The sequence below is a fragment of the Martes martes genome (assembly GCF_963455335.1).
Source record: "Martes martes genome assembly, chromosome: 9".
In the NCBI taxonomy this organism is placed as follows: Eukaryota; Metazoa; Chordata; class Mammalia; order Carnivora; family Mustelidae; genus Martes; species Martes martes.
In genome coordinates this window covers 99,468,458-99,530,396 of record NC_137896.1, presented here as the reverse complement: position 1 = coordinate 99,530,396, position 61,939 = coordinate 99,468,458, and the positions used below count along the sequence as shown (strand labels likewise).

General features: G+C 53.7%; 1 protein-coding gene across 1 annotated transcript; it reads right to left on the bottom strand.

The window, feature by feature from the left end:
- Positions 1–25,733: 25,733 nt before the first annotated feature.
- ATOH8 (atonal bHLH transcription factor 8) lies at positions 25,734–56,823 on the bottom strand. Its single transcript, XM_080814232.1, has 3 exons — positions 55,929–56,823; positions 46,931–47,122; positions 25,734–26,785 (listed from the first exon to the last, which is right to left on the bottom strand). The coding sequence occupies exons 1-3, from the start codon at positions 56,700–56,702 to the stop codon at positions 26,780–26,782; spliced, it is 972 nt and encodes a 323-aa protein (XP_080670358.1). The 5' UTR covers positions 56,703–56,823; the 3' UTR covers positions 25,734–26,779.
- Positions 56,824–61,939: the final 5,116 nt, after the last annotated feature.

The following is a 61,939-nucleotide window of genomic DNA, read 5'->3' as shown; positions in this document are numbered from 1 at the left end:
TAATTTGATTTTAATGAAACAAATAATAAATAATTTGATTTTAATGAAATAATAATGAAGAAAGAGTGGAATTTCCAGCATGCCTGAGTGCTGTTACGTTCACACAAGAAGAGTCTTGTTGGAGTGGGAGAAAGGGCGTGGAAGGATGGGTCTGGCTCAGCCATTCAATAGCTGTGGCCTCCTAAGCACCTTACTTTGCTTCTCCAGACCTCAGTTTCCTCATCTGTATAATGGGAATGAGCCTCCCACCTACTGGGCTTTCTCCCAGACCTCCCACCTGAGGGCCTATGGAGGCACTGAGCATGTGGGCCCTGGCCCTGGCCTCCAGAAGCCCGTGGCAGCCCAGCATGGCCAGCAGAGGGCACTGTCATGCCGTGCAGACGGCGCTCCGCCGGGGACCTGCACAAGGAGGCCAAGTGGGTTCTCAGGGCTGGATGGAGCAGGATGGGGCATCCAGCCTCCATCCCCCTCTCAGGGGAGCAAGCGGTCCAGACGCCGGGACCCTTGGGCCTCAGCAGCCTGTTGGCGAAGGTGACAGGCATCCAGGTTCTCCCACCCACAGGTCCTCAGCCCCTCAGCCCCATGCCCTGTTTGGAAGCCCTCCGGGTGGCTCATGTGTGGTCCCGAACCAGTCTGCACTCACAGGGCACCACTGCAGCTCTGCCAGGCCTCAGGGGGGTCCCCACATGGCACCTGTGGCACCCCCAAACTTGCGGCAGGTTCGCCCCTACATGGATACCACCCCTAAGGGTCAAAGCTGAGAGGTACTCAGGAAGAACCACCCCTCGGTTCCCCCGCGGGAGGAGGGAGCACTTGGCTGTGAGTCCCACAGGGGGGCAACTCCTGCCTTCTCAGAGCAGGGGCCGGGTCACGGGGTCATCCCCTCTGGCTTGGCTCCCAGACCACCGGGAGTTCCCGGGTCACCCCAGTGCTGTGACTCCAACTTAAACAACGAACACTTCAGCCAGGCCCTCTCATCCTCTCAGGCCACTTATTATCAAGGAAATGAGACAACTGCTATAGCTCCCACAGGGAAACTGGGGCTCAGGAGATACTAAAGGACGTGCCCAAGACTTCATGGAACCACCGCCGGGACTGAAACCCGGCCTCCGGATTCCAAAGCCATGCGATCTCCACAGCACCGTGGAGCTCTCGAGTGTCGGCACTGGGACCTCGGGCTGTTTGTGGGAAGCAGGATGGGGGCGCTTGCAGAAATCTGGAAGACCCCCTAGGCAGGTGCAGGTCAGCTCGGCTCAAGCTGAGGACAGGCTGGAGAACAGATGCCCTCTGGGGGCTGCTTGTGTGGGGGAGTCCAGCCAGAAGGAGCTCAGACCCCTGTGAGGCATCTGTCCTTACCTGAGAATGAGCAGGGCTCCTGAGACGCCCCGACAACAGGACAATTAAGGGGGAGGGAATGGCAGGGGTGGGCAGGACCCCATAAACACCTGTGGGCAGGGGAGCCCAGACCATGCTTTCATTGTTCTGGATGTTTCTTGGTCTGGCAGCAGATGCCAGGAACATGGGGCTGATGCCGATCTTGTCCCTCACCTCCCCAAAGCAAGTGGACTTGGGTCCCTCTATTCCTTCCCTCATGTAGGACACCAGTCTGATGTCACCCATCAGCCCAGAGTTGCCATCAGTAAAAAATTCACTTTCCCCAAGTGGAAGACCCTGCTCTGCCCAGGAGACTGGGCCAGACCTGCAGAGATCTTCATGAGGGACCAAAACAAGGGGAACAAACACATCCACACACCCAGTGGCCCAAGGTTCAAGGGGATGGGAGACCTGAAGGTGCGGGGGGGAGGGTTGGAGGTAGGGGTATGGTTGGGGTGGCTCAGAGAGGGAGCAGATCTCTCTGGAGGGCGTGATCCGGGAGGACTGAAGGCCCAGGCAGCAGACAGAGCTTTGCACTAGAAAGGGCTGAGCCTGGGCTGGGATCTGGAAGGGAGAGCCTTGGTTCAGAAGCCCAGGGGGGATGACTGGCCAGGGGCAGGAGAAGTGCTTGAGAATGCTTGGCAGGGATGAAACCGTTAGGGTGAACTGGGGCCAAGTGCGGGAGATTCAGACCAGGCAGAGGAAGCTGTAGTCACATAGGGCCGACCAGCAGTTCAAAGGGGGCAGCAAAGCGCCTAAGACTCTGAAAGAGACTGCCTGGGTTCAAAGCCTGACCCAGCCAGTCTCTGGCTGTGGGACCTTAGGGAAGTCATTCTGTTCCTTGGGGTTCTAATCTCTCCCCCCCAAAATGAAAACTGAACGTAACACTTAGAGTTTGCCTGGATCTCAATGGTGCTCTTACTATTACTCTACACAAATAATAACAATGGCTACCATTTAGTGAGCACCTATGATGGCTCAGACTCTAGGCTGTTTCCCTATCACTCTCATCTATGGAGTCTTCACAGGAAACCTGAGGATGCTTACCACGACTGGGCCCATCCTACAGATGCAGAAAGGGAGGCCGGGGCCGTGGACCGGGGTGAGCAGCTTCCCACCCAGGTCTGCCTGGTTCCCAGGGCCAGGCTCGGAGGACCTCTAAGCACCTCTTTCTGCTGGGCACGAGGGGCCAGGGGCCTGTGCCTCCCAGCATGTGTGGCTTAAGGATAACAGGGATTCTGAGCCCAGCTCTGTGTGCTGGGGCCCTGGGGGTAGGAGAGAAATGCAGTCCCATACCCTTCCGTCCTCACCGGGCCCATGTCCAGGAGCCCTGGATTTGGGCGGCACATCAGGGATCCCCTTAGAAACAGAGCGGCGGAAGGAGCGGAGCCTCCGAACAGTACAAATGCGTGCCCCGTGCGCCTGATTCTGCTGGAGCCCGGCACGCGCAGACAGAGTTGTGTACACAGGATTTTAGTATTTCCTCTCCGGCTCCAGCTCCAATTTGAGGGCCTGTAAAAGCTTGAATGGCGTCCAGTGCGGCGTGGTTTGCCTAAGCTCGGCTCGGGCACAGAGTCAAAGCAGCCCACACAGGGACGGAGCGCCCGCGGGGGCCGCCTGGGGGGCCGGGGGTGCCCACACCCCCCGCCAGGCTTCCCTTCTGGGCCGGCAGTGCCCACCAGCACCCCTGGGGACGGGGTGCACTAAATGGGGGATGCCAGGTGCGGCCTAATGACCCTTTTCCCCCACACGTCCCCCCCCCCCCCGGCCTGGAAGGTGGGAGGACCTCTCAGATGTGCTGGGGTGGGGGCGTACCCTTGCTAGCTGGCTGCTAGGGGTCTTTTCTGAGGTCTTGAGCCGGGGTGGGAGGCTTATCTAGTCCCAGCTTTTACACATGCCCCCAGCACCTCTGCCCCTGTTTGAATCTCCCCCCCCCCCCGCCCCCATCTCAGTTCCCTGGCTAGCTGTGTGAGTCTACACAAGTCACTCACCCTCTCTGGGCCTCCCTTCATTCATCTGTGAGAAGGCACTGGTGGGGCTCCCTCGCAGACCCGTGGCAGCTGCGGCCCCAGCTCCAGCCACCTGAGGAGATTGTGAGCAGGCTGGGGAGCAGGCAAAGTGATTCTCTTCCCGGGGCTGTGGCCCCACTACGGGCCTGTACAGAGAGGGAGATGTCTTAGGGCCAGGAAGAGGCACGTGAGGGCCCCCACTTGGGCACTGGTCATGGACCTTCGGAGGCGGGGTCACTCACACCCTGAGCACAGTGGCCCCTGTGGACACAATCAAGGTCACAAAGTGCTCCACACATGGAGAAGTCACAGCAGCCACGCCCTGTGGCACTCCACAGTGGCTGCTCTGTCAGTCCCAAGGCCTGAAGTTCTGGCCAAACATGTGCACCCTCTCGGGGTATGTCATGTGTGGGGCTAAAGTGTACCTCAATGGGCTTGTTTGGTGACTTGAACTGACACTCGACCATTTTAGTCTATGCGTATCCCATTTCCTGGGAATGTTCATACAATGCATTCAATGCATTGTACTGCAATACAATGTTCACTGCAATACAATGACTATGAATGTTAGGGTGCTTGGTAAGGGAGGCCGCCCCCCACCCTGCTGGTGGGCATGAGTTACAGGCTACATGCTGCAGCACATCTTACTTTTTTAACCCTCCTCAAAAATAAACTTCAAACTTCCCGGCCCCAAGGGTTTCCCGTAAAAAGCTGTAGACCTGTGAACGCCATAAAACAAAAAGGCGGGGAGAAGGAAATGGTAGTCGCAACGATTCTGGTGGCTCTGCCCTCTGTCGTGCGTTCCCAATACTGACACGCCCATCCCAGAAGCCACCATATTGGGAGCATCTTATAAATGAACGAGTGGCTCTTAAATAGGAGGATGTTATGCATAATATGGCTCCCAGAGCACAAGTCCCAGAGTGGCTGACTTTTTTTTTGTCTTATTTTGAAATAATTATAAATTTTCAGGAAAGTGCAAAGAAATGTGCAAGGAAGTGCCATGCACCCTTTGCTGAGCCTCCCCGAGGATTAAGGTCATGTGTTAACGTAATAGAATCTCAAACCCAGGAAACTCACAGTGGTACAATCTTAAAAATGTACCAGATATACATGTATTTATTTGTGTATGTGGCTCTTGGCAATTTTATCACATGTAACTCTGTGTAAATTGTCTTTGACACTGTCAGTGGGATCTTCTGCAGAGCAAAAGGTTTTCATTTTAATGAGGTCCAGTTTATTAATGTTTCCTTTTGTGGATCATGCGCAGGCCTAGATCCTATGTTTTTTTCAAGTTTTATAGTTTGGGTTCAAGCCCAGTTAAGTCTATGATCCATCTTTTAGTTAATTTCTGTATAAGGTGTGAGGTTAAGTTGGAGTTCTTTTTTTTTTTTTTTTTGCCTATGGATATCCAGTGGCTAAAGGGATTATAAGAGCTACTTTGACCATACCCAGTTTTCCCCTTAGAAACACTACTTTTAGATGAAATAAAGGAGACCTGGAGAAATTAAGCAACTTTCCCAAAATTACTGTAGTCATCATGAACGCGGCTCACTGAACATTTCCTGCTCTCTCTCTTCCAGGCACATGGCAGCGTCACACCTCTGGGCCCCTCTGTGGTTGGGTGGGGTCATGTGATTGGTTCTCAGCAGGGAGCTGTGGGTAGAAATTATTGGAGTCTCTCCCAAATTGGAGCATTGAAATGCTGCTGTGAGACCCTCCAGATCTTTTCTTTCCCTCTGTCCCAGCAACCATTAAGTTCAAAATGGCGGCTACGCCATCAGCCTGCATCCCATAGCGGGGAGAAATGGAATGGAGCCCCCAGTGGATTCATGCGGATATTTACAATGAACAAGAAATAAACTATGTCTTTAAGCCATTACACTTTTAAGCCTGTTGGTTATCACAGCACAACTCAGCCTCTCCTGACTGATAGAGCCACCAGATTGGACTTTAGAAGAATCCAGGTCCCCCTCACCCAGGGTAAGCGCACTATGTGCTTATTATGAGGGGAAACCAGCAAGAGGGTTTATGGCTCTCTAGGAGTCCTGTCTGCTACTAAAACATCAGACTCCAGCGCCTGCCCCAGCTCGGCTCTGGAAAGGCCCTCAGGAAATTCAGCAGTGGTCCTCCAAGTGACCCATGGAGCCCTCCCCACTAGCTTAGCACTAGTCACTCCCCCCAACACAGGGGTTGGATCTGCTTTGAAGGGCAATGAGGGCAAACTGGGACCCACTGAGGTGAGGGCCTGGAACAGGAGCCAGGGACTAAGAGGACTTCACAGTGCCGAGTTCAGAAGGCAGAGGTTCTGAATCCTTGCCCTGTCACCTGCCGGAAGCTGCATTTCAGAAAACAAAACAAAAAAAAACCAGAAGAAAACACATCATTTTAGGCTATGTCTTGAGGATGTGCCTGAGTCCCTGTAGCAGACTCTGTGTTTGTTTACCAACATCCATTTTTCCTTCTTCCTTACTAACAAACTTAATTTGTTGGAGATAGAAATGCACCTGGGAGCACCTGGGTGGTTAAGCGTCTGCCTTCGGCTCAGGTTATGATCTCGGGGTCCCCGAATCAAGCCCCACATTGGGCTCCCTGCTCAGTGGGGAGACTGCTTCTCCCTCTCTCTGCCCCTCCCCCCACTTGTTCTCTCTCTGTCTTTCAAATAAATAAATAAAATCTTTATAAAAAGAGAGAGAAGAAAAGAAAGGAAATGCAACTAGCCTCAAGAACGGAATTCATGGCCGGTCTAAGGCAGGCATGACGATCCTGTTCCTCTATTCCCAGTCCCCCTGCAACCAGGATTGGACCAGAAGATACAGTCCTCATGCACGTGTGTGTGTGTGTGTGTGTGTGTGCGCGCGCGCATGTCAGGTCAAGTTGAGCTTCTGCTTTCCTGATTAAAAAAAGATAGATTCAATTGGCATGTTCCCCTCCCTGTCCATCTCTCTGTGTCTCTTTTACCTTGAATGTGACCATGATGCCTAGGGTTGTACCAGCCACAAGGAAAAGACCAAAAGAATCTCAGAGCCATTGAGTTAAGAAAGCAATGTTACAAGCACCACCTCCTGATTCCTTGTTATGGGAGAAAGACTCCCCTGTGTATTTAAACCTCTCTAACCAGGTTTCCAGCTACTGGTAGCCAACTGTCTTCCTAACTGGTACAATTTCTAGCAGGGGAGTTGGGGGAAATGATTTTTTCTGATTATCAACCGCTGTACTTCCCCTCTTTCCTCGTCTGGGGCTGTATGGCCCCCAGATCAATCCAGTCCCCAGAAGTTGCCCCAGATCAATCCTGACCTGGAGCAGGAGGGAGGATTTAAGCAGCCCCACATCATCGGCTCTGCAGCGGGAGCCTTTCTCATCTTCCACATCAACTCCAGAGTTATCTCCCCAAACACAAACCTGAATACGGCATTCTTCTGCCCCAAATCCCATTCGTTTCCTAAGAATGGCATTCTGATCCTTTCTCAAGCCCTCAAGGCCCTTCCCACCTTGGGTTCGGCTTACTTTCATAGCTTTAAATCCCCATCCTTCTCACTAGGAACCATCCCCATCTTCTAGCCCAGCTCTGTCATACCACATCTGATAGGCCACTCCCCCCTCTGTCCTCTTTCTGCACACCTTCATTACAGCAAGTGGCACTTTGCCTTGTAATTACTTGTTTACAAATCTTTCCTTACCAAAACTGTGAGCTCTGAGGACAAAGGCCAGCTTCCAGCACAGCTAGGACTCCAAAAACAGCCTGTTCAATAAATAAAACCCCAGTGCTTTGGTTATGCTTTGGGTATTAACCTTGCGCTTCCTCTTTGGGCTCCCTCTGGAACCAGTCTTCAGGTAATATGTGAAGTTCCTCATTAAAAGGAAAGGGTTTACTCAGTCTCCTTTTAAGCAATGTTTGTTGAGTACCTACCATGAGCTTGTATTAGTTAGTTATGTGCTATGTAACAAATACCTACAAAATCCCAATGGCATATACTCATGAGCACTTATTTCTCACCTGTCTTTGGGCTGATGGGGAATGTTACATGGGTGTTATTAAAAGCCCCACTTTTCAGATGGGGAAACCAGAGGTTAAGTAACAGTACAATTTTGCACAATTGGCAGAAACAGAGCCAGAATAGAAAGCAAGGGGGCCTTGCTTCAGTTTGGATTCTTAACCATGATCTTGCACTACCTCTCTGTGCCAGACTGCATGTTTGTGTCCCCTCAAACTTCCTATGTTGAAACCTAATTGCCCACTTGATAGTATTTGGACGTGGGGCCTTTGTGGGGTGATTCAATCATGGCAGTGGAATCCTCAAGAATGGAATCGCTGACCTTCTGACTGAGACTCTAGACAGATCTCTCACTCCTTCTGCCATGTGAGAACATAGGGACAAGACAGCCATCTATGAACCAGTATGCAGTCTTGCACCAGATGGCGAATCTGCCAGCATCTTGATCTTGAACTTCCCAGTCTCTGGAAACTGGGAAAAATACATTTGTGTTGTTTATAAGCTATCCAGCTTATGGTATCTTGTTATAGCAACCCAAATGGACTAAGACATTCCCCATCTTGGACAGTATCCCACTTCTATGCATAAAAAGTTGGCCTGTTTTAAGAATAAGTGCCTAATATTCCAACGAATGGATGTTAACATACCATAATTATTTAGCTGGTCTCTACTGATGTGCATTTAAGTTTTTTTTCCCCAAACTTCTGCGATCACAAACAATGTTGCATGAGCAATTTGTGTCCAAGTCATTCAGCGTCCTATGAAGTATATCTCCAGGGAAAATTTCTCAAAGTTACGTACCTTTATGATTTTTTTTTTAAGGCCAGGGTGGCACTATATTTTTTTTAAAGATTGTATTATTTATTTATTTATTTGACACAGAGAAAGAGAGAGACAGATCGAGAGATCACAAGTAGGCAGAGAGGCAGGCAAAGGGGGAAGGGAAAACAGGCTCCCTGCTGAGCAGAGAGTCAGATGCAGGGCTTGATCCCAGGACCTGAGCTGTAGGCAGGGGCTTAATTCACTGGGCCACCGAGGTGCCCCTGTACTTTTATAAATTTGATAGATATTGATAAATGGCTTGCCAAGAATTTATGGCCTGTCAGTTTCTCCACACCCTTCCCCACATGGTGTGTTAGCAGGTTTTTTGATCTTTAACAGCGAGATGGAGGAAAAGCAGTATCTCAGTGTCGTTTTAATTTGCGTGGTTTTTATTATGAACAATGTTGAAAAAATAATGTTATGTCATGGGTTTGCAGTGAGGAGTAAATGAATTAAGACAATTAATACATATCAAGTTCTTAGAACAGTCCTCAGTGCTTAGTAAGCACAATCTATGCATATTGCTATTACTATTCTATTAAATGGGGGGGAGCAAGGCACAGAGCAGTATGTACAATATGCTACAATTTGTGGGGGGATAAAGAAGCAAGCAAGAATATGTATACATATGCATATGCATATGCACACACACACATCCATGCAGACATTGATATGTGTGTAACATGTATATACATACTTGCATGTATATATAACATTTTTCAGGAATGATATAGAAAAGTAGAAAACACTGATGCCCCTAAGGAAGAAAGTGGGTGCTGGTGACAGGAGAGATTTTTCACAGCATTCCCTTTGCTTCTTGTCATATTTGAACCACTGCATGAATCATTTATTCTCACATTGGCTGTAGTTACTGGCATTTCTTGTAGGAAGCCCACACAGGTAAGGAGAAGGCTCCCAGCCCCATGGTTTTAGCCCTGAGTCCCCAGGAATAAGTCTGTGCTGTTTGCCCCGTTTGCCACATTCTCACCCTTGCCTCTTGAGGGCGCCAGACTCAGCCCTAAGGGAATCGCCAAAGAAAGCTGGGCTTGCCAGGAGCTGAGGAAGGAATGGGAAGGGCCAGTGGTTAGTCTTCCTTATTTCTCCACGCTTTCCTAACCATGTCCATCCATCCGAACCCTGCGAGGCAGGAAGAGGAAGGACCATGCAAGAGAAAGGGAGGATGTAGCCTTTGCTGCCTTCAAGTTCCCCCGTGAGGTAATAGAATTTCTGGACTTGAGTGTTCTTGTCCAGTCTCAAGGAAGCCACCGACCTCCTGGGGAGGCAAGAACCATCACATCCCTGGGCCTTAGTCTCCTTGGAGTACAAAGGGGTTACTGACACCCAGCCTATATCATGGGGTTTGGATTAAATCAAATAAGAAACACGAAGACACATGGAACACACCAAAGCATGATGCTACACAGGCTTACGGGACATGGGTGTGGGATGTGATGGCAAGTGTTCCTGAGCCGTCACCCCAGAGAGAGAGGCTTCTTCTGTGTTCTGTTGGTGCTGCGCCCCAGGCTGTCCGTTCCCAGTGTAGACTTCCAACCTGGGAGCACCTCTTCTCATCCAAGAGAACCAAATGAAACACCTTACCCAGACACTACCAGACGTCAGACGCCATGTAGAGAATAAAGAGAACAAAGATGCAGGAAAGAGCGAAGCCAATTCCAGATTTAATAAATGTCTGGGGGAATTTTGCAGAATGTATTGGAAACATCAAACCATGGTGAAGACCTGTTGATTAAAAACTTAATCCTCAGCCATAAGCAGGAATAGAACTTGGACACGTGCTACAACATGGAAGTCATTAGGCTGAGTGACATCAGCCAGACATGAAAGGACAAATGCTGTGTGATTCCACTTATCTGAGGTATATGGAATAGGCAGTTCGTAGAGGCAGAAAGTAGAATAGAGTTACCAGGGTTTGGCGGAAGAAGGGGAAATGGGGAGTTCGTGTTGAATGGCTTCCGAGTTTCAATCTGAAGTGATGAAAAAGTTCTGGAGATGGAAAGAGGCGATGGCTATCCAACACTGTGATGGTACTTGATACCCCTGAATTGTACAGTTAAAAATGATTGACATGCGGGGGGGGGGCGCCTGGGTGGCTCAGTCATTTAGGCATCTGCCTTCAACTCGGATCATGATCCCCAGGTCCTGGGATCAAACCTGGCTTCAGGTTCCCTTGCCTGTGGGGACCCTGCTTCTCCCTCTCCCGGCTTGTCTCTCTCTCTCTCTCAAATAAATAAAAACCTTTTTTTAAAAAAGATTTTATTTATTTATTTGGCAGAGAGGGAGAGAATACAAGCAGGCAGAGTAGCAGGCAGAGGGAGAGAGAGAAGCAGGCTCACTGCTGAGCAAGGAGCCCAATGCGAGTCTCGATCCCAGGACCCTGGTATCTTGACCTGAGCCAAAGGCAGCCGCTTAACTGACTGAGCCACTCAGGAGTCCCTAAATAAAAATCTTTTTTAAAAAATGATTGACAGGGGCGCCTGGGTGGCTCAGTGGGTTAAAGCCTCTGCCTTTGACTCAGGTCATGATCCCAGGGTCCTGGGATCGAGCCCCGCCATCAGGCTCTCTGCTCAGCAGAGAGCCTGCTTCCCTTCCTCTCTTTCTCTCTTTCTGCTGGCCTCTCTGCCTACTTGTGATCTCTGTCTGTCAAATAAATAAATAAAATCTTTTTAAAAAAATGATTGACATAGTAAATTTTTCTGTGATGTGTATTTTACCACACACACACACACACACACACACACACATAATCTCCCGAAAAAAGAAGGGGGAAAAAAAAGTTATTGACCAAAGCCAACTTTTACGCAATCACTTTGGCAGATCCTGAAACTAATTGGAAAATAAGGACCCTGAAACAACAAAAAGACCCTGTCCCAAGAGCAGCAGCAGAGAGAGAGTGTGTAAATGGCTTATTGGAGCAGCAGGGCTTGGCCAGAGAGGAGCTCACTGGGGCCAAGCCAGCACCCTTTCCTGGTCACACTTTTCAGAATTCCCACCATGAGTGAGGACCTGCTGAGCAGTGACCCCCAAATGCTACTGGAGAATATTCATAGTCATGGAGATTTGAGTTTATGTTTGCAGAAGCAATGCCATAACATGGATATGGTTTTCACGTCACAATGTGAGGTTATTCACGCTAAAACAAATCCTTTTCCTGACTTCCTATAGTCCTTAGCTTAAACAGGGGAAAGACCCTTTAGCTGGTTATCTTGGTCAGGTGAACCTTACCTAGCGACTAAAATTGAGATTCTGCTGTTCTGAGTAGGAAAAATCAGGAAAATCAGGCCCCTTCCTCTTAACAGAATTCTGTCCGAATTGGGATGCCTGGGTGGCTCAGTTGGTTAGTGTCTCACTCTTGATTACGGCTCAGGTCATGATCTCAGGGTCCTGGGATACAGCCCAGAGTCAGGCTCCATGCTCAGAACAGAGTCTGCTTGGGATTCTCTCTTCCTCTCTTCCTCTGCCCCTCCCCCCACTTGCATACTCTCTCTCTAAAATAAACAAAATCTTTTTTTGGTAAAGATTTTATTTATTTATTTGACAGAGAGAGAGAGAGAGAGATCACAAGTAGGCAGAGAGGCAGGCAGAGAGAGAGGGGGGAAGCAGGCTCCTCGCTGAGCAGAGAGCCCAATGCAGGGCTCCATCCCAGGACCCTGAGATCATGACCTGAGCCAAAGGCAGAGGCTTAACCCACTGAGCCACCCGGGTGCCCCTAAATAAACAAAATCTTAAAAAAAAAAAAAAAAGGGATTCTGCCCAAATGAGACTGATTCTGTGTGGATGTGTGACCCATGGCCATCATCAAGGAGCAATGACATGGAACCACACATGAGAAGAAGGAATGTGTCCACCTCAGACCTGCCACCATCCCTTTTCCTGAGGTGGGCAGAGCCCAAGAAGGAAAGGGATCTTGGGGAATGGATGCAGTCGGGGGGAAGAGAGCCAGAATCAAAGGCAGCTGGAAAGCGATTCTCTGAGGCTGGTGAAGAGAGGTCGTTCCTGTTGTTTGCAGAGTTGGCCCTCTGCCCAGACAGGGGAAGCGACCGCCAACACGGTGTGCCTCTTGGATCCAGGGAAAGCCTGACCAGCTGCAACACCCACCAACCTCACCTGCCAAGGTGTGACAGACCCCTTCAGGGGATGACAACCCAGGGGCCTTATTACAGAGACTGCATGTTAAACATACCAAGTGACATCTCACTTTGCAAAATGTCTTTGTTAGGATAAAATTTGGCTGTTGTGACAGAGATCCAAAGTGTCCCAAATTTTATTTCCACTGTGGCAGATGGAGAAAATGATAACAATTATATAGCTCAGTGATGCGAAAGAACAAGGTTGCTTGTGTGCAGAGGTCGCTGGCCCAGGGATGGAGGCCTCAGTAGCTTCACACACCTGGAACCCATTTACACACATCAGGAGGCCCAACAGTGGGAAGCTCTGGCTTTATTACTACAGCTATTGATTTCCCTTCCGGAGAAACAAGTGAGTTATTATGCTGACTCTGCTTATGAAGCCATGGAGGACCCAGACCCCATCCGTGTTGTTGCTCCTCCAACGCCAGCTTGTTGTTCTCATTTGCAAGATCCAAGATGGCACTCCACACATCCACCTTCCATCCAGAGAGAGGCTAAAGAGGAAGGGAAGACCCCACTCATCCTCTTAAGAGTATATATTGGGTGTCTACTGCTGCATAACATATTCTCCCAAAACTTAGTTGCTTCAAACAATAAACATTTATCATCTCAGTTTCCATGAGTCAATAATTCAAAGGTTGCTGTCAAGATGTCAAGGAGGACAGCCAGTCATCTGAGGGCTAGATTGAAGCTTCAAGATGGTCTTCTAAAATGGCTCACCTATGTGGCTGTCAGCAGGAAGCCTCAGTTCCTTGCCATGTGGGCCTCTCCATAGGGCTTCCTGATTATCCTCCTGACCTGTCAGTTGGCCTCCCCAAAGTGGTTATTACAAGATAGAGCAAGGAGGAAGCCAACTGCTTCTTCTGTCCTAATCTTACAGGTCACACACAATGACTTCTGCCACATGCTGTTCCATCGAATCCAGTCACAAAATACAGCATACACTTCAAGGGAGGGGAGTTAGGCTTTCCCTTAATGGAAGAAGGAGCACCAAAGAATTTGTGGACACATATAAAACTCCGCCACAGGACACATCTGGAAAGCTGTCTGTATACTTCTGCTGCTCGTACCCCATTGGCTAGAATTCAGTCACATGACCACACATAGTCCAGAGGGAGCTGGGATGTGTTGTCTCTATTGTAGCGGTGGTACACACAACTAAAAATTGGTGGTGTTACTATGGGAAAGAAAAGGGACACAAATTATGTTTCTGACTCAAAAGAAGCAAAAATGCAGATGTGCCAGGTGAAAGAAAGAATCCAGTGGCATATAATTTACACGTTTTTCATCAATGGTGTCCTTTATGATGTTCATGACATATGGATGAGTGAAAATCACAGGTTGAATAACAGCATGATCCCATTTAAGACGATTTATACACACATATCTCAACGGGTGTGGAGGCAGAGAGGTGGCTGGGAAAGGTGTTTGCCTAGTTGATAAGCATGGTTATCTCCAGGTGGTTAAATTATTGTCACCTTTTTTCATACATTTCTATGTAGTTTTTCTATATCATTTACTGTTTTTCCCGAAACAGAAAAAGCTGTAAAAAATATTTCCTCCAGTCCTTTCTAATCAACCTACCTGGTCTGGAGGAGGAGGGTCAGTGAGGAATTCTGGGTGTCCTGCCGTGAGTCTGTGAGCTGTGAATCTGCCGTGAATCTGGCAGCTCCCAGGAAGGTCAAATGCAGAACAGGAGGGAGAGGCAGGCAGGGCTGAGAATCTGGTTAGATAGTCAGGCTGTGCCAGGAGACACAGGGCATGAAATCACAGCGGAGACCACGGGGTGGGGCCGGGCGCAGGCCAGGAATCGTGAGAACAGAAGTCAGAGGCTGGAGAGCCAGGCCAATAGTGGGAGCAACCAAGGTGTGGTACCTGAGGGGATGTTTCTGGGGCTGGATGAAGTGATAGTCCTAGCATCCAGGCTGAGGACAGTGTTCCCAGTTCCAACAAGCCCCGGGTCCAGAGGAAAAGGGGTTCCAGAAAGCAATGCTAGGAATCAGTGAAGAGAGCCCATGCAGGTTGAAAAATCCTAGGGGCCCCTTCTCGGCAGGAGCAGCCAACTGGACTGTAGTCCCAGGGCAACTGTGAGGCCCCTGGGGAGTGTGCCGCTGCCCCAGCAAGAGAGGCCTCTGTGGGGCTGGTGTTGACTGTCCTGCCTCCTGCCTGGGCAAGAGTGGATGAATGGGTTAATCTTGCCTGCCAGCTCTGATCTGTGGCTGGAAGCTCCCTGGCTTGCCCGGCTGAGAAAGATTCTAAGACAGAGTCTGGACCTCAGTGAAACCACTGACGGGACTGATTAGTGATGTCTACCAAAGCACAGCAGAGCGTGTTGTGGGCTGAGTGCCATCATTCCGACCTATCCTTTTCCACTGAGGATTCCCCATTCATCTCTTCCCTGCCTCACTCTCCTGCCTCCGATGTAGGGAAAAATTACCCACAATCCCCCTCCTTTTCTTTTGGGCTAATTCACTGCTAGAGTTCCTACATAGAGAGAGCCTTTTTATTGAACTGTCATCAAAAAGTACATCCTAGGGGCACCGAGGTGGTTTAGCCGGTTAAGCATCTACCTTCAGCTCAGGTCATGATCTCGGGGTCCCAGGATGGAGCCCCCCCTGTCAGGGTCCCTGCTCAGCGGGGACGCTGATTCTCCCTCTCCCTCTGCTGTTACCCCTGCTTGTGCTCATGCTCTCGCGCTCTCTCTCTCTCTCTCTCTCAAATAAATAAATAAAATCTTTTTTAAAAAAAGTACATCCCAATTGTAAATGCTTTTTTACTTGGCATGACAGCACAAGGACTTTCCTATGATTGTTTTTAGTCTTTTTTGACGTAACAACAGTACATTGTAGAAAATACAGAGAACAAACCAAAAAAAAACCCCAAAAAACTGTAAAACATCTTTAATTCTAAAACCCCCAGGGCACCCCTGTGGCAAACCAGGGGGATACTCACTCTAGCATAACAGCTCTAGAACCTTCGTAAGTATCAGAATTATCTGGGATTTGTTGTTGTTGTTCTTAAGAAATGAAGATCCCCTCTAAAAACTCATTAGAAAAGGTAAGCCGTTCTCCCACCCCACCCCCAACCAACACCAAAAAGTGAATAATGGCTATATGCAAGACAGCAGAAATAAGAATTATTCAAGTAGTCAATAAATAAGAAACACAGCCTTCTCTATTAGTCAGGAAAATGAAAATTAAAACAATAAGATGCCTTCCCCCTCATTAACACATTGGCAAGAATTCAAGTGTCATATGACATCCAGCGCAGGCAGGGAAATGGGCATGACTTGCTACAACCCCTTGGGAAAATAATCTAAAGTTGTTTATTAAAATTAAAAATACTCTACACTGTGTGCATTTGACACAACAACCTCACTTCCAGGATTTATTCTGCAGAAGTAAAAAGTTCAGAATGTGAAGCTATATGTGCAAGGATATTGGCTAAAGCTCCCAAGTCATTTGTTCAACAAATATTTCTTGTTCTACTACTAGGTGCCTGGCACTGTTCTAGATGCTAGGGATACATTGAATGAAAATACATTGAATGAAACAAACAAAAATCCCTTATCCCATGGAGCTAACCTTTCAGAGGGAGGGAAAAAAAAATCAATAAACAAACAGATACATTTATAAGACATAGCATGTCAGTCAGTGAAGAGTCTGGGGAGAAAAATAAAACAGGGAAGAAGACAGAGAATGCTGGGGGCAGTGCAGTGAGGGAGCATTGCAGTTTAAAACAGAGTAATCAGGGAAGGCCTCACGGAGTAGGTGGCATCTGATCAAAGAACTGAAGAAGGTGAGCATACAAGTCATGGGAATATCCTGGAGTAGAGCATTCCAGGTTGGGGAATAGCTGGTGCAAAGGCCCGAAGGCGGGCTGGGCTAGTTTGTCAAAGAACCACAGAGAGGAGAGGAGCAGGCGGTGAGGTCAGGTTGGTAACCGGGGCAGGTGGCGTAGGCTGTAAGAACCTGGTTTTACTTCCAGGTGGGATGTAGCCATCTCTGGGAGGCACATATGAATTTGGAAGTCAATGAGTGGCCTGCAAAGGGTATGCTCCCTGGAGTGAGGGAGGGGAGAGAATGACAAGCCTGAGCACTGAACCTCAGGGCAGCCAACAAGCAAAAGAGGCTGAGAAGAAGCAGCCAGAGAGGTAGGGGGCAGCCCCAAGGGACCTCACCGACTGTGTGGACCAGTCAGCTCTGGTGCATACTGACTATCGACTCTGGACTTAGCATCATGAACATCCTGAGGGAGAATGATGGGACGATGTGGCTTTAGGGGAGGACTTCAGTCACTGAGGATGGGCGCTTCCTTGTAGGAGCCCATCAGGGAGGGAAACAGAAAGAACCCAGGAGAGCAAGAAGGAGCAAGAGGACAGCAGCTGACAGACCCTGCCAGCAGCCAGGGGCAGTTGGGCTTCTGCAGACAACAGTGGGCCACTCCGCTGTGTCCCTGAGCAACTGCGTGGTGGCTGCCTCTCACCCAGCAGATCTCTGTGTTAACGGAGTCTCATCTAGAGCAGGCCTGTGTCTGCCAAGCTGGTCCACACCCTGCCTCTGAGAAAGTGTCCAGGCAGCAGGGGCAGGCACTGGCTCCTCAAGAAAGTGCTCAGGCCCAGGGGAGGAAATGAGCCCCTGACTGAGGACTGAGGACCGGGCCAGAGGAAGGCCGCAGCCCTGGGAGGGGCGCAGAGGGCTAGGGGACAGGCCAGGCCAGCCGAGGCCAGGCCTGAATGAGAAAAGCAGATGGAACGAAATGCTTCTTCCTTCCTACAGTGGGTGATGCCTGGTGGGGCAGGCAGGCTTAAAATGCTGAATTTGGAATAGAACTTAAGTAGATTCTTTTTTTAAAATGTAAGTAGATTTTTAACTCAGCCTGGTGTTGACTATGATCTTCTAGGGCGATAGAATTATGTAGCTGGAAGGAGCTTTAGTCATCATGTTGTCCAACCACATATTTTGTGGATGGAAACTGAGGCTCAGAGAGGGGAGTGATTTGCCCCAGGTCACACAGGAGTGAGCAGCAGGGCCGAGCACCAGAGTCAGGGCCCCTGCACCTGGGACAACCTGCATGCCAGGAGGTCCCTGGAGTGGGTACACAAGGGACCTTGGAGACCACAGAGCCACTGGCTACTTGTACTCAAGAGAGGTGACGCATGGCGTTAAAGCTGCCTTGGAACCCATACCTAGAGGAAACCAGGCTGGGGAGGGGCAAACAGGAGCCAGGAGAGGCAAAAGGGTCTCCTCCAGAGGACAGAGAAGAACTGAGAGATGCAGGCCTCTCCTGGCAGGGCTGGGCTCTGGGAGCAGGGGAGAAGACATCCTGAGAACAGACTGGCCCAGGTGGGAGAGGGAGATGGCAAGTCTGTGATGAGGCAGGGCCCCAGGTGGGCTCAGGACCTGGGAGGCAGGTGCACACATGCCCTGGTAAGGATGAACACATACCCCTGGCTCGTCCTGCGGCTGAGGGAAGTTCCCTCCAATCCTCTGAATGGCTTTGGGCTGGAGAAGCTCAGTAGTCACCAATTCCCCTCACTGCATGGTCCCTGTGGCTCGTGCTTCTTACTCATTTCACACCGGGGAACACTCATTTACCTGATACTCTTCTCCCTCACCTAAATCTCTGCTGGGCCCTGCGCATCCGGCAGGCTGGAGTGGAACGGGCAGAACACTCTGGGCTCCCCCTGCAGCCCCTCACCAGGGCAGAGAACCCCAAGGAGCCCTCCCATCCCAGAGCAGCAGTGCTTTCCAGCAAGGCCTCTGGTCCTGAGGGCCCTTCTGCCCTGGGGAGACAGCTGGACCCGCCTCCCTGACCTCCCAGAGCCCATGAGCCCACGAGCAATCCAGGAAGATAGAGGGAGAGACAATCAACAGTGTCAAGAGGGGAAAGGAGGTGTCCTGGGAAGCCCGAGCCATATGGAGTTTGGACCAAGGGTGAAGGACCTTCAGTTGAGGGGGCAGGGCTGGGGGCTGAGGAGGTGAGTACCCAGATTAGAAAGACGGCCGCTCATTCACTTGTGATTTCTCTAAAGATGCTGTCGTCCTTTGTGATCTGTTTCACAGCTCTGGCAGGCCTTTGTTCCTTCAAATAATTTTTCTGGTTTAACAGATCATCTTTCAGGAGGAGAAATACAGCTGAACAAGGCTGGGTTTCCAGCTCCTCGTGGAGGCTGAGCCTGTGTGGGGAGTTGTCATCTGAATCCTGACCTCCAGCATGCAGGCAAAACCCATCAGTTTGGGACTCAGGTTGGACATCGCTATGGGGAACCTTGGAGAGAGCCACCGGCTACTTGTATTCAAGAGAGGGGACTCATGGAGTCGAAGCTCAGGCCAAGACGGACTCCAGGCCTCCAGGTTCCTGAAGGGGCCCACGTTCTCCCTGCAGTCCCAGGAGGCTCTACTCTGGGTGCCGCCTCCCTTGCCTTTCCCAGACCCATTTCCGTGGGAGGAGAGAGCTGCCGTGGAGACCCTCTGAAAGGGGGAGTGAGCCCAGCATGTCTGCCTGCTAGAGAGAGGTCTCTGTGGAAAGTGCTGACAGGGAAGGGCAGGGAGGGGCCGTGGTTCAGGACTGTTCGTCCAGCTCCCTGAAGGAACAGGACAAGGCGCACCTGTGAGGCTGCCAAGAGGGGGCCGGGGCCTCTCAGGCAACAGCACCCCTCCAGGTTGGCTCCTGTCCAGTCCTATCATCAAAGCCAGGGAAGGCAGCCCTGACAGATGTCACCGACACTGAACTGTCAGTCATCCCAGTGGGTCCCCAAGGCACAGCAGGGCCACGTGTCTGATGAGGGGTGGAGGGCAAGGCTCTCCCTCATTTCCCCAAGCACTAGCCGAGGACCACCTGGCCAAGGTACTTCCCGGACAGTTTCACCTCTCGGGCCTCAGCCCCACCTTGAGTTTGGAGACTGAGCTGACCAGAGCCCCTCTGGCAGTGCCTGGGGCAACCATGTGTGTAAGAAAGTCCTCGCCCATCCCAAATCCAAACATTCTAGTGACTCCATACACCTGCAGTCTCCAAACTGTATTCCAGGGAACCCCCTCAGTGTTCCGTAAGACATAGGGGTATGAAATAAAGATTAAATGCACTCCGTCAATAGAAGAATGAATAAACAAAATGTAGTATATACAAACAATAGAATATCATTTGGGCATAAAAGGGAATAAAGCCCTGATACATGCTGCAACACGGACCGATCTTGAAAACAGTATACTTAGTGAAATAAGCCCAAGAGGGAAGGACAAATAGTGTATACTTCACTTACATGAGGTACCTAGAATAGGCACATTCACAGAGACAGAAAGTAGAATAGAGGCTATCAGGAGCTGGGGGACATGGAAAGGGTTTTCGTTGGGGATGATGACAAAGGTTAGGATATAGATAGCGGTGATGCTTACATGGCATTGTGCGTGTATTTATTTAATGCCACAGAATTGGGAATTTAAAAATGGTCAAAACGACAAATATTATGTTACATATATTTTACAACAGTAAAAAAAAAAAAAAATCTTTTTAAAATGATAAGTGCTGGGTGCCTGGGTGACTCAGTGGGTTAAAGCCTCTGCCTTCAGCTCAGGTAATGATCCCAGGGTCCTGGGATCAAGCCCCGAATCTGGCTCTCTGCTCAGCAGGGAGCCTGCTTCCCTCTCTCTCTGTCTCTGCCTGCCTCTCTGCCCACTTGTGATCTCCGTCTACCAAATAAATAAATAAAATCTTAAAAGAAAAAAAAAAAGAATAAGTGTTGAAATAAGTTGGAGAAGCACTTGTTTTCAGAGTTAAATTGTTTTCCTACACAGGACTTTTCTTTAGAGCCTTTATTACGCTGTGGCCCCCAATGGAGAGGATCATCGAACCCTTTGTTATTAGAAGGCTCAGTCCTATTCATCATAGAGTTGTTCCCCAAATTACAATTTTGGCTTCTAAGGCTGCCCCTTATACCTGGAAGAGGCACTAAAATCTTTGTCAAACCTGGATATTTATTTAGAAAACCAAGGTCAACAGAACTAGCCCAAAGTGTGCCCAAAAAACTTGCTTTTTTGTTTTATTTTCTTCTCCAAAAATGGAGATTTCTTTCTTGGGACTTGGAAGCATTTTGAGTTCTTCATTAAAAAAAAAAAAGAAGAAGAAGAAGAAGTGTGTGTTGCACGCATGTATGTGTGTGCAAGAGGGAAATTCTCTAGAAACTTCTGGTATGGAGCTGGAAATGAAACCCCAGAGGATGAACGCATGTTGTCTGTGGGCCAGATGGCTTTGAAGGTGGTTTGGGGTGTGAGCTTGGCACGGGGCTAAGTTCAGGGCTCTGTCTGCCTCTTGGGGGAGGGGGCAGGCTTTGTCCTCTTCCCTGCTCCTGATGGTGTTGTCAGTCAGCTGTCTTTAGACATGCCTCAGTTACAGGAAGCCCTGAAGGGAGGAATGTGTCTTCTCCAGGCCATGCATCTCTCCTCCTGGAAGCAAGACCTCTGATACCTGCTCAGCTAAGGGTGGGTGAGAGCCCCAGGCTGCTGCCTTGTTTGCCTGTGACCTTTCCATTGGATACCGTATTTTATAGTCTCACGTTTTCTGGTCTGGTTTTGGTGGGGACCTAGAGCTGGCGAGGGGGATATTCAATTGAAGAAAAAAGGCTGGATTCAAGCCCCAGCTGTGGGACAACTTAGGGTGAGTCATGGCCCAGAAATGTAGTGTCAGGGAGTGAAGCCAGAGGGGAAAATATTTATAACTGCCGGAAACATGAAGAACCTGTCAAAAATACATGAAATCAGCTAAATAAATTGGGAAGAAAAAAGCAAGGTCTTGTTTGGTTTTGTGAGTATAAACATTTTTTTTTTAATCACCAAGAAAGAGAAAAATAATTCCTCTACATACAGCTCCCTTATGTAAATGATGTTTGGGGGAATCAAGGAAAAGTGTCTGTGTTCTCTTGAGTTGAAGCAGATTAGAGAGATGGGATCAGCCATCGGAGGCAATTGGGAGAGAGAATATGAATTCAGTGGACCCAAGAGATCAAAGCCAACATAACCATGGGGCTACAACCCTCCCCCCAAGAATCCTGGGAGACCTGGGGTCATGCTGGGCTTCTGTGAATTTGGGGTGGGGGTTGAGATGTTTTTATATCTGAGCGAGAGAGAGGAGCTCTTAGGATGGGAGGACAAACACCTAGGCCATGGTGTTGGGTAAAGCAGGGTCCCTCTGGCTGCCCAAGTTCTGAGACTGAAGGAACTCATGCTCTGGGAGGAACTGGGGTGGCAGGGAGCAGGGGGGCAGCTGGGTGGATCCTAGCAGAGCAAAGTTAGATTGAAAAGGAACTGTTTCCACTGCAGCAAACACTAAGGTTCAGAAAGAATGTGGTTTCATGGGCAGCCAGAGAAAAGGAACCTGGGATTCAGCCAGCACCCTGGGGTCGCCAAGATGCGGGTCACAAAGACTGGGGAGACGTTGGAGACTCTGGAGGAGAGGAGGGTCCGACGGGCAGCGAGGGAGCCTGGATTTTGACCTGGCTGAGGTGGGTCCAGGGAAGGGGCTTCAGAAAGCGACCTGTATGGGCCACCGCAGGGGAAAGGTCAGCGGTAGCCGATCAGGGACAGAGAGGCCCGCCAGGGGGCGCCACACAGCTCAGTGGGCAACAAGGAAGCCTGTCTCCCAACCTAGCCTCAGTCACTTCTTCCTTGGGTTGCACCAGGAGGCTGGCCTAAGGGTGTTCCCACTGAAACTTGCTCCTGGAGGCCAAAAGGAGCGCATCTCTTTGAATGATTAATAGTGACTGCCCGGAGCGCTGTCAGGAACTCCGTCAGGTGGCCTCCAGCCCCGCGAGAAGAGCCACTGCTGTTGATACCGATTGGCGATGTCTGCGGTGGGGGCAGCCCGGGGGTGTGGCAGCGTCCATTCATTCATCTTCGCACAGGCCATAGCTGTCCACCTGCTCCTCGCGGGCCCCTGTGCTCTGCAGTGGTCCTCTGCGGGCGCTCCGTTCTCAAAGGCTCACCTGCAGAGGGAGCAAAAAGCCCCAAGCCAGGCTCCACTCCGCTCTAGACCTTCTCCCTCGGAGCCTCTTTAAGGTTTTGGAAAAGGCCTGTGTCCCATTCTCTCGGGGTCTTGAACAAATTAGCTGCTCAGTAGTTATTTGTGAAAGGACGAAAATAAATGCGTGAATCACCGTATTTCCCACTTTTTATTCATTTAATACCAATATACACATTTTGCAAGGCCTTTTCGAGGATTTGGAAATGGATTAGACCCAATCTTTGCCCTCTAGGAATTCATAGCACCATCTGGAGGTTAGATATGTGCCCAAATATCTGTAAAACCAGGTCATTATGTACAAATCCAAGTTCCTTGAAGGTACCTGGCTTCAGGAAGGCAGAGAGAGCTTGTCCAGGGTCTGGGGTCTCAGAGGGGAGACGGGCGCCAAGGTGAGAACCAGGATGGGAGTGGATAGCGGAGGATGAAGCCAGCCGCTCTTCTCCTTGCCCCCTCTCCGTGCCCTCTAAGGAGAGGCCCCCCATGCCTCCCTGTCCTACTGGAGCCTGGAAACAGACCACAGCTGAACAAGTGGGGCGGCAGCAAGAGGTCCGAGTGAGAAGGGCTGTACAAAACCCTTTCGAGGAAACACTTAAAGATGTCCAAGTCTTGCTCTGCCCCTGGACACTGGCGATGACTTTGTCGCTCAGGAAACAGCATGGGAAGAGGGAGGCAAGTGCAGTACCCGCTCCAGCCCCCAGGGGGCCTCCTCCCATGGCTGACCCCAACACAGCGCCGGCCTCCGCCCCCGGGGGATTGTGGGCAGGAAGGGGCTCTGTCTGTCCCTCCAGCTCCCAGCACAGTACCCCCACACAGCCACCCAGTTCCCCACCCCTGGGACGTATCTCTCCTCTTCACTGGACGAGGAGAAAAGGGAAAGGGAAAGGGGCGAAGGTGGGGTAAAGGGAAAAGCACAGTCCAGGACCTTGGAGGACTTGGAGGGTAGGAGGAGGTCTCAGGCCAGAGTGGGGGAGCATAAGGACCCAAGGGAGTACGGAGTGGTGAGACAGAGTCCACTTGGGGCCCTGGCCAAGCTGTGAGCCCAGAGAGGGGCCCAGGGACTTGTGGACTGCCCTCCCCAGAACTTAAGCCTCTCTTCTGGGGTAGTATGAGGCTGGAACCAGGAAGCAGTGCAGCCTCTGTGCATGGAGTTTTTGAAGCGTCATGTGAAGCTTGGTGGAGCCAGAAGCCCCAAATCCTGGAGCGGCTGTCTGGGTTTTTGTCCTGTGGAGAGCAGGAAGCATGCGTACTGCAGGAACCGGGGACACACACAGAGGTACACGTGCAGACGTGTGCGTGCACTCTCATGCAGGTGCCCTGGGTCCCCCGTGGCTGGTGACTGATGAGCCATCACAGGGCTGTGGGGCCGGGACCCAGAGTAAACAACAAAGCAGGAGGGTGCGTCACAAACAAGCTGGCAGGGGCTCCGGGACCAAAACCCTCAGCTGGACCCGGACACATGAAGAGGGTGGCTCTTCATTGTTTTTACGTGGGTGAGGGTCTTTTTGCATGGTTGCTTACGTAAAACCGTCTAAAAGACTGTCAAGGAGATCTGAACCTATCTTAAACAGATTTCCCTTCCCAGGGAATATATGCAAATGCGTACACAGGTGTGCATGGGAACACGAGGAGGAGTGTATGTTTGTGTGGGCGCGTGCAAAAACACACAAGCTCCTGTGCTGGTGGGGAAGCTGGGAGAAGAAAGAAAAGCATGGACTTTTAATCATTCCCCACACACGTGTGTGTGCGTGTGCACACAAAGCTATACACACACGCACATCCATCCATCTGCATTTTTGGCCCAGCCTGCATCCCCATAAACTGCTTTTAGGTCGGAGACCCAAGCCCACTTTAAACCAGTAGTTCTTCACCTTACTGGCACATTGGAATCATGTAGGGAATTTAAAAAAATCCCAGTGCCCCGGGAACACTCCAGACCAACACATTATAATTTCTGGAGATGGGACTTTGGCATAAATACTTCATATCAATATTTAATCATCTCCTGAGGTGATTCCAATGTCCTGCCAGGGCTAAGTATTCCTATGTGTAGAAAGCCCTTCTCCCATTCCTCTGCACAGAAAACTTCTGTTCATCCTTCAAGACCCAACTCCCAAGGCCCCTTTGGAGGAAAGCTCTTCCTGACAACTGCCCGGGGAGACCTGGTTTTTCCTTTCCTGAAGTTCCCAACACCATCTTAGATATCTGACTGCGTCATAATTATTTGCTTGTCTATACAGAACCATGACCTCTGTGAAGAAAAGTGCTATGTGAGAGCCATTTGTCTATTGCGAACACCTAGCTCCATGTCTGATACGCAGCAGGTGACCCATAGAAGCTTCAGAATGAAATAGAAGTATGTAATGAAGGCCAGGAACAAGAGGGGGTGGGGAGTGGAGGCCATGGGTTTCTCTCGGTGGGAAGGCAATGGCTCTGGTCCCCTGGTAGCAGGATGGGGGTACCTCCCTACGTTTTAATAACAGAAAGGGTCCTCTTATGTCAATAAGTTTGATGCTGATTGGTCCACACTTTCTGTTTCCTTAGGAAGTGCCACAAGCATTACTCAGAAGTTCAGAGAGACAAGAGAGTGGGTTTGTGACCTGTGCCTGGAGTCCTAGGTGACCAACCTCTTTCTCTCTCTCTCTATTTAGAGATGTATTTAAATTTATTTAGAGAGAGAGTTATGAGCAGGGGGAAGGGCAGGGGGAGAAAGAGAGAGAGAGAGATGCCTCAAACAGACTCCCAGCTCGGGACTCAATGCCAGGGTCCTGGGATCATGACCTGAGCCAAAACCAAGAGCCGGCTGTTTCACCGACTGAGCCATCCAGGTGCCCCTTTTCTGAACCATCCCCTTGTCACCCCCATCCCAAGCCCACTCTGTCTATCTGGCTTCCAGGGCACCTTCGCTTTGAGGAGCACTATGAACATCTGGGTCCCTTGCTTCTGTCCCAGATCCAGAACAGCTCAACAACCTGGTTCTTGCCCAAGGGCTGTGCCTGGGAAACACTTGTGCAAGGGAGGGAGGCTCCGGTCAGCCCACTGGGCCTGCAGACACTCCGGCCCCGGCCCAGGAGCCTAAGGAACAGATAAGAGAAGGTGTCCCGGGGCTGAACGAAGTGAGCGAGGTCTGAGGTGGAAAGAGCTCCTCATGTTTCTGACGAGGCATCCTGGTCACTAGTCCAGGCTGAGGTCATGGTGCGGGCCCCCTACCTCCTGACACACACAGACATACACATTCACACACTGCCCACTTCCTGAAGGGTTCTCAATCTCTAGGCCGAGAACAGGCTCTCCCCTCCCCCACAACTTCCCCTCAACTGACCAGCCAAAGTCCTGGTCGCCCAGAGAGTCCATTCAACACGAGCAAGTGTTTTCTTTACATGTTGGGGCTTTTACTTCAATTTGAAGCAGACGGTTGAGCACAGATGTGAACAGCTTTGGCCTTTTGAGCACAAGGAAGAACAGGCCTTGGCTTTGAACACGCCTCCCCCCTCCCCAACTTACTGGCCCATTCCCCTGGTCCCTTCTTCCCCTCTGCCCCCCCTCCCCGCTGCATAACCGGGAACAGACTACTGGCCTTCGTGCAAGGCACCATCTTGTTTCCCCAGCCAGGAGTGAGGGCTACAGGCAAGGCGTGGCTGACTGGGCTGGCTGGGCAACAAAGACCCTGTAGGTGACCTTGGTGGGGCAAGTCCCTGGGGTGGAATACAGGGTGGTCAATATTGCTTCTTTCCTTCCTTCTTCCTTTGCCTTGATGCTCAGGGCCCAAGGAGCCTGGACCCAGGGAACACTGAGAATCAGGGTCAGAGGCCTGGGCAGCCAGTGCGAGGGCGAGAAGAGGGCCAGGATCTCATATCCCACTCCATGCAAGTGCCCCCAGCCCTCTCTCACCACCCCCAGAAAGTTTATCTTGTACCCAGCCGGCTAGGGCCCAGTGTAGAAAGAGAGTTCCAGGTCAGAGGGTCGAGCCCTTCCAATGGTCACCAAACGTCCATCCCTTCCATGAGTTTCCAGTGGGTTCGCTGACTCGTCTTTGGCTTGGGATGGCTTTGGCAATAGGAGGAGCAAAAGTCATAGAGCAATGGTGCAGCTTCTCACTGAGGGGTGTTCTCACAATTTGTTCAGTGTCTCTGTGGAATCTTTGGCAATGAATTTCTGCAGCCCTGGGCAAGGGGGAGGCTTTGCTCTCCCCTCCCCACCAGGCAGAGGGCAAAGTGCGGAGTCACCAGAGTGGCCGAGGGGGGACAGGAGGGTGAGAGGGAGGCAGGTGTGCCCCTGCCCCACCCTGAGAGGCAGTGGTCTGAGCATCTGGTGGTATCTTGGAGAAGAAGACAAGGCTGGATTTGGAGAGCTCACCTTCTCCTCAGGCTTGACCAGAAAGAAGGCGCACAGCAGCATCCTTGGTCTAGCCTGGGGCCAGTCACTCCTGAAAGAAACAACCAACGGTCAGAAGAAACCCTACTCTGCTGACTCCTGTTTCTTAAAGGCCAGCTGGTCGCAGAGTCTGGCACCGTCAGCCCCTCCTCTTTTACTCCTTGCTGCTGCCCCCGGAGGGACTCCTGTGGCCCCGGCAGGTGACTGCATCTTGAAGGGCTCCGTAAGGGACGCACCCAGCATCTGAACCCAGGACCCGCTGCCCTTAGAGCCCACACTGCATTTTAAAGCCATTGCTGATTTTGTCGGTTTGGAGAAATGGGCAAAGGCTGCGGGGCTCGAGAGAGCTCGGAGATACCTGTGTTGATCGCACAACCCTCCAGCTCACACCCCATGGGGATGGTCGTCCACAGCTCCTCTTCCCTCCACTGTTGAGACAAGAGCACTGTTCCCTGAGTCACTGGGCCAGCTAGAGACAAGCCCATCGAACCGCCCGCTGGGGGAACCTGAGACAAGTCACTTAACTTCTCTGGGCCTCAGTGTCCTCATCTAGAAAATGACACCACTGGACCAGCTCAGTAATTGCCAAACTTGCTTTTAAGCCATAGAAATGTGGTCTGAACTGTGGAGGCCTAACCCAGAACACAGAGAGACCTAGTCTGGTGTATCTGCAGCAGCGGGGTAGGGGGGGACACAGGGAGAGAGGTTTGCAGGGTGCATTCCCTCCAGTGTAAGGCCTGGGACAGCTCTGAGAACCCAGGATGCTAAGGAGCACAGTTTGGAAACCACTAGGTTAGACCATCTGTAAGGGCGACACCGTGCAGACTGCTGGAACCTTCCCTCTGGCCGCTGACCTTGCTCTTGCTCCTGAGAATGGGGACCACAGGGTGTGACTTGCTATCAGGAAGGGGCAGGAGATGGAGAAAGGTCACAGGGACCACTGGGACTTAAGGTTTTGGGGGAGGTCAGAGCGGTAGGGGTGGGTCCGTCAGGACACGTCCTCCCAGAACAGGTCAGGGGAACAGGGGTGCCTTAACCTGGCACGGCCTGCTCCTACGATAGCAGGGCTCCTGCAACCACCCCAGACAACACAGCTAAGATGCTTGTTCTTGAAGTAAAACATCTGTGGGGCCCCTCCACCCCACCAGGTGCCTTGCTCGTGTCCCCCTCTCAGAGGTGGTGCAGGAAACTGGCCACAACAGGATCTGAATTCAGACCCGTGGTGTTTATTCGGGCGCAGAGAAGCCGCTCCGGCTGAACTGCAGGCCTGGGGAGCCAGGTTGCAGCCAAACCACGGGGCTGGGGGGCTGCCAACCGCAGGCTCTGGGGAGCCTCGGGGAGCCTTGCAGGCCTCGGGCGCTGGGCTTGGCCCATGGCCCAGGGGTGAGGCAGGGGCAGGGTTGGAGGCAGGGGGTCCAAGGGGAGGGGTCGCCCAGCTAGCAGAGGCCAAGCAGAAGAAAGGCAGGGGGAGAAGGGAGGAGGGAGCACTGCTGCGTGCGCCCATGTCCAGGCTCACCTCCTCTGCGCGCTGTGCCGCTGGCCCCGGCGGGAATCTGCTTTCTGTTACCCCGTCTGAAGAGGAGGATTAAGAGGCGGGAAGGAAACCCATGGGGATGGCACGGGGTCTGTGGTCCAGGGGTGATTTACAGCCCGAGTCAGCCGGGCGCTGGCTGCCTGGGCGGGCCCTTTCGGGCCGGGCCGCCTGTGGTCTGGGGAAAGGCTCAGAAAGCTGGCCCGGCCAGCCGTCCAAGCTGTCTTACTGGCCACTCCATCAAGGCGCCGGGACCCTGTCCCAGGCCCTCTGTTGGCTCTCAGACCCTGCGGAAGCTATCCACGGCCCAAAGGCAACCAAGAGCAATGGAGCAGTTTCCTCTCGCCAAAGCCTGACCTTCAGGACTCCATTCTACCCTTTTCCTGGTGTCTACGCTGGACCTGGGTTCCCACCGCCCACCTCCGCACAGGAATCCCAGCACATGCACCAACCATCCAAGGAAGTCTTATGTCAAATGGGGCACGGTGGGAAGAATACAAGGAGGTCTTCGGTGCCAGTACCTCCTCTGAGATTAAACAGCTTTGTGACCTTGGGGAACTTACCATCCCTCTCTGTGCTTTAATTCCTTCACCTATACAGCAAGTACAAGTACATAGACATAGACATATGCTTTCCCCCAAAGGGTCCTTTGTAGAATACTAGACAGGTGAGGTATATCCCATGAGTCTGGGAAACACCACAAACCTAAGCCTCATCTTGGAAAGTCACTACATATATTAGCATATTAAAGGCTCTGAAAAGTCCTGCAGTAAAGAAATTTGCCTGGCTTTATTTATCTACTATCTGTTGAATTCATTTGATCCTGTGATAACAACTGCACTTTGAGGCGATCTGTGGCCCTTCCCTGGACTTCAAGTATCTGCTTCTTTCCTGCCTCAGCATCCCAACCCCAATGTCCAGTGGGGGCTGCAGGTTGGTCCAGCCTCAGAGTTCTTCCAGAGACCAGCTATGCTTGAGGGATAGGAGACAAACCCATGGATGCCCCTTCAGAAGGGGCAGGGTGTGTGTGTGTGTGTGTGTGTGTGTGTGTGTGTGTGTGTGTGTGTGTTAATTACAGGCAGGTAATTGTAAATACAGAGGAGAGGGCTGGCAAATATTCCCCATTGTGACAACCATACCACAGACCCCTTCTCATGGAACCAGGGGAAACATCCTGTGTCACCCCATGTGAGAAACACAGCTTGAGAGGGCCTCTCGACTCCCATCCAGCTCTGGCTTTTTGTGGGGGGTGTTTTCTCTGGGCCAAGGCTCTGGGTACAGCTAGGAAATGCTCTTGGCTCACTGCCCTAAGGACCCCCCTAAACCCTAGCCCCTTACCATAAAAGATGTCCTTTAAACAGGGTCTGATGTGAAAACAAACTTTGAACATGACTAGACAAGATGGCCTCTCAGGTCTCTTTCTGTGTCTGCCATGATGAGTGTGAAGGAGGGGATTTGGTCAGTGTGGTAAAGTGGTTGAGTTCATCAAATTTGAAATCATCTTTTGATCCGTCCATTCATTTGTGGCCAGAACATCAGCTCCACGAGGACAGGGACATGGTCTGTTTTGTTTGCTGATGTAGCCCCAGAGCCTAGAACAGTCTAGACACACAGGAGCACCTCAATAAATATTTGTTGAACCAGGAAATAAATATTTCCAGTCACGGGCATTTTATTTACTATAGCTTTTATATACCATGGAATATGTTTCCTGTTTCAAATGTAACTTAGCATTTTTGTAAATATGTCTGTGATTCAGGGAAACTTCGGGTAATTGTTGTGAATCCTGGAGCAACGCTGCACCTTTTCCACTTTTGTTCAATTTCCATTTTTTTTTTTTTATTTCTAATGATACCTCCTCCGCTTACCAAGTTTATCTCTGGCTTTACAAGGACTGGCTTCCTCTCTCAATCACTTCTGTGTACAAAAGCACAATTTTACCATTTTAGGGGCCTTTTTAAAAAATGACTCTAACTACCTTTTTTTTTATTTTATTTTATTTATTTATTTGACAGAGAGAGCGAGACAGCACAAACAGGGGGAGCAGCAGAGGGAGAGGGAAAAGCAGGCTCCCCGCTGAGCAGAGAGCCCAATGTGGGGCTTGATCCCAGGACCCTAAATCATGATGTGAGCCGAAGTCAGACGCTTAACCAACTGAGCCACCTAGGCATCCCTCTATCTGCCTTCTAAGGTGTTTTGCCTTTTAAATTCATTTCCAGTTTATGATCTGCATATTCATTTTCAGTCCACTCTACCTCCTTAACCATTTTTTGCTATTTTAGAATTATCCTTTTTTAATATTTTAGCAGTTTGGAGATAACCTTCCAGATGCAGAAAAAGATCCAATGGAATGGAAATCCTGACAGCTTTGTTTGCTTGTTTGTTTCTCCTAAAAACAATAGTCAGATTTCAAATGTTGTTTTAAAACAAAACTATGGAAGATGAGCAGGGAGTACACGAGAGATGCATTTTCAACCCCCACACTATTAGGTATTATTTTAGCTTTCCCTTCTCAATACACTAACATGTGGGCTGGGAAGGGGTTTTGTGTTTGGTTCTAAACGCAGAACACTGGGGTCCACTGTGGCCCCAGAGTCAGCAGACCGCGGGGCCCTGGGCAGGTCGGTTTAATCTCTCGATGCCTCAGTTTCCCCATCTTTAAAGTGAACACAGTAATAGTACCCGCCTCCCAGGCCAGTTGTGGAGAATCAATGAGACAATGGAGCTGTGCTCCCTCCCAGCAGGGCCTCGCACACTGCGCAGGCACAGGAAAGTGCTGGCTCACCTACCTGCAAAAAGCTGGGTCCTTCCTTTGATGAACTGGTGTCTGAAAACTTAAAAAAGGCGGGACGCCTGGGTGGCTCAGTTGGTTAAGCGGCTGCCTTCCGCTCAGGTCATGATCCCGGCGTCCTGGGATCGAGTCCCATATCAGGCTCCTTTCTCAGCGGGGAGCCTGCTTCTCCCTCTGCCTCTGCCTACCACTCTGTCTGCCTGTGCTCGCTCGCTCGCTCTCTCTCTCTCTAACAAATAAATAAATTAAAAAAAAAAAAACTTAAAAAAGGTATCACTTGGGGGCGCCTGGGTGGCTCAGTGGGTTAAAGCCTCTGCCTTCGGCTCAGGTCATGAGCTCAGGGTCCTGGGATCGAGCCCTACATCGGGCTCTCTGCTCAGCAGGGAGCCTGCTTCCTCCTCTCTCTGCCTGCCTCTCTGCCTACTTGTGATCTGTCAAATAAATAAATGAAATCTTAAAAAATAAAATAAAATAAAAAAGGCATCACAGTCTGAAAAGTCTCAGGTAATCAGAAATAGTCACATTGAACCAACTGTCATCTTGACCTTGCTTTTGATGGATTTTTAAAAAAATAGACACAATTTCTAAAATTATGCAAGGCATGTCCATCACCTCCTGAAGGGGTAACCAAAATGTGGTGTATCCACACAAGGGAATATTATTCAGCCAGAACAAGGGTGGAGGTTACTAACACATGCCAGAACATGGATGGACCTGGAAAGCTGTGTGCTAAGTGAAAGAAGCCAGTCACTAAAGGTCACGTGTTCTAGGATTCCATTCACATGAAGTGTCCAGAGCAGGGAAACCCAGACTAGCAGCCCCTGGGGGCAGGGAGGACAGTGGGGTAGGAAGGGAGAACTAAAGGATAGGGGTTGTCTTCCTCCCCTGAGAAGAAAGTTCTAAACGCACTGCGGTGATGGCTGCACATAGCAGTGAAAATACTAGAAACCACTCAGCTGTACACTTCGAGTGGGTGAACTGACGTCATCTCAGTCAAGCAGTTAAATTTTTAAAAATTACGTAGGTAGTTATATAATGTTAATTATAGAAAGGTTCGAAAATACAGAAGAGTGAACCGAAGGAAAAATTTCAGTCACCTTAATCTCCCCACTGGGAACATGGGGTGACTACTGTTCCTTTACTTTTCTCAGGCTTAGACACAGCTATAGAGTATTTTGGGGGTATTTGTTTGGGTATTTATTTATTCACTGGCTTTTTTTTTAAAATGTTTATTATTTACATGTCCTCTGACACCGACATAGAATTTTATGGAAGTGGAAGTGGGCTGTGCCAACCGCACGGGAAGCTGGGGTTTGTGTTCTAACGCTCCGGCCTGTCCGCCTCTGCCTCTGGCGCGTGAGTTTTCCCATCTTCTCCGTGGGCCAGGCGCTGCGGAGGTTATTCTGGGCACAAGCACAGGCCCGGGCTTCTGGCCTCCCAACTTCCCAGGGAACTGGAAGCAGGTACGGACCAGCCCACCCCAGCGCCTCCCGCCCCGCCTGGCCTGGGCGCCAGGGGTGACAGGCAGGAAATTTATGAGCAGTTGGAGTTGGCTGCTATTTTCCGAGGGCGGGAACATGGTGTGAATCAAGGATCCCACTGTGTCCGGGCTGGGAGGGCCCTCTGAGGTCCCAGCCATCTAAGAGTTGCAAAGTTAGGGCCAGAGGCCCTGGTGAGCCAGGAGAATCCTCCTGGGGACTGTGGATTGGGAGAATTCATTTACTCAGCAAAGATACACTGGGTCCCTACTGGGTGCCAGCCGTGTGACAGGCATGGGGTCAGAGTCCCAGCTGGGGGGGGGGGGGCAGCTGATATCGTGACTCCAGAGTGAGGCTGAAAGTCACTGGGGCTGGTCTGTGCTGCTGGGTGCCTGGTTGCTGTCGTGTTGGCTGCTCGCCAGAGGAGCGGCTGAGATTGCCAGGGGCCCCAGGCTGCAGTGTGCAGACAGCTGTCCACGCAGCTAAGGGGCTGCCCTGTCTGGCACGCCTCAGCCCCCCAGGCTGGGAGACTGGGTGGGTCTGGCAATCTAAGCCCCTCATTTCCTGAGGCCAGTGAATCCATTCAAACCTGAGTCAGCCCATGACATACAGAAGCACTTTCCTACCAGTAACCAAGAACGACCAACCGCATCAGACAATGCCGAGATGAGAGCCGGCAGCCCTGGGGCCTGTCCTGGGCTAAGCTGTGAGAGGCGGAGCCGGGTCCCAGGTGTGCAGGCAAGCTCTGAGAGGGCGCTGTCCACATACCCCACACCGTCCTAATGGCTTACCGCCTGGACCATAAGCTCCAGTGAGGGCGGGGTTTCCTGGCCGGGTCCCTGCTGTCACCCCAATCCGGGATAATCGGAGCTAACTGGAGTCCAGTCTCTTAACCCGCCACATCCCACCTCCACTGCAGGCTGAGAAAGCTGTGTTTCTCCTCTGTGTTCCCGACGCACCTCATATGGACCCCTACATCCCTCTGTGCCACGAATTATTGGTGGTATGATGGCCATCATCCCCTCACTCACCCCAAGCACCCCCAGCACGAGCTCCTGAGGGAAGGAAGAGGTCATGTTGTCCTCAGCACCCCTGTGCTGCTAGGCTGCTATCTGTTTACCGAGGGTGGCCTCTTGCCAGGCGCCACACTCCACTCCTTTGCGTGTGCTGTTTTACACCCTCCCAGGGAGGTGGCCGTCGCTGCTCCCATTTTGCAGATGAGGAAATCGAGGCTGGCACAATTTTCTGGCTTCCCCAGGGCAGCAAGGCAGACAGACCCCTTGACCACTGGAGAGCTCAGCTTCTTTGCTGGCAAGCGGGACTGGCAAATCCCCAAGCCATCCCCCCAGCTGCCACCTTCCTGGGTTCTAAGAAAATTTCAGTCTTTGTCCCTTGAGCCTAAAGGTGGCTGGCACTGGGAGGCCTGGCACTCCCAGAGCCAGGGCCAGAGCCCATGAAGAGCCCACTAAGCCTGCAAAGGACAGCCAGAGAGACCCACAGCCCCCGCCGTGCTGACGCCTTCTTGGGCTCCAGGCCACTCTCTCTGGCTGCCAATCTCTCGGTTTCTCTCTCCACGCTTCGCCTGTGTGTCTCTGTGCCAACTCTCTCTTGGCCTCTCCTTTGTTTATCTCTCCCCGTCTGTCAGCCTATCTGTCTTTCTTGGCCCCCACCCCACCCGGCCCAGAGCACAGGGCACTGTGAGGGTCGAGCTGGCCCGAGAGACGGCCTGAGGCCCAGCTGCCGCAGCTTCCCATCTGCTTCCCATTCTGCGACGCTGTCCAGCCAATTCTACTTGGCTGCACACTGCTCGTCCAGACCCCAGGAGCCCAAGGAGCCCATGACCTTGCCCCCATAACCAGAGGAGGCACTCAGACTAGAGGGGAGCAGACAGCTGGGTAGACAGGTGGCCCAGCCAGGTGAGAATGGCCCTGCTCCCTGGCAACTTCCCGGTGGGCCCTGACCCATGACCCTCACCCCCCACTCCCACACACACTGCACACATACACTCACACCTAACCACCGTGTCGACAGATCCCTGTCAGGCCTGCTTCTTCCCCAGCTGGGGATCTCCCCACCGCCACGCCTCTGCATTCTCAGTACCCTCCGCGGCAGTCCTTACCGCAGCTGGCAGACGGCTGGGGTGACTGGGCACCGAGCAGACAAGCCAAGTCTCGCCCAAGTGCTGGCCAGCAAGCCTTTGCAAAGACTGCAGTACGTCTCCAGGAGACCCCCAGGACCAGTGTGGGAAATAATGGGTGGTCATAAGGTCCCTGGACAGCACCCCGAAATCAAATGACTTCCACAAACACTATGCAAATGCAGTTTTAAGGTGGGAAAAACACCTCCCCTACCCTTTCTCACCGTCCCTGGGCCCCTCACAGATAGATCCTGGAGGCACCGTGGGATCCAGGCCAAGGCAGGGTGGTATCGCTGATCAGGGCTCTTTACCCACTGCCCCCCCCCCTCCATCAGCGATGACCCAAAAGTAACTTCCAGCTGCGCCAGGGACAGGCCAAGACTGGAAGAGAATCGAGTGTTTTGCGCACACGCATGTGCACACGCACACCTACTCACAAGCAACACAGCCCTGCAGCAGGAGTGTCTCCCACAGCCTCTGTTTGAATCCTGACTTCCCCATTCTACCAGCTGTGTAACTTTGAGCAAGTTACTTCACCTCTCTGTGCCTCCATTTCTTCACCTATAAAATGGTAGTAACAGTGATCTACTGCCTGAGGTTGTAGGGAAAATTCAGGAACACAATGGTGGCAAGGCAAAGCGCTGGGCACTGGGCAGCCCCACGTCAGGACACACGGGTGTGTGTCTGTGGCTCCCTGTCATTGGCCCGCTAGCTTCCCGAGGCAGGACCGTTTCTCCACCTCAGACTGCCAGGGTCCCACTCAGTACTGGGCACAGAGGAGCCGCCTGTCCGATACTGTGGGCGACAACTGGAAACCTTTCCTTTCTCTCTGCTTCCTTTCCCTCTGCTTCATTTCCCCCACTCATTCAGCAACTCTCTCCTGCATGTTCAGACCATGCCTGCTCCCTCTGAGGCACTGGGGATCCAGCAGTGAGCATAGGAGACCAGGAGCCCTGCCCTCCCCAAGCTGACATCCTAGAACTGGCCCTTCCCCAGGAGCAGATTTCCTTAGGGAAAGGAAGCCTCGCATTTTCTGTGCCAAACAGCTTGGACAGGTCCCTTCCCAATAACTGATGCATTTCCCTGCATTCTCAGTCAGACATTACTGGATGTACTTTAGCTTCCTCTTGACAACCCAAGGTCAAGCCCAGAAACATCAGGCTACAGGAGCCTCCCCAGGTCCTTGAGGCTTCTGGGCCCCCTCCCCCAGAGGCGCAACATGGCACAAGCCTCTTGCCTCTCCAGAGTGTCTGGCATTGTTCTTTCTGCTTTTCTGTTTCTTCCCACACCATCAGGCCACCGGCTGTGACTCCAGGCGCCGTCCCTGCACCTGCTCCAGGAGCTGGCCTCCCACTTGAATTGGTTATTTCTGTTCAGCTGCTCCCATCTGAGACTCCAGGGAATCAAGCTTGTAAGAAGTGGGCACAGATGAAGGGCAGTGGGCTCTGGAGAAGGCCCCCCTGGGGCTCTCCTATGAGCTTTTATGCATGGCCTTTGTGTCCCCAGCTCTGCACTCCAAGGGGTGGGGCCTTTGTTTTGTTCTCCAAAGTGACCAGGCACCCAGAACAACGCCTGGTACATAGTAAACACCCTGAAGTATGTGTTCTTTAGTAAACGTGCGGGGCCCTCATGCTTCCTTCATCGTCTTCTCCTTATGGAATTAAAGACACAGAACAAGTAAGAACCACTGTGTCTCTGCAGAGGGTGTGGGTGGGCCAAAGTGGATCAACCTTTTGTGAATAACCTCACTGGCCGCTCAGCCACATGCTGTGCGTGCCGTGGGGGGGATGTGGGGGCAGGGGAGCGTGGTGGTCACGCAGCAAGCGGGTGGTTCTCAGCCTCACCTGCTATCCCCCTTGCCGTGGGGGGGATGTGGGGGCAGGGGAGCGTGGTGGTCACGCAGCAAGCGGGTGGTTCTCAGCCTCACCTGCTATCCCCCTGAAAGGAACACAACCCACCATGTGGGAGGCCCCCATGTGACCTGGAGAGACGGTGCCTACAGAAGCACCAGGACACCTGTGCGCATGTGTGCATGTCCGTGCACGTGCGCGTGCGTGCACATGCATGTACGCACACTTGCACATGTGCGCGTGCACACACACACACCAGAAGAGGGACAAACAGGGTGTCCCCTGTCTGTGCAACGGAACCAAGTCCTCAGTGGGCAGCCCAGCCCGGTATCCGTTCTCTAAATCACTGTGTGGGGAGACGTGACTGGGCTGACCCTCAGACCCACGTATCCCCGCCTCTGGGGTGGACTCCCTGTGCAGTTCACACTCCCACCCTGGGGGCAGCAGAGGACAGAGATGGTCTAGATTCAGAAGCACTTGTGTCCCAGAGCTGAGGAGCCGGCCTCACCCTGCCCGGCCTGCCCAGCTGTGTGAGCTGGGGGACTTCACCGCAGGGTCCCAGCCTCTCCATCTACCTGCCATGGTTAGAAACATGCATCCTGGGTGGCTGCTGTAGGAGTCAAGTGAAAAAGGGGCACGAGACGGCTCTGCAAACTGTAAAGCACCGTGCAGAGAGGTTCAAGATCGCTAGTGGCCTGGCCTGGTCCTCCAGCTTCTTTGAACCTCAGTGCAGGCAGCCGAAAATGGAGGTACCGGCACTGATTTCGTGGAGCCATGGTAAAGAGTCTGTGGTTAATGTGGTGACGCTGGTCAGCCCCACCAAGAAGAAAACCACCCCGTCACAAAACGGTCAATTCTCCAGGGAGGAGCCATGCTGCTGTTTAAGCCTGCTGCACTCCCAGCATAGAGATCCCGTTGTTTTTCTGTTTCAGGGGGAGTGCCCCTTCTTCCAGGGCAGGTAGGGGATGTCTGGGCAGGGCAACTGAACTGAGGAGGAGAAATGCTCTTTCCAGCAAGGTCCCTGTCCTGCCTTTGGATGCAGCATAAGGATGAAGTGCTCGGTGCAGTGGCAGCCACTATGCAGCCAGGAGGCAAACACCAAAAGAAGCCTTGGAGCCCAGGAAACATTTGCCTCCCTTCAGCTTTCCTGGGAAACGGGAGCCATTTAGTTTAAGCTGCTGCTTGGGGGGGGGGTTCCATGATCTGCATTGCAAAGCTTTGTTCAATGATTCAAGGGAACAAGGACATAAGGGAACATGGGGGCATTTCCCTGTTGTGTCCTGAGGCTCCTAGTTTATCCTTCCCTAGAGTCTCTGCCTTCAGCATAGGAAGATACAGCCCCCACTGTGCAGATTTTAGTTGAAGGAATGGTGTGTCATTATTTGGGGGCCTACTGTGTGCCAGACGCTGGGGCACAAAAATGAAAGGGCACCCAGTCTGTCTAGAGAAGCAGGCACTACAAAAATTGTATGATGTAATGTAGCATGGGGGTTACAATATAATGTAATATATCATGTAACGTACCAGCTAAAAGTATAAGGTAATGACGTAACATGAGCTCTGGCAGATCCCATCACAGAACATTTATATCATTACTTCACAGCGTATCACAGGACATGCTCCTGAAGCAGACTATACACACCCCTGTGGTAAAGGTCACTGAGTGGCCACTATGAGGCCCTGAGCAGGAGGCTGGATAGGGGTCAGGGAGGGCTTCCAGGAGGAACAGAGCCTTCCAGAATGGGCAGGAGTTAGTCAGACAGACAGGGGAAAAGGGCATTCCAGGCAGAAGGGACAACATGAGCACAGAGGCCAAAAATAACCCCTTTGGGCGAGGAGTTCCTTGTTGCTAGAGTGTAAATTGGGACACAGGGAGTGACCGGCTGGAGCCAGGTCACTTGGGGGAGGGGTGTGGCCTCTACTCTTGGCCTGTGGGGAGCCCCTGGGGGTCCTGAGCAGGGAGCGAGGTGGTCAGACCTGGATTGTGGCTGAGCGGCTAGGAGGAGCTCAGGTGGGGCCCGACTGAGTGGCTGGGCAGCTGGGCCAGGTTCCAGGTGGCTGTGAATTCTGGGCAGAGAGCAGGAGGGTCTTGAAGGAAGGAGTGGCTTCCTACTTCTCCCTCCAGAAATATTTTTACTAGGAGCTCAAGGAAAGCAGGGATTGATATTTTCCCCTAGAACCAGCTTTCTGGTCTGCTAGGGCAGGTGGAAAGGGGATAATGGGCTCCCGGGCAAGGGAAGAACTGGGGCCTGCTGACACCCCTCTCATCCAGGCCTCCCACTGTGCTGGGTCCAGGGGCTCAGGGCCAGGCAGTGGGAAGGCTTGTCCTCCCCCTGCCTCCCTTGTCCTCTGGAGGCCTCAGGCTGGAAAACAAATTCTGGTCATTGGGCTGACTCCATAGTACAACCAGGGGCCTGAGGCCAGTGGTCACTCCTCCTTGCCCAGGCTCTCCTCATCTTTGGCCCCACGAAGCCCATTTCTCAGGCAGAAGACAGGGGAAGAAGGAGGGAGTTGACAAAACAATTTCGCATACTTTGTGCCTCCATCCCTGAGCAGGTCCGGGAGGCAGGCTGGGTGTGTTCCAGATAGGACACGTGAGCAAGTCCACCGGTCACACAGCCCCAGGGCAGAGCTGAGGTGAGCTTCAGAGTCCAGACCCAGACACCTGCCCGTTGGAGACCAAGCGGGAGGGTAGATCTCAGCCCTCTCTGAACCCTTCAGACGGTGAGATTAATGGCCCTGAAATTGCGATCAACATAAATACTTGGCCCTTCCGGACCGCCTCTCTCCAGCTAAAATGGGGAAGGAAGGAGCGAGGAAAGGAGGGCAAAGGAAGGAAGAGCAGGGGCCTGGGTACAATGCAGATGAGACACAGAGACGCCCTCCACTCCCGAGGCCTTGGGTTGCAAGAAGCCAGCCCCCCACACGGGACATCACGCTTTCCCCACTGAGGCCGTGAGGGGCTCCAGAGCTTCTGGGTCTGTTGGGATGGGGGGCAGTGGAAAAGGGGTGCAGGGAATTGAGAAAGGAAAGGGAAGAGCCCCAGTCCCCTGGCCTTGACGTACCTCCCCCACCACAAAATCACCAGCCTCTGACACTGAGGGGCCATCCCTTTCCCCACCTCCACTTGGCAGCCCCCTGCCTGACTCTAAACTCCTCATCTGGGCTCCAGGGGGTGTGAGGAAGGCAGGCCACACCTTGCCATCTCCCTTCCTCCCTGATGCTGGTGTCCCAGCTGCCAGCCCTGCCCCAACACCCCACGGGCTCCGGACAGGCCACCCGGTGACTGCTCCCAGGAGGTGCCCAGATTCCAGGCAGACATCTCCCAGAAGCTTCCTGGCAGAGACAGCCAGTTCTTAAAAAAGGCTTCATGTCATAGTGCAATCAGTCGAGAGGCCCGAGCACAAGGGTGTTTATTAACGTCACTGTGTTCCCCAAGCACCTCCGTGTTGCCCTCCGAGGAGCTGACAGGGGTCTCGGCGTCATCTCTGTCTTCCCCCCCACCGCCCCCAATGCTATTGGCGTCTCTGCGCCTCTTGTCCAAGACCTGAACCCTGACGGCCTGGGCCCTCCCCACAGCGTGCCCTCCCAGGCACCTTCCTTCCCGTCTGTCCCCTCCAGCCGAGGTTTTACAAAAACAGTCCCTTTCAACGATCCCCGACTTTAAGTTTCAAGAAGGAAGAGAATCTGGCAGCATCCAGGAGAACCAATTAGGTGGTCCTCGGGCACCTTTGAGGAGGAAGAAAAGTCACACGGGCTGCAAGAGGAGGAAGAAACAGCATAAAAAGAAAACAAGGGGAAACAAAATAAAAACCAGAGATAAAAAGTCCAGAGAAAACAGCGGCGCCTGAGAAACAAGGATCCCAGCCGCCAACTTTTACGGCGTCCAGCCCTGTTATTCATAAGTGAGTTTCCTCTCTCACAAAGGACCTTTTGCACGGTTTTCCCTTCTGCCTCCAAACCAGCTGCTCGCGCTGTTGTATCCTGAGTGATGATGAGGCTCTGAAAGGGTTTTTTGGGAACAGATGGCCAGGGGAGAGCTGGGGAATGTGCCAGCAGCGGGCTGGGCGGGCGGCCAGGGCCCGCGGTGACTGAGTGCTTGGGCTTCCAGCTCGCGTGCTTTCCCTGCCCTCTGCCCTCCGTGGCGCCAGCAGGCCTTCCCAGCGAGCGCTCGGAACATCTGGAGTCTGGGGCTGCCAGGAGGGGGGGCCGCGGCGGCCGGGCGGGGGACCCTCTGTTCCCGCGGAGCTCCCATGTACGCCACCAGGCCCGCCTCGCAGAACAGCTAATCAAAACCACAGCACCCCGAATGGGAACCAGGCGTGCTCCCAGCTGCAGCCAGAGGCCGCCAGGCGACTTAACCCGGTGTCAGGCCTCGCCGGCGGTGCAGCGCTGGGGGCGCTCGGGGCCCATGACACCCCCGGCCCACCCCACCCGGCGCCACCCCCCACGCCACCGCCAGCGGCTCTTGGCTCCCTGCGGCTAAATGGAGCCTCCACGTGCTGCTGCCCTGGCTGCTTACATAAGAGCCGCTGTTCCGGGTGAGACGCGCCACCCCGCTATTTGCGGGGGGCCTCCGGGTGCGGGCCACCCCGCTGGGCAGCGTGCGAGCACGAGGGCCCAGCAGGCCTTCAGGGTTGAAGAGCAGGGGGCTTTGGGACCCAAGAGACACAGGCTTGAAGGGGCTCCACTGCTTGTTAGCCACATGGCCCTGGGCACATGCCCCCCTGGGCCTCAGTTTCCCCTCTGTGCAACGGGGGAAGTGGTCCTCACTTGCAGGGTCAGTGAAACGTGAGGTACAGATGACGTACATGGGTGTCTGGCAGGCAATGGGCACTTAAGCACGTGGTTGACACGACTCTTGGCGACAGCTTGTCAGCATTATTAGTGTGTGCAACCAAACACTGGGCATGTTTTGTGGTTATGAATCCACGAACTTCGAAAACCCGGGAATTTCTGAGTGGTCTACATGCTCACCTCCTGTTATGGGTCCAGGACCAGGGCTGTGGGCTAAAGTGCTACAGAGGGACAGATCCCCCATTCAGAGCTATTTATCCTTATCTGCCTTTTGGTCGATCAGACATTCAGCACCCCTGGCATGGCCTCATCCCTGAGATACTCCTTCATGGGGTTCCACGGGAAGTTGTTACCTTACTGCTGTAAATTCCGAGATTTCCTCTCCGGCACTCACTGAGAAAATGCCAGCCCTTTCTCACATGGGACCTCGTTGAATCCTTCCAGCAAGGTGGCAAGGAAGGCATGTGGGTTCTCACTTTACAGAGGAGAGAGGATTGGGGGATGGGATCAGAGAGGTTAAGTGACATGCCCAAGGTCACACAGCTACAAAGTGCCAGTGTCAGGAATCAAACCCAGGTCTCTGGCTCCAAAGCTCTCTAGTTCTCCTACTTCACAGTCTTGCTTGTCATGCTTTTACATGCCTTAGAGTTAAACGCCAGCACCACGGAGAATTGCAGGAATGGTAGGGTTCAACTCAACCCACACCTACACAGACACCCTTTCTCCAGTGTCCTGGACTGAGGGTCACCGAGCCTCTGCAGGGATTTCCAGAGGACCACCCTGGCTCTGGGGGGAAAAGGTTCTCTGAAGGGTCTTTGGATCCCAAAGGGTGATCAGTTATCGAATCAGAGGGGGCTTCCCATGTCTCTGTGGCTCTGGTTCTTCCTTGCTGTGGGGAGAAGGGAGGGATCTGTGAGTGCATGTCAGGAGGGGCGCAATTTGGAGCAGGGGACAGGAGCGGGGTGAAGAGAGCGTGAGAGGAGAGAGGAAAGCAGGGCCTCTTCTCTACCCTACCCGGGAACCACCGGGGAACTCCAGAGGGCCGAGTTCTGCCTTCCGGGGAGAGCTGGCTCTGAGCTCACCTGTGAGGCGCCCCAGCCAATGATCCCTCCAACCCAGTCCCTGCCAGACTTGTGGACTAATGATGTCAAATGTGAGAGGAGAAGCAGCAGCTGAGAGAACACTCTGTGTTAGAGCAAACAGCTGGCGACAAACGTCTCTGTAATTGGAATGCCAGAAAAAATAAATTGCATCCATTTTTATGACTAGAAGGGAATTTGATGGTGGTTTCCCACCCACCCCCCTTTTATCCCAGCATAGATGGACTCTGTGGGCTTTGAAGGCAAATGGTATTTAACTCAGTAGCTTCGCCAGGAGGATGTGGAAAGAGAACGTCCATGTGGGAGGCAGGACAGGGAAGGGCAGCCCCCCCCCAACGCCTCTCTCACTGGCTAAGGGACCTTGGTCAAGCTCCTCAGGCCTCTGAACCTCAGCTTTGTTATCTGGACAATGGGACAGCCCCGGTGCCCACCTCTGCAGGCTTGGCGGGAAGAGTCACAAGGCGACCCATCACAAGACCTAAGCTCCGGGCCCAGCATGTAATCCAGGCTCTGAGAAGCTCAGGTATTATCAGTGTTCTTGGGACGCACTGCCTGGGGGTCCCAGCAGTCTCTGGGAGCAACTCTCAGGTCTGTGTGAAACACCCACGAGGGGCACAGGGAAAGTAAGAGCAACGCGTTTGGTCATTCGGACAGTCCTTAAACAGGAGAAGCCCGACCCCAAAGGGCCTGAGAAATCACCTCAGGTGATAAGCCACCTTACAGAAGTGGACACGGAGGCCCCAGCGGGGGTGACCATGGACATGCGGGTGGGGGCAGAGCCAGGACAGTGCCCCTCAGTGGACACTCTAGGGACACAGGAGGCCCTGCAAACAGACGGCTGGATCCAGTCAGAGCAGGAGCCCTTGAGACTCTGCCTCATGTGCTCTGGGGCTTGGGCACGGTCTACATACACAGCAGGAACCACAAGGTCCAGCCACCCAGCCTCGCAGAGCCAGTCACCCCCCGCCCCCACCGGCACAGCCCCCGGGGGTCCCCAGTCACTACCCAGGCTTCTGGAAGAGCCCATCACTCAGTGCATCAGGACATTCTTTTCTCTCCCCGTCCCCAAATGGCCTGCACACAACCCGAAGGCGGGGATTTGCTGGCCGTCTAGCACCAGGGTTGAAACTATGCCGTCAATGTCAGTAGCCATTATTTTTCTCTGGTTAGTACTCGAGAGGTTAAAGTGGCTGGAAAGGAGCACCCCGGATTGTGGGAGACCGGTCCCTTGCTATTCTGCAGATCTGGCAAGGCCCCCCTCAGCCCAGGTGTGAAACAGTCCTGCTGTTCTTCCTCTTTCTCCTCCTCCTCCTCCTCCCAAGCTCCCGGGAGTTGCTGCTTTAAAAACAGGAGCTGCAGAAACATGGCCCAGAGCCAGGTGCTTAGCGTGCATTATCTCAGCTACAGCGGAGTCGGAGTCGGAACTGAGCTCTCCAGGGCCCATCCACTCCTCCCCCCTGCCCGTGCCCCTGCCCCCATCCCTGGGCTGGGCAGCCTCTGACACGGGCCTCGCTGCACGACCTGGCTCCCTAACGAGGCTCTGAACCCCCAAAGCTGTGTCCTGGGAGGCGCAGAGACAGAGGACCCACAGGTCAAGGGATGCAGGTCTCCAGCCCTGCCAGGGAACGGCTAAGATGGGCAAAAGGATGCACCTGGGGCCTGGCAGGGGCGGGGAGAATTCACTTTATATCCCATTCCTAACACAGGTCTGGGGGGTGGGGGGCGTCAAGGCAGCTCATTAGAGCTACAAGGGATCTTAGAGGATACTGTGCACAGTCTCTCATAGAGGTAACCCAAGAAAGGGTGGCCCGGCCTCTTGGGTTCACATTCACTGTGAGGGCGCCATTGAGGGGAATAGCTGAAATTGCTATAGGTCGCGCTGGTGAGGGTCACCCGCCGTCACAGCTGCCATTTACAGAGGACCTCCTCTGAGCCACTCACTTACCCTGGCACGCGTTCTCTAGTTTCTTCCCTTCTTTGCTCTCTCTCTCCCTCTCTCCTTAGGATGTAAGCCTGGCTCACTCCCATCCCCAAACCCGCGCAAACCCGCGGTGGCCACGGGGGGAGGGGGACAGAGACTTGATCTCAGCCCCTAAACCATCCACTCTGTCTACAGGGACTGCGGAGGGTGAAGCCCCCATTCGGAGCTCACTGCACATGCTCAATAAACACTGAATGAACGAATCATCAGGGGATCTCCAGGGGCACAAGCCCCCCTGATTCCGATGAACAAAATGGGGGCCTGCCCCAGCCCAGTGCCCAGGGCCACTGGGCAGGTTACTGGAGACCCTCCCTAAGGACACCTCAGGACTCACCTACCTGCATGGCGACAGGCACGCAGGAAAGCACAAGCCACAGAAACAGGGGTGGCCCTGTGAACCCCCCCGCCAGCCAGGGCAGAACGCCAGGGCGGGACAGGTCCTTGGATGTCCTGGCACCTCCAGGACCCTGGCCATCTATGTCCTCCTGGCAGTATTGACTGCAGACACAGCCCCCGGGGACAGCAGCCCCAGGCCCACCACGCAGCAGGAGGGGACGCAGGGTACCAGCAGCCCCCTGCTCTTCCGAGGTGAGGCAAGACCTCCGCTTGGACACAGAGGCTGGAAGGGGCCTGAGAAATCACTGATGAGGTTCCCACAGTGCCCACTTATCAGCAACAAACCACAACCTGTCACCCCACTCTCCCAATCTGGGCGATGGGGGTTGGACACGATGGTCTCTAATGTGTCTCAGATCTGAGGGGATTTCAGGGGAAGCCATAAGCTCATCTCCGTTTGGCATCTTCACCCCACTCCCCTCCCATCCTCCACAGCCCAGGACTCCAATCGGCTCCAATCAAGGAACAGGGAAGGGAAGGGCCGGCCCTCCTGTCTTAGTGCGTGAGTCGGGGACACGCGGTGGGGAGGGAAGGGGATGAGAGGTGGATTTGGAGCAAACGGCGCCTGCCCACCCTGCCCATCCACACCTCCGGGCCGCCCCAATGCTACGGGAAGTTCACCCAGAGTTTACAAACCTCCTTTGTCACAGAGCCCTGCATGGAGCCATCAATCACGCCCTTAATTTACCCGTGTCACTTTCCAGAGGAAAGCGGCCCTGCCAGCAGCCAGTGGCGCTTCCTCTCTCACCCACTTGATGAGGATTTCATCTAATTGGTCCACGTTAAATCACTCCCAGGAATGCAACGTACAATTACCACAGCAGCGGCAGTGGCTGGCTGGCAGGGGGGACAGAGTGGGGCCCTCCCTGGCGGAGGCAGGTCAGTCCATGGGGAGGCCTCCCTGGCTCTGGGCCCAGAGGTCTCTGGGAAACCTGGGGAACCCAGAGAGAGCCTGCTGGCAAGGGGGGGCTAGGCGGGGAATGTCAGGGATGAGAGGGAGAGGCAGGCCAGGAAGGAAGGAGGAGGTGGAAGGAAGGAAGGAGGATGCCAGTCACCGGGCTCCCCCACCCTCTCCAGCCTGGATGGCCAGGGGGGCAGGCATGTCCCCCAGCCTCCATCCACCTCGTGGACACAGACAGGGTCCCACCCTCTGTGTCTCTTCCCCTGGCCCTGCTGGAACAGGGATCCAGAGGGCTGCCGTAAGCCTTGCTCAGTACTGCCTGGCACAGACCCCCAAATGGAAAGGCAGGGGAGCACAGGCCATTCAGGGCCATAGCTGGGTCCACCACCCTTCCTCCCGCACATCCTTCTCCAAACACATCAAGCTTCATGCAGGCTGGTTCCCCTGTCTCGGATGCTAGGCCCTGCTTCATCTTCCCAGTGACCTCCTGGTTGTCTTTCTGGGCCCAGATCAAATACCTCTTACCCTAAGATGCACTTTCAAACTCCCTTGGGCGGGCAGCAGAAGTAAGCTGTCCCTCCTCCACCTGGCCTTCCACCGCCCTTAGCCCAGACCTCCGAGACCACCTTTTCACACTCTGCCACCCATATCCACTGGCAGAAGGGTGACTCTGACCATCCTGTGGGCTTCGTGGGCACTGGGACCACATTTGTCACCTTTATAGTCCTGCCTGGCATGCTTGATACAGGGCTGGGGATCAGCAAATCTCTCCAGAACGAAAGAATGAATTACAAACGTCACTCGCCTTAATGCACGGCTGCAGGCAATCCCCAGGCCAAGTCATATTCCCAAAGGTGCCGAAGAGCTCTCCGGTCCCGTGACCCCGCTCAGGGGAGCTCAGTCTGGCTCATTCTAATACAACATCTATCATGGACCACCTGGGCACATCGGCACCACAGCACGGAAAACCAGAAAAGAGCTCCAGACCTACCACCTTCCCCGTGAAGGGAGCACACCCAGACCCAGAGGCCTGGGGTGACTGTGCAAGGTACCCGACAGCCCCATGACCAGGAGTAGGGTCACCCCTATAATCCCAGGGAGCGACCCCCAGCATACCTCCAGGAGGCTGACCTTGCTGGCCCCATCAGAAGCCTGGGTGAGAGGAGGACGCCCAACTTCCGCTCCCACTTCTCCCGCCCCCCTCCGGAGGCTGCTGAGTGGCTGCTGGCACGTACCTTGCGCTTCTTGGCGCGTCCCTCGGCTTGCAGGGTGCGGGTGCAGCGCTGCACACACTCGGAGAAGCTGAGGTTGCTGTGGTCGGCGCTGTAGTCAAGGTCCGCCAGCCGCGCCAGGGACAGGATGTAGTTACAGGCGATCCTCAGGATGGCCAGTTTGGACAGCTTCTGCCCGTAGGAGTAACACGGCACCTGGGGGTTGAGAAGGCATCAGGAGGGGCTGCTGGCGGGGGGGTTGGGTCTGGGCCCTGACCAGGCAGACGGGGCCACTCACAATGACGTCTCGCTGCCCAAGAGGGGACCCCTGGGCAGCAGAGGTGGCCTGTTGAATGCCTTGACCTGGCTTTTATTTTCTGTTCTCAGCACCCACTGTGTGCCTGCACAAATCTCAACTCGTCCACTCACAATCTCCGGGAGGCATCCACGTTCCCACTGTTGCAGGGGAAGAAACCGAGGCTCAACTCACGCCCACGGGGCAATAGGAATGAAGCATGTGAGGTCCCACGCTGACAGAGCTCTGTCCCCCACAGTCCCTAAGAAGGAGTCTCTCTGACAGAACTGACACGCTTCTTCTTTTTTGGCTCTGATACTCCATCCGCCCACTCGCTCAGTCAGCGGACCTTGTTTTGTTAGACACTCGCGGGTCCCACTCTGAATAATAACTTGCTTCCTGACTTCAGAGAACTCACACTTGAGAGAGATGTTAGTGTCATAACAGAGTTAGGGACCCAGGACTCTGGGGACGTACAGGATGGAAAGTACCCGTGCTTAGCCGGGAGGGACTTCCCTTTTCTTTTCTCTTTTTCTTTATGCCCTCTGGACTTGCAGGTGCTGCTGGGCAGGCAACAGGTGTATAATAAATATTTACAGCCACAACCAGACTTGACATGCTTGTCAGTGACTCATCGCCAAGCAGACGCTCACTAATTTGCACAGGGGTTTGTACGGGGTGAAGAGAAGGAGCGTCTAACTTTCTAACACTGTCCGCCGGGGCTGGAACCGCGCAAGCGAAAAGCAACGAAGACTGTGCTGAGACGTGGAAATGCCCCCACACCGTCCATCTGGTGGGTGCTATCCGACACAGCCTACCCCCTCTCTGATGTCCCGCTCACCCGAATGGCTGGGCTGTGCTTACCCAGCCCCCAGGGCTCCGGTTTCTTCCTCTCTCTGACACAGCACCCACCCCTACCGCCGACTCTGGGACCCATTAACCCCATCCCATAGAGTGGGCTGCCCCAGCATGAACACTCAACAAGTATTTTTTGAGTATCCCCCATATACCAGCCCCTCTTCTGGGCCAATGATGCTCAACCGGGGATGATTCTGTCCCTCGGGGACTGTAGGCGATATCTGCAGACATTCTTAATTGTCAGTATTGGGGAGTGGTGGAGGGAAGGTGGTACTGGCCCCTGCTGGACAGAGGCCAGGGAAGCTGTTAAACATCCTGCAGTGCACAGGGTCCTATAAGTTCCCTGCCACCAAGAACTGCCCAGCCCGAATGGTCACTGACGCAGAGATTGAGAAAGCGTGGCTAAGAGAGTCCTCTCAGATGGGGACCCAAAATGCATGGTCCGCTTTGTTCTCACTTTGTCCCGGAGCTCTCTCGGTCCTTCACATCCCAATCCCGAACTAGGGGGTGAGAGGAGGAGAGCCAGAGCAGGCCCTGCCCTTAATAGTGCACTAATAGCCCCCCAACTGTCCTCAACTTCTGATTATTGTGACTCCTTTAAAGGCCAGTCTCCCAGAGAGCTGAGGGGCAGAGGCCCACGTCTGCAGGGCCTGGCACAGATCTCGCCCCTAAGAAGCCCTCCAAAGGGTTTGTTGAACGAGAGAATGAATGAACAAATGACCAGTCTGCCTTCACATTCACCAGGGGGCTGCGGAATGTTTGGAAAGGTGTTCAAAACCCTTTCTTCTCCCAGAGGATGGAGATTTAGCTTTTTGGTGTAGAGCTGAAGCCCACATAACTTTTGGCCATCTGGGCTCAACTTCCGACTCTAGCTGTCCCAGGCTAGCAGACCCCAGGCCACTGACCTCGTCTTTCCACGGGCTGGCTTCCTCTCCATCTACTCGCAGGACCGCACCCACCACCACAGGCACACTGCAGAGAGTGAGGCCTGAGATAAGTCAGCGAGTCCTTAAGAGTGGGGCTGCAGAAGGTCCCCGAGGCAGGGTTTTGGAGCAGGTGAGAAGCACGACAAGATGCCTGCTTATCACCACCCCCTCCCCACCAGCTGGGCTCCTGAAATGGCCCTCACACCAGAGGCAAGGTTTGCTGTCCCCTTTTAAAATCTTCCAGCAGCCACAGAGTTGCCACTCACTGGACTAGGAAACTGAGGAGGGGCAGGCTGGTGACAGAAAGAATGCCGCCTCCTATGCAGTGCCCACCCCCCCCCCCCACACCCGCTAGTCCCGGCTATGGCTCCAAACCCATCCAAGAAAAGCCGGCAGAACAATGCACTTTGCCTGTTCCCAACCAGAGTCCAGAGAATCCTGCTTTATCAGCCTGAACAAATAAACAAGGTCAGTAGGACAGAAAGGTTCCCTGGAGTCCTGGCACAGGGGAAGGGGGGGTGTCTCAAGAGCCAGCCCAGCACCCAGGAGGGAGTGCCTACCTGCCAGAGGCCCTTGGGGACTGGGTATAGCTCCGTGACACAGGTCCCTCCTGGTGTTTTCACCCAGGGGCCACACTGGGAGTTATCTGGCTCATTGAGCCCTTGGCCCCTGAACAGATGGGCTTTCCTGCCAGTGGGCACCAGGGATCTTGGGAAGGATCTGAGCATGAGAAGCCAGGGTCATTGCAGGATTACAGAGCAACAGATGAGGCCAAGGCCAACCTAGGGGCTCCAGTCCAGGGTCTGGGCCAAGTTTTGTCACTCTGTCCCATTGCTTCTATCAAAATCCAGGTCTGACAAGAAAACCATCTATCGGGCTCTGGTGGTATATTTGGCATCATGATAGCTATTTACAGGTAGTATGTCCCATTTAAAATCTTCCCCCAAATAAAGACAGTTATCCCATCTGCACGTGAAGATACAGAGAGATGGACATCCTGGGCCCCAGTTCACTGAACTAAGACCTGAAGCTATGCCAGGAGCTTGTCTGTCTAGTATCCAAGGAAGGTTCATGGCCACTGAGCTCCCTAGACTCCCTCCAGCAGAGGTGGCCACATGTAGGACGCCAAGGGCAACTTTTGGGTGGCTCCATCCTCCTCCTCATCCTCCTGCCCTGGGCTCACCTGGTTAATTCCAGACCCTCCTGGTACCCATTCCCTAGGATGCAGTCCTGTGCCCCCAGAAGCCCAGTTCGGAAGCACCTTGGTCTGGCCCAGCTCCCACAAAGTGAGAGTCTGGCAGCAGGTCCTAGTTCTGGGAGGTGGAGAAGGGTGGAAGGAGCTGGTCTGAACCGCAGGCACTTCCAGCGACTTTGGGAGGTGCCTTTGGTTCTCTGGGCCTTTGTTTCCTCATCTGGAGAGTGGGAACAACAATGTCTGGGTACCCAGGCCACCCCTGGCTGCTCATGTGACCTACTAAGGGTATTTTTAATACAATGCCTATATTTATCTTTAAACGGCCCAGTGAGGTAGAAATGATCTTTTCCAGGCGCCTGGGTGGCTCAGTTGGTTAAGCAACTGCCTTTGGCTCAGGTCATGGTCCCAGAGTCCTGGGATCAAGTCCCACATCGGGCTCCCAGCTCCATGGGGAGTCTGCTTCTCCCTCTGACCTCCCCTCTCATGCTCTCTCTCACTCTGTCTCTCTTACAAAATAAATAAATAAAAATCTTTAAAAAAAAAAAAAAAAGAAGAAGAAGAAATGATCTTTTCCACTCTGCAGAGAAGCATCCGATGCCTCAGCTGGGCTCTTTCCAATTAGCTGGAAGCAACAGCTTGTGGATTTGGATAAGCCTTTATAGCCCTCGGGGGATAGGCAGCCCACCTTTCTGACCTGAGGTTGGAGAGTTCTGGACTAATGATCCCATGGGCCTTTAGCCTTTGGGCATGACCAGCCGCCCCACCACCTGCAGAGGACCCCCTCAGCAGCGGTCTGCTCCGCTAGTCAAAGGACACAGGGCAAAGGAGACAGCACGGTCCCGTGTCTTCAATTCCTAACACTGCCCAACTTCTAGGAAAGTAAAAGGACTTGCCTTGTGTTCACCCCGTAAGGATTTTTAAGCTTCAGAGGACCAGGTGTAGGGATTGTCACAAGGTCCCCTATGACCCCCAGACATTCCACCCCACCCATCCAAGCCAGACTCTCTCCTAGCTCCAGGAAACAGGAAAAGGTAGGAAGGGCACCGTCCTGGGAGCCCGAGGACCCGGCTCTACCACTGGCCGTCCACTGTGACCTTAGACAGTCTCATGACCTCAAAGGATCTCAGCTTCCTTACCAACAAGATGACCAAAGTCCCCATGACCTGAGAAGGGGATGTGGGGAAGCAAACCCAGGCAGTTGCTGCAGAGAAACAACGCTGAAAAGCTACCAGCCCATGCAGTGAAGTGCTCAAAGCCATCCCCTGCTTCAGATCCCGCCCAGGATGCCCTCCTGGAAGCCCGTCGGGACTCCTGGGTCTGCAGAGCTCCCACAGCACTGTGGGCACGACCCACCACTGAACGCCCGATTCTACTGGAACGTCTTCTCTAACCTCTCGTGTCGGCATGAGGGCTGGCTTCCTGGGGTGAAATCCCTTGGTGCAGAGCTGTTCAAGGTCCTTGTCGCGTTCTACCGAAATAGGTTCTCTAAAATCCCTTTTCCACATAGCCATGAGGCTGGACCTCAAGAACCTGGGTCTTGGTATTTGTGAGCCACCGCCCCAGGGCCACATAGGCCTGGAAAGGGGACCATAAAGACACGTAACCACAGGCTCAGGTAGGGCACTTCCCCCAGTGCAAAGAGGCTCATTAAGGAGCCACTGCGGTGACCAGTCCTGAGGGGGCAGAGTGGACGCCTCTTTCACCCCTCAACCATGTGGATGGAGTCCCCAAAGCAGGCCTGTCCCCATTCCCTGGGGAGGCGCGCACTGGCTGCTGTGGGGTCGTGGGCCCCTGGCAGGCCGTGAGGTCTGTGACTGAGGGAAGGGCAGGGTTGGGGGCACCACCCCATCCCCCCTCATAGTCCATCGTGAGTTCCCTCCGTGAGGATCCCCCGGGAGACTCCAGGGGGCAGCAGAGAAGGGGGCCCAGGCCCAACTTGCTTGGCACCCCCTTCCTGAAGAGTCACCTCAGCAGGTCCTGAGGGCTCCTCACAGCCTCCTCGGGCCTCGGCCTTGCAAGGCCGCCATTCCTCCTTCAAAGCTGAGGGGCTTCAAGTTTTGAGGGGAAAGAGGAAAGCTGCAGACACACCAGATGTCCCAAAGTGCCGTCCGGAGGCCAAAGCCAGGACGCTGGCCTCTCCCATACCCCCCCTCCCCCGCCCCCGCAGCAAGGCCAGACTTTCCTTTCGACCCCCTCCCACCTGGCCCTGGAGCAGCCCCGCACACGGGCCAGGCCCAGCTGTGCACACATGGCCTTCACATGAGGCGGCAGGGAGGGCCCTACGCAGCTGGGCTGGTGGCATGTGCTGTGGCCTGACCATCTGCCCCACACATTCCCCCTCTCCACCAGACCAGAGGGCCTCTCCCCCACCTGCACTTCCGTGGCCAAGCAGCTCCCTCTCTTCCCTTCCCAGTTAAGAGCACAGTGGGTTGGACCAAACAGAAGGCTTCCCGGTGGGTGGGTGCTGAGGGTGGACAGCTGCGGGGCATTCAAGAGGCTGAGAAGCAGAGCTCTTGAAAGCCTGGGCTTTGGAGTGACTCTGATTTGAATCCAGGCTCTACAATGACAGTGATACACAGCTATGCAGGCCCTGACGGCTTCATGCCCAGGAGGCACAGCACACCCACATCCAGCGAATGGTGGGACCAGGAGCCAGGCAGGACCGAACCCACAAGGCCCCGTGCACTAGCCAAAGGCTGCGAGACCTCGACTGACTTAGGTAAGCTTTCTGAACCTTAGTTTCACTATCTGTGAAATAGGGAGAGGATAATAATTACACCCATTTCGTTAAATGAACTAACACACATAACACGCCCAACACGGTGCTCGCCACAAAGCAAGTATCTGGTAAATGGTAGTTCCTATGATTGTTATTAAAATGATTACAGAATGTTTATTTCCACATCGCTCAAGGCCTTGCCTGGCACTGCGGACACTACGAATGCTCAAGGAATATTCGTTCCTCCTACAGCCCCCATTCCATTCTTCGTTTGCTCTTTGCAAAGAAGCTATTGGGCGGGGGTGGGGGGGTGGGGTGGGGGGGGTAGGGGGGTGGTGGTAAAGACTTATGGTCATTTTCCAACTTTAGCAACTGAAGCCCCAGAGAGGGAAAGTGACTTTTCCTGGTTAGGCAGAAAGGAGGCAACAGAGCCATGACTCAAACCCTGCCCTCTGGACTCCTTGCCCAGTGCTCTTTTAACCCCATCAGGAAGCTGCTCAGAGAAACAAAACCCTGGACCAGAGTCATAATCCCAGAACTGATCTTGGTGCCATGATGGTCAAGCCTTCATTTCAGGCAGAACCGTCCTTCTGCTTTTCCCTTCTCTGCCAAGGGCCCATTTCAAACAGTCAAACTTGAGCCTAGATCCAGGGCTACAGGTTGTCTGGATTGGGGTGTGTGAGTGTATATATGTGCACACGTGTACTCGCATGTGCCTCGTACATGTGGGAAACAGAGGCCCAGAGGAGGAAGGAGCTCCTTCAGGACAGAGGATTTTCTCCATGGATGGGAGCTGTGGTTGGTGAGGCCTCAGTCCCCAGCTCGGAGATCACCAGTGTCCTACCTACATTTCCTTCCCTGGCAGACAGCAGGCAGATGCCCACTCTGACACAGCATCTTTCTGGGGAAGGAACAGAATGAGCTAGGAGGAAACAAACAGGGGCAGGTGCCTCTATGGCCATGTGTTGTGTGTGCTCTTGGGCATGGGTAACAACCATGTGTATAGGCATAGGTACGTCCCCGAATCTGTCCTTTTTATGTAGAACTGCCCCACAGAAAGGGGAGAAGTGAAAGGAGACCAGGATTTAAATAATTTCCTCTAGGATCCAGTCATGGGTAAACCAGCTTTCGATTGTTAATAAACATGACAGATACAGAGGGCACTGTGGGACACGTTTGGCCAGACAGACATTCCAGAAACTGCTGTCATCTTCCCTAACCCACTAGGTGATCTTGGACAAGTCTCCTTTCTTCTTTCTCTGGGCCCCAGTTTTCCATTCCATTAACTGGGGTAATTCAACCTGACGGGATGTTAAGATCAAGCAAGGTAGAATATGACTGAAAGAAGCAAAAAACACTGGGTAAATGAGATATTTAGTGGAGCTGAGTACGCAGAGACCAGGATACTTTCTCGGAAATGAAAGAGGCAGCCAGAGGGACAAAAGGGACCCTGAACTGGCAGTCCGAGGACCTAGGTGTCAGCCTTACCTGGCTACCTACCAGCTGTGATGCCGTGGGCTTGTGGCATCCCCAATCTTCCCTAGTTGCAAGGTAAGCCAGTGGAAAGGCATCTTTCTGCCTAGGCTGTCAGCCTTCCATCCTGGGCGTGGGTGGCCTGATGCTCTATAGGCTGCCCTTCCCAAGCATTCAGACACAGAGCTGTTGCCCAAGAGTAAGCCTGAATATTCCACTTGGCCCACTGCCCAGGGTCCCAACCGGTATGGCTGGCCACCTCCCTGACCAAGCATCTTACCCAAACCCAAGCAAGACACTTTGGCCCAAGTCACAGAGTCTCCTTCCTCCCAGGAGCTCAACTCCCTTCGCATGGATGGACACATGCACCTGTCCATTCTGCCCACAGAAGGAAGAAGAAAGTGGGATCCAGAAAGAAGATCCAGTTTTCTAAAATGCTTTGTTGTTGGCTAAAGCCAGAGAGGTTGAGTAACTTTCCTGGAGTCACCCAGGAAGTCAGCTGTAGAGTAAGCAAAAGCCTGACCATCCGAACCGGTCACTTCCACACCAATCCTTCCCCATTCCCTTTGGGGGTGGGGGCAGTGGGCACGTACTACCTTCTTCTTAGATTTCCCTTCTCTCTAAGAAAATGAGAAGTCTAGAACCCCAGGGCAGTCCCAGTCTTGTTTAAAGTGTGATTGCAAAACTGCCCCTCCCCATTGCGGGTAATTCTCAGATAAATGTTCTTCTCCAACCCCCTAGAGGACGCTGTCTGGTGAGGGCAGCACCCACCAGCCCCAAACTGAGAAGCCCTGACCCACCACCAAACTAGGCTTTGAAGGTCCCCCAATCCACCCGTCTTGTCAGTAGACCCTGGTGCTTCACCATGAGGCGAAAGGCAGCAGGGGAGAATCCCCTGGGAAGGCTCTCACCAGCCAGCTCCTGAGGCTGCCCCTGGGGAGGGGCCGTAGTCCTGTAGCCCAGATCCTTAAGGTTACCAGGGGATGGGCTGCAGATCCCCAAAGCAGCCTGGGTGTAGGGGCATCCCTTCTGGGAGGTAGAGGCTGAAGGGGGGCTGGCAAAACCAGGGCCACCCCTCTGCAGCATCTTAGGCCTCCCAAAACCCAGACCACGCTAAATGCCCGAAGACGAAGTGTACCCCCCGCCCCACCGCTTCCTCGCTGAAGACCAGATTCCCACATTCCCTCTCTCCACTCCTCACCGAGCCCAAGGGACTCGGGAAGACAAATACTTGTTGCCATAAAAGTGAACTATGAGGGCTAAAGTCAGACGCGCAGAAGGGTCGTGCCGGGGGATGGCGGGAGAACTTGGTCGTGCCTGGGCCAGAAATCTCGACCCTTTGCCCCTACTTTGCACCCTAAGATCCGTACCAAAGCTGTGGCGAAGGTTACTGCCCTAGGAGGGCTCAAACCCGTCTGGACCCTTGGGCCAACCGGGCGGGAATAACTTGCTCTTCGCACACACCCTCATCCTCCGTAAAATCTCCCCGCCACTCACCCACCCACTCCAGCAACCGTCCCCGGGCTCAGTGAGGGTGTGCGGCTGGGAGCCCGTACCTGCTTCCTGAGCGCCTCGAAGGCTGCACTGATCGTGTGCACCCGCGTCCGCTCCCTGGCGTTCGCTAGGAGCCTCCGGGTCTGCTGCAGGGCTTTGATCTCCGAGGCAGCGGTGGTCGCTTCGCCTGGCCGTTTCCTAGGCGACGCGGAGGAATCCGGGTGGTTATTGTAAATTACGTGTGAAATTGACGAGTAAGAACTTTCCCCGGGGCGCGTGGGGGGCGCGGGGCGCACGGAAGACTCCGGGGGCGCAGGGGGCGCAGACGGCGTGGGGCGTGCAGGCGGTGCGCACAGCAAGATACGGGGACGAAGGCCGGGCTCCCGGAAAGGTTGCGCCTCGGGACCCCCGGGTACTTGGCCCTGGGGCGCCGAAGGCGGCGGCGGCGGTGGCGGCGGCGGCGGCGGCGGCGGCGTGGGGAGTCCCGGCCCCACTGCGCCCAGGGCGAAGCCGCGCTTCCGCGCGTCGGAGACCTCCGGCGCCCGAGCGCCCCGGCGCTCCCCAGCCGGGTCCGCGCCCCCACCTGAGGGAACAGCCGGCGCCAGCGGGGCTGGCACCGGGGCCGCGACCGGCTGCAGCCTCTGGGTCCTGTCGCGCAGCCCGTTGGTGGCGGTGGCGCCGTGCTCCGGCGCTTCCAAGTCCAATCGGAAAGTTTTATAGCCGTTCGCGCGCCTCGCCGGCTCCTTGCCTTTCCGCTTGAGCTTCTTGAGGCCGTTCAGCTCCTTCACGCACACGGTCTTCCACGGCCCGTCCTCGAGAACCGGGATGTGCTTCATGGCGCGGGCAGCGCGCGAGGCAGGGGCGTGGGGCTGCCCGGGCCGCGCGCCCGCCGCGCTCGCTCTGCACGCTGCGCGCCGGCTCTGCCCGGGCGGCCGCCGCGCTCAGCGCCTGGGAGTCTCGGGCTCTCCCCCCTGCTCGCGCCGCCCTCCTCCCTCCCTTTCTCCCCCTTGCCCGGGGCAGCTGCGCCGCCGGCTCCGCGAAGCCGCTGAGCTGTCCGTTCCCGGAGCGCTCAGAGTGTCATCTGAAGTCGCTGCCGCCTTGCCAGCATTTCTGGAGAACGCCCGCTGCGCTCCATCTGTGTTTGTTTAGCCTCAGTTTACACAGAAGCCCAGTTCGCGAGATCAGTCAGCGCCGCCGCCCGGAGAGGAGGCAGCTCCCGCCGCCGCCGCCTCCCCAGCCCCGGCCGCCCGAGCCGCGAGCGCCTTTAAAGAAACAGGAAGCATTTTTCAAAACAGCTGGGCTGCCGGCCGCCTCCTTTGTCCGCGTCCTCTCTACCTCCCCCCACCCCCATCCCTTCTGTCCAGAACCTGCCTCCTCTGACTCTCCCTCCCCGCCCCTCCTCAAGTACCGGGCGCTTCTCTTTTCCCCAGAGGACCGTCTGCTCCCCCGCAGAACTACCCCGAGCACGTGGCTTTCTGGGCCCTTCGGCCCTTCCCCAGATCCGAGCTGGGCCTTCTCTACCCAGCCCAGCTGACCTCTGAGGGACCTTCTGCACCCAGGACCTCCCTGTCCCAAATCACCAACTGAGAAAAAACAAAAACAGAAAACGGAGCGTGGACTTCTGCGAGGGGGAGGGTGAGGGGGCCTGCTGGGGTCACTCCCACAGCTCCACAACCCCACCCACTGGTCACTTGCTGGAGCAGGGAGGCCGGGAGTAGAAGGCCTAGGCTCTAGGGAAACTGAGGCTCAGAAAAGGCATGTGCTTTCCCCGCTGTCACACTGCGAGTCAGAGAGGCTGGGGAGAGTGGACACTTCGGATCCAGGTAGACCTGGCATCCGTGAGATTCTGAAGGCACCTCACCAAAGGCCGCCTGCTAAGCCCTGATTTGCTCATCTATGAAATGAGAAGTGTGCAGAGCATAGCACCCAAGTCCCAGGCTTGCTGCTGTGAGCAACTAAACCCCAGGCACACAGGAGGTACTGGTCAAATGATGGCTCTGCTTATGAATGTTACTAACAACAGGGACAGAGTAGCTCCTAGAGGCAGATTTCCTAGGTTCAACCCCAGCTCTGCCCCTTACAAACTGAGTGATCTTGGGCAAGTCACTGCACCTCTCTGTGCCTCCCTTTCCTCAGCTGTAAAAGGGAGGTAACAATTGAATCTTCCCCTGGAGGGGGGTGGAAATTGAGAGTATGTGTGCCAGCGCTCAGAGCCGGGCCTGGTGCTAAGGGAGAGCTTTGCACATGCCCACTAGCACGGACAGAGAGCAGAGGTTGACTTCCCAGACCTTCGATCCTCAGTGCCAGCCCCCTGGAGATTCTGGAAAGAAGAGGTCAAACTAGGGAGCTCTTACCCAAGGCCCATTTCCCCAAGTCTGCCCTGGAGGACCAGCACAGGGCCTCACCCCTCCTGGGTCCCTTCTCTGTGGCAGTTCCTCCTAAAGGCCATAACGGGCACATGGAGCAGTTTGGGAGAAGAAGATGGACCCTCTACCCTGGTCTTAGGCTCTGGACTGTGCAGCCAGTGGGACCTCATCGTTCTGTTTCAGTCCTTCAGTCCTGCTCCCTGGTGGGGCTTCTCCTGTGAAAATGCAGGAGGGGGCATGTGGCGTGGTGGCCTGTGGCATGCAGGGTCCTGGGAGATAGGATGGTAGTCCAGGCAGAAGTCTGGGGCAGGAGCACAGAGCTGGGGCCAGGAGCCCATGATAGACCTTGGTTTTTCAACCATTGAGCCTCATGACCACAAGCCAGACATTTCATCCCACTGGAGTTCTGTTTTCTCCTCTGTCCTTAAGGATATTTCTGTCCAGCCAACCTCTCAGGGTAGCTGGAAAAGTAAAAAGAGGTTGGAGATACAAAATGACTTTGACCTAGGGCTTCAAAGACACACTCATGTGTACACATTCACACTCACGGAGGCAAGCAGTTTTCTGACTATAGTAAATCCTGAACCTTATTTTTTCCACCAAGAGTACTCTTCATAATGCATGGGCCTCCTGAGGCATGCCCCTCCATGCACACCCAGCATCTTCCCGCACCTTCCTTCTCTCTTGTAAGACCAAGGGTGTACCCCAGAGAGGAGCCCTTGTTCATCTGCTGTCTCCCACCCAGTCCCGGGACCCTAACACCTTGGCTTTTGCTCACAGGTCTCCCACATCTCCCCTCTGCGGAGCACCCTCTTCCTCACCTTTTGATGACTGACTACAGTGTCCCCTCCTCCTGTAAATCTGGGCCAACCCCCAGAGCCCCCATCGCCCTTGCTGGCCTCTGCACAGTCTCGCTCACAAGTCTGACTGCAATCTGTCCTCCACTGAGGACCTGGCTGAACCCCTAGTTTGTGAGCACCTGGAAGCCCACAGTCTCCTTCCTCCCTGTCTCCAAGAGTTGGTGCTCAGGAGACCTTTGCTGGAGGACAGCCAGCTCTCCTATCCTTTACATTCTCCAGAACTCAAGCAGAGGCTAAGATCCGTGCTTGCCCTTTCCCCGTGCGTCTAGTCAGTCGGTGGCAGACATAGGAGCAAAACCAGGCGCCTCACCCTCACCCAGAGCTGCAGGGGTGCTCTCTAAGCCTCAGAGTCCTCACCTACAAAATAGAGATCATGCTATTGTGCCTCATAGGGCAGTCACAGGGCTTACATGAGGCTGCAGGTACAGCTTTGCCCATAGTGACCATGTAGAGTGAGCGGTGGCCTTAGGCACCTCCTGTTTGCAGACCGCCTGGGCTCCTTGCATCCCAGCATCTGCCCCCAGACTCGGGGAACAGTTGCGGGCTGGGGTGTCTATAGCTAGTTGGGGTGGCTAGCTTGGAAGTCACTGGCAGGACTGAAAAATCAGGCTGTGCTCCAGGGAAAGCACCTATGTTGGCTGAGTATCAAGGGCTCCACTCATGCTGTCTGAGCCCCTCACCGGCTCTCCCCCAAACTAGAGAAGGTCGCTGGAATCCCATGATGCTCATTTTCTGGGCATTATCCCCTTGGTCATAAGATAGAATGCATGTGTAAGAACAGGAGGCAAACTGTAAAGAGCCCAAGTGAAGCAGAGGGTCCCTGTTAATGCCAAGGCCCAGGCTAGCTGCCCATAGACCCCCAGCCTCAGGGTAGACTTGCATCCCAGGGCTCCTGATTCCATCTTCCCTCAGCCTTCTTGGAAAATTGAGGGGGGCGGCGGGGAGGGCAGGGGGAGAGAACAAGCGAGAGCAGCCAGGCAGCGCCCCCTGGTGGTATGATGCTGCCTGTACCGCACATCTCCCTGCAAGGAACTTGATCGTTTTGAAGCCGCCAGTGATAGCCTTGTGATGACAGTAATATGGATTTTGTGAATTCATAGAGTTGCCAGGATAAAAAGGCTCTTGAGGCTCAAGGTAGTCTCACCCTCTGCTTGGGATGGCACTACACAGACACCCCAAGAAAACCTATGCCCTACGTTAAAAACATCCCCCCACTGACTCAACTGTTGGATGTTACCCTGAGCTAACACGATCGTGCCATTGGGAGGGTCCACATCCCCTGGATGGCTGTTCCAAAGAACAAGAACGAAGCTAGAAAGGGAAAGGAAGGCAAGAGCTCTGGGTCTTAGGCCTCTGGGAACAAATACTAGATAGCCAGGCCGCAATCATTACTTCCACGCAGGGACTGATGACAGGCTCTGTTTCTCTAAATCCTTATAATGACCCAAGGAGGTAAACCCACTCTACAGATGAGGAATCTATTCCCAGAGTCAAAACCTTGCCAGCAGAAAGGAAATAACCGAAGTGGGCTTTGAGCCCAGGGCAACTGACCAAAACTCCCAAGCTTTAATCATCATGCTTTGCTGCCTCCTGAGATCTTAGGGACTTGCATGTGGGGGACTGAGTAGCTGGGCTACATATAGTGCTGGCCTCTTCGGCATCCTCACTGTCCCTGCCCGTGCTGCCAGCCTGGGTGAGCTTCTTGCTGTCCACCTCTCAGCTGAAGCCACTGGCCTCCCTTTGGATCAGCCCAGTTCTCCAGCTCGTTCCAAGTCAGGATCACCTGCCAGGGCCCCACTTCTGGACATTCGAGAGTCTCAGGCATATGGATCTCAGATCTTGGCATCCAAGCACTGGAGCCCTCCCAGCATTGCTGAGTGAAACCTGCCCAGAAAGTTCTTGGTGCCCACGCAACACCCATGGGTGAGGATAGGACAGCTTGGCAGGGTGACATCCAGCGATTGCCATCTTCTTAGCTGGATGGGATGGAACCTTGGACACTTGCTGCATGAAATTCTATATTCCTGAATCTGGAGTCTTCATTGCTGGCTGTCCCGATTGTTCCAAAGTGGGTGTGTCCATCAGCTAATCAAGAAAGGGGTGAAGAGGGGTGCCTGGGTGGCTCAGTGGGTTAAAGCCTCTGCCTTCGGCCCAGGTCACGAACTCAGGGTTCTGGGATCGAGCCCCATTGGGCTCTCTGCTCAGCAGGGAACCTGCTTCCTCCTCTCTCTCTCTCTGCCTGCCTCTCTGCCTACTTGTGATCTCTGTCTGTCCAATAAATAAATAATTTCTTTGAAAAAAATTAAAAAATTAAAAAAAAGAAAGGGGCGAAGAGTGGAAACTGGATTGGCAGAAGGAAATGGGGTACATGTGACTAGAGCACCCAGAGTCAACCTCACAGCAGCCCTATATAGGGCCACCCAGGACAGTGAGCAAAAAGTAGGATACAGTCAGCCTGAGGGCCCCAAAGCCCCTCCCTGGCTCCCAGTCACGGGGTCCACACAGCCACCATTAATCAGCAGGACGCTGGTCCAGGGGACAGGGATGAGACACCCAGGCAGGGAGCTCTTTCGGACTCACTTTCCCCTCTTCCCTCTACCTTCCTCCTTCCAAGTGATCTTTGCACTGGCTCTTCTCTTTGCTGTGCTCTGCCCCCAGGTATCCTGATGGCTCATTCTCTCTCCCCTTCCGGGTCTCTGTGTCACCTTGGTGAGGCTGTCTTTGAGCGCCCAGGTAGAGTTCGTGTCCCTTTCCCCTTCTCCCTTTTCCCTGCTTTCATTTTTCAAGCACTTACCCTGAGGGCAGGGGTTTTGGCCTGCCTGGTCCACTGCTGTATCCCAGCCTCTG

What these genes read in the sequence shown, in the direction of transcription:
- ATOH8 (XM_080814232.1), bottom strand. Translation starts at nt 56,702, where the DNA reads ATGAAGCACATCCCGGTTCTCGAGGACGGGCCGTGGAAGACCGTGTGC. An exon ending in TCGAGGCGCTCAGGAAGCAG is followed by an intron (nt 47,123 to 55,928) that starts GTACGGGCTCCC and finishes CTCAACCCCCAG; the next exon opens with GTGCCGTGTTACTCCTACGG.